This window comes from Clupea harengus, chromosome 11 (genome assembly GCF_900700415.2).
Source record: "Clupea harengus chromosome 11, Ch_v2.0.2, whole genome shotgun sequence".
NCBI lineage: Eukaryota > Metazoa > Chordata > Actinopteri > Clupeiformes > Clupeidae > Clupea > Clupea harengus.
Window position 1 is genome coordinate 20,473,091 of NC_045162.1, and position 64,370 is coordinate 20,537,460.

General features: G+C 43.4%; 4 protein-coding genes, 1 long non-coding RNA gene and 5 gene segments (V, D, J or C); 8 read left to right on the forward strand and 2 right to left on the reverse strand.

Moving 5' to 3' along the window:
- Positions 1–7,339: 7,339 nt before the first annotated feature.
- On the reverse strand, positions 7,340–12,403 carry LOC105897611 (alpha-N-acetylgalactosaminidase-like). 2 transcript variants are annotated; one of them, XM_012824561.3, is made up of 9 exons: positions 12,245–12,403; positions 11,726–11,882; positions 11,266–11,406; positions 10,270–10,481; positions 10,022–10,116; positions 9,660–9,821; positions 9,174–9,371; positions 8,089–8,229; positions 7,340–7,765 (listed from the first exon to the last, which is right to left on the reverse strand). In XM_012824561.3, the coding sequence occupies exons 2-9, from the start codon at positions 11,878–11,880 to the stop codon at positions 7,544–7,546; spliced, it is 1,326 nt and encodes a 441-aa protein (XP_012680015.2). In that variant the 5' UTR covers positions 11,881–11,882; positions 12,245–12,403; the 3' UTR covers positions 7,340–7,543. The 2 variants fall into 2 exon arrangements, with proteins under 2 accessions (XP_012680015.2, XP_031432004.1); XM_031576144.2 differs by lacking the exon at positions 12,245–12,403 and adding an exon at positions 12,181–12,220.
- Positions 12,404–18,747: 6,344 nt separating this feature from the next.
- LOC116222513 lies at positions 18,748–19,718 on the forward strand. The segment is given in 2 exon segments: positions 18,748–18,874; positions 19,017–19,718. Coding segments are annotated over 2 exon segments (369 nt in total).
- Positions 19,719–19,972: 254 nt separating this feature from the next.
- Positions 19,973–21,289, forward strand: LOC116222378. The segment is given in 2 exon segments: positions 19,973–20,287; positions 20,447–21,289. Coding segments are annotated over 2 exon segments (357 nt in total).
- A 3,276-nt stretch (positions 21,290–24,565) lies between these two features.
- On the forward strand, positions 24,566–26,855 carry LOC116222377. The segment is given in 3 exon segments: positions 24,566–25,041; positions 25,344–25,472; positions 26,439–26,855. Coding segments are annotated over 2 exon segments (435 nt in total).
- A 2,427-nt stretch (positions 26,856–29,282) lies between these two features.
- On the reverse strand, positions 29,283–30,681 carry LOC116222514 (CDK5 and ABL1 enzyme substrate 1-like). Its single transcript, XM_042709218.1, has 3 exons — positions 30,219–30,681; positions 29,940–30,128; positions 29,283–29,421 (listed from the first exon to the last, which is right to left on the reverse strand). Exons 1-3 carry the CDS (start codon positions 30,422–30,424, stop codon positions 29,283–29,285), a joined length of 534 nt encoding a protein of 177 aa, XP_042565152.1. The 5' UTR covers positions 30,425–30,681.
- A 4,635-nt stretch (positions 30,682–35,316) lies between these two features.
- Positions 35,317–39,831, forward strand: LOC116222515. The gene is made up of 3 exons (XM_031576923.1): positions 35,317–35,451; positions 36,843–37,147; positions 39,514–39,831. Exons 1-3 carry the CDS (start codon positions 35,391–35,393, stop codon positions 39,829–39,831), a joined length of 684 nt encoding a protein of 227 aa, XP_031432783.1. The 5' UTR covers positions 35,317–35,390.
- A 4,798-nt stretch (positions 39,832–44,629) lies between these two features.
- On the forward strand, positions 44,630–45,130 carry LOC116222516. The segment is given in 2 exon segments: positions 44,630–44,678; positions 44,823–45,130. Coding segments are annotated over 2 exon segments (357 nt in total).
- A 4,529-nt stretch (positions 45,131–49,659) lies between these two features.
- On the forward strand, positions 49,660–50,262 carry LOC116222379. Its single transcript, XR_004164607.1, has 2 exons — positions 49,660–49,802; positions 50,096–50,262. It is a non-coding gene; the product is annotated as an uncharacterized LOC116222379 (long non-coding RNA).
- Positions 50,263–50,862: 600 nt separating this feature from the next.
- LOC116222517 lies at positions 50,863–51,506 on the forward strand. The segment is given in 2 exon segments: positions 50,863–50,902; positions 51,109–51,506. Coding segments are annotated over 2 exon segments (366 nt in total).
- A 3,409-nt stretch (positions 51,507–54,915) lies between these two features.
- On the forward strand, positions 54,916–55,830 carry LOC105905493 (CD209 antigen-like protein A). The gene is made up of 2 exons (XM_012833499.2): positions 54,916–55,221; positions 55,336–55,830. Exons 1-2 carry the CDS (start codon positions 54,916–54,918, stop codon positions 55,828–55,830), a joined length of 801 nt encoding a protein of 266 aa, XP_012688953.2.
- The last annotated feature ends 8,540 nt before the right edge of the window (positions 55,831–64,370 follow it).

The following is a 64,370-nucleotide window of genomic DNA, read 5'->3' on the forward strand; positions in this document are numbered from 1 at the left end:
AACACGTTGGATAGTTTGACAGGTAAGATAGCCAATTTTTCAGTCTGAGAGAATTCTCTATTCTGACATGCAGTCCGATTGCTACCTGACACCACAGAGATCAGATTTTGTATTTGTATTCGTATCGTAAGCCAATGTTATCAATTCCCAATACCAAGTACGAGTACAGAGAAGAGGGCAAACTTACATTGATCCAATAAAAGCCAACTTCCTCTCTCATCCAGGGCCCTGCCAGCCTGTGGGCCCTGGGGCTTAAGCCCTGCCTAGCCTCACTGTAAATCCAGCCCTGCCTCTTTAACGCTTTTTTGTAAGCTCTCCAAACCTTTGTTTAACTTGTGGGGTTTCAATGCAGTACAAAAGCTGTTTGTTTCAATACACTGAAGTTGAGACATATTTGTTCTAGTCTAAGGTCTTGAGAATTACAAATGACTGTTTGTATGGCAATGCTGTATGGCTGATCAGCTATTAGCGCACTTCAGCAAGCTTTTGGTATGAAAACAATTAGGTCGTCTGCAAATCAGTTGTTGCAAATTTTGACATGTTGTAAAAGTAGATATGGGATAACTTCCACTTCGTTTTACTGTATTTAGAAATAAATCTCAGATATTAATAGTAGTTGTTTTCAGTCATGACTTGACTGGAAAATGAGTTTGGGCTGTTATGGGTTTAGACGTGTTGCAGGTGACTAAGTCAAATGATTAAGTATTTCAGTGGGAAAATAATTTTAATTTTAAGTTAGACATTTTTACAATTTATTATTACCGTTGGTGGAAATGTGCCAAATATGATTTCAATTCATGATGTCAATCTATCCATCATGATGTATAATCTATTCTATGGAATAAGCCATTGTGAGCTGAATGTATTTCACCTTTCCACTGCTGTTACTGGTCAATGACTCTGAAGAAACGCCAGCCTTCGTGGAACGTTATATGGAACAGAACACGACCATAAATAAACACGGCGGTAGACCGCAGTTGGCTACGGTGGACACACTGTGGAGATAGCAGATGTGAACACACATGGGCGTGTGAGGTCAGCTCTTGGAAACCAGACAGGAAATACCGAGGCTCCTACATCCTCTCAAATGGACATGGCAGCCTATTTAAGACAAAGCCGACAGGTTTGATGCAGAGTAGATATAGGGCTTCAGTCATGAATGAAATGGTGCTGTCTTATGCCCTGTGCTGAGTAAGTGTCAAGTCAAGTCAGCTTTTACTGCAAATCTGTATTTCTTCATATACATGGGAATAAAATCACCTTTCTTGAGGACCACAGTGCAACGTAGAACATTAGAACAGAACACACAATAAACATATGATATGATATGATATAATACAGTGTGTGGTGACTGGGCGGAAGGCTAAACGAGCATGCCTTGCCCTTGGCACTGCTGCCATGGGGATATATATATGGAATACTGGCGCCATCTGAGATGCCTCGCTCCTATTCCTCTTCTTTCACACTGCCTTGACGTTTGGAATGATATTTTTGCTCCAGTGGTTCAGTTTCGCTTCCACCGACAGCACAGCGCTGACCTATTTGGTCCACCTTTCCACTCCGATACTTTCCAGGGAAAAGAGAAACAGGGAAGTGGTGGCGTAAAGGACCCATTACACGCTATGTGAGTCGGAAAAGAAGCGGTTCTCTTTATTTCTGGAGCTTGCGTTTTCAGAGTCAATGATGGCGTGAAAGAGAGAGATGGAGGGAGGGAGTGTGACACACCAAGGGAGAGAAGTGTGTGTGTGACAGAGAGTGAGAGAGAGAGAGAAAGAGAGAGAGAGAGGGCTACGTGATAAACTGCAGGGAGACATTTCTTAATTCCAGTTCAGTCTCGGTCCCCTGGCTTCCCCTCCCTTCTCACGTCTCTCTCTTTCTTCAGTGTGTGGTGATGAGAAAGAGCAACAACGGGCAAAGTGTTACGTTTCTGTGATGAGAAGTGTTGGAGGGGCTTAATCAATGGGGGCCATAGGCTCTCTCTTTGGAGCCTGCACGTGAGGCTGGATACCACAGCCTGGCCTCTGTGTGTGTGTGTGTGTGTGTGTGTGTGTGTGTGTGTGTGTGTGTGTGTGTGTGTGTGTGTGTGTGTGTGAGAGAGAGAGAGAGAGAGAGAGAGAGAGAGATTGGATGCATGCGTGCGTGTTTGTTTCTCCCTTTAAAGTATCTCCACACAAGCCGTCCAAGCACACAGACACTGCCATTGATTTGATGGTCCGTCTATCTTTAAACACAATGGAATCGCAAAGTCACATGCGTTCAAAGCCTCTGTGGAACGGCGTGCCGATGCCAAGCCTCAGTGGCCCGGCGACAATCAGCTCCTTTATGTCTGTCATCAGCAGCCCAGGGGAAGATCAGGCCCCAGGCCCATTCAGCAGCACAAAGCGTTTCACAAAAAGTCCCGCTCCGGCAAATAATGCTCCGCTCTCTTTTCTCCATAAGTCCCGCTCCGGCAAATAATGCTCCTCTCTCCCATCCCACAGATGCCTGCTCCATATTCCAGCTTCGCACCAGAGGCATTGTTAGTTTCAGGAGTTTGGGGCGTTCAAAGAAAAGTCCTTAAAAGTCCATTTATTAATGTCCATGAACAGCCTTGATGGCACTGAATTATCCCTGTGGTATCCCCATGGTTAATGACATTTTGTGTATACACTGAATGATAAGAATCATAAGCATTTCTTAAAAGCAGGTGTCCATGAATACAGAAAGCACACCAAAGTTACAGTAACTGAAAAGAATTGTGAGCCTTGAATGTTTGCAAAAAAAAATCACCTGTCAGTCTGTCAAAAGTGTGTAGTTTGCTCACCTGTGTGCTCAGAGTGCCCAGATTATATCGCCAGCTATCAGCCTACATTAACAAACAAAAAAAATGCAAAAAAGTGTATTTTTTGGCAATCTATGAATTCACTGACCCTGAAAGGGTGACACCATTTTGAGTATGCTAGATGAAGTAGGTAGGTAGGTAGGTAAGGAAGTAGGTAAGTAGGTAGGCTTTTTTGTACAGGCATTAAAACTAAATACCTTTTACAAGTAAAGAGGAGACAAATCTCTCCCTCTCCCAATGCTGAGCGAAGCACAGGGAGTATGGCTGAAAGGAGCTCTTTCTCAGATTGGGAAAGACTTTGGCTCTGAGAGGGAACCGCTGCCCCCTGTGGGCCTGTGCAATCACAGGCCAACAGGGGACCCTTTTTCATTTCACAACTCGCTTAATTATGTAATCCACAAGTTTCAGGAGGGGTGACAAGAGGTGAGGAGAAGAAACACATGACCTTTGACCCCTGCTGCTGCTGCAACGCCTCTAGCGCTGGCTAGAGTTAGCGCTGCTTTCTGGAGGGAGCTGAGCTGAGCTGAGGTGGGCTAAATGGAAAAATGTGTCTGCGCAGGGTTCCCCTTTTAAGCCTCCACGAGAGGACGGAGGGAACATCTGCGGACGATTGTCCGTGGGGGCAGAGGTGCCTCAGTACAGTCTGGCCTCCAGCTTTACGGTGCAGTAAAGACTCCGACTCTCTCGGCAGGGCTACTCAGCCTGAGGGGGTGTGCTGGGTGGTGAAGGTAGACGCTATGGTATGGTGTAGTGTAGGCGGCTATGGTATGGTTTGGTGTGGTGAGGGAAGGTGGCTATGGTATGGTATGGTGAAGGTAGGTGGCTGTGGTATGGTGTGGTGTGGGCGGCTATGGTGTGGTGTGGTGAAGGAAGGCGGCTATGGTATGTTGTGGTGAAGGTAGGCAGCTATAGTATGGTATGGTGTGGTGTGGTGAAGGTAGGTGGCTGTAGTATGGTGTGGTGTGGTGAAGGTAGGCGACTATGGTATGGTGTGGTGTATGCAGCTATGGTATGGTGTCGTGAAGGTAGGCGACTATGGTATGGTGTGGTGTAGGCAGCTAGGGAATGGTGTGGTGAAGGTAGGCGACTATGGTATGGTGTGGTGTGATGTTTGTCACATCACCGTACAGCCACGGAAAGGTTGTCCCCGCAGGGCTGCATCTGCGCAGTCACCTCATGATGTCACTACCTGTTGAGATCAGAGGTGTCACTCTGATGGTGTGCAAACTGGCAGGATGGGGAAAAAAAAAGTCATCAACGTCTCGCTAGTCAGTGTGTGACTGAGAGTCTGTGCTGTGAGTGTGGTGTGTGTGTCTCTGGACTCCCCAGCTGTGTTCACTTCACTGTGTTTATTTCAGTGTAAAGCAGGGGAAAGCAGAAACCTGGAAAGCCAATGAAAAATACCATTACTGGGAGGCAAGTCTGGGAGCCTGAACCAGCCAGGGGCACTTTGTTCCAGAGTGCATCTTTAGAGCATCTTGAGGTTGCCTGTGAGAGTCTAAACACATACACACACACACACACACACACACACACACATACACACACACACACACACACACACACACACACACACACACACATACACACACACACACACACACACACACACACACATACACACACACACACACACACACACACACACACACACACACACACACACAGAGGAACCTAGCGTCCGGATGCCCATGGGCATTGGCGATGTATATCTAAGAGCACAGCATGTCCCAGGCTAGCTGGTCCCTGCCGGGTGGAGTCAGGCGTGAGTGATCTCAGCTGGCAGAGTGCGGCTGACCTCCGATGACCCCCGGCTGACCCCTAAGCGGGCCGTGGGAAAGACGTGGGTGGACATGGGCCGCTTTCCCCTGGGGCCACTCAGGGCGGTGGGCCAACGAGAGGCCTCTCAACCGGACCCCAGCGCTCACACTCTCACTCTCTTCAGCTACCTCTCTTTCTCTCTCTCTCTCTCGCTACCTCTTTATGTCTCTCACGCTCTCTTTCTCTCCCTCTCTCCTTGCACCTCTCTTTCTCTGTCTCCCTCTTGCACTCCCTCCATTTCTCTCTCACTCTCTCGCTCTACCTCAGGGGCTACCTGCTCCTAATTGATGATGGACTGAAGGTCTGATCATTCTCTTCCAGCCTTACCACCTTCAGCTGCCACTTCAAAGAACCTCAGGACTTGTCTGCTAAACCTGGTCTGGGATTCTCTATGGTGCACAATGTTGGGGCGAAGATCTCTGCATCTCCTCCTGGATCTGCCGTGTCAGACCTTTCAGCACCCAAATAGGAAATTGCCATAGACTGCAATCCTCCATCTGCATTCTGCTTTTGATGTTGACTGAAGATCTCCTTGATGTGTGTATATTGTAGTGGCTCGTTCTTACAAATCAGAGAGACCTCACACACTGCTGTTCAGTTCATCTGCTTGTTAGAGAGTGAATGACAATTAAGTAATTTAAGAAGATGACGGAAGAGAGGAGCATGATAAATATTACACTGTCCCTCATTCAAGCATCAAAGCCTTGTTACAAAGGCCGAATGGTGTGTTAAAGACTGTCATCCAAGCAAAAGCTAGTGCATGTTAAGAAAAATTGTCTGACTTATTGTTCACAAATTAAATTAGGAACTCATTGATGGTGTTCATCTTCCCTCTGTAGTCTCCAGGCTGCTTGGGCTTTTTACAACCCCTTGCTCAGCAGTGAAATCAGATGTGGAGGTTACTGTATGGCACCACTCTTAGCACTGCGTTCTTGACCAGTCCCCAATAGACGTCTCTGGGCAGCATCGCAGCTTCAGTCAGTCACTTGGGTTTGGTAGAAAGTCAGGCTTCAATCTTACAAACAGACCAGGACGGGGGATGGAAGAGACACAAATCCCTTGAATCAGGATTTAACTTAATGTCTTCCCAGCATGTTTTCCCATGGTTAAGTACACGGCCTTGACTGACCTTGTATCTCCATAGCTACATTGATTCATTTTGCAGCCATTTTCCTGATGTGATTTACAGTAGCGGTAAGGCCCACATTTGATCAGTACATGAGATTCCAAAGAATCAAACCCCAAGCTCTTGGTGTTCTCAGACCCAAAGCTCTACCAGTTGGACCATGACAATGCAGATTGGCCTAAATATTGCACCTTTAATGCGACTGTGTTTCTAGTCTGTACTGTTTCTTTTGGCAGTACAGTGTGTATGGTATGGAGGACTTTTGGGACATATCTTTAATTATATGTGTTAATCTATTCATCAATATCCATCAATCATCCTCAAATCCATAAATATATCGTCCAAAATAATTAAATAAATCAATGAATCTTTCAATTTATTGGTACAAAACTTAATTCAAGTTATATTTCAGAATGTATTGACACATTCAATGAAGGATATATTGAGAGATTTATTGAAGTATAAATTGAAGATTAGATAATATTAAATAAAGTAGATCTTAGATGTCTTCCCCCAAGCATCTGTGGAACACTGAGGCTGTGTCATACTACTAACACATCCACATCCCAAGACACAGTGCTGAAATTCAGTCAAATTTGCCATATTCATCATGTTGGCCCTGATCAGGCTTCATCAGAATCCTTAAAAAGTGCAGTCCGGCATTCAAATTATCATTTAAATTCTGTGACCTGCTCCTCGCTGTCTGTTCTGTGTGTGCGTTCAAAAAGAAACTCTGAACACACGCCTTCATCTCTGGGTTGCCTTCCTCGGTCCTCCCTTCGTGTTGCAGCTCCTTCCCTCTTTGACCGAGGGCACTCTTGGTCACCCTGATATGTATTAGTCAACGTAATCTTATCAGTGTTTGTTGGATCCGTGATAAGCAGTGGACGATTATCCCCTTGATGTGAAATTCGACACCAAATGTGATACAGCTGGAGGCAACACAGCTGAAGTGAACACCTGCCTAATGCATGACTGCAATTCCTTTACAGTCCGTGTGAACAAATGCGTAAACACTATCTACATGAAAATGTAATCTGATACACACGTCATACAAAAGCTTGAGCCGTTCCCTGGTCTGCATACAGTGCTGATAAAGCACAAAGAATTCTTAAATATCAACCTTTGTCCTACTGTTTTGCCGCCAAATCTGTGCAGAGAAAACAAATATTCTATGCAGAACAGTTGACCTCTCTGCCTGAGGACGGGACCGCAAATCTGAATATATGAAGTGATATTAGTCGTAAGGGCAGCATGCCAGGTGATAACCATCCACGGCATACTGTACTGCCACCTAGTGGTGACCAGATGCACTAAAGGGCAATCGGTGCTCTTCAAAGGAGCCAGAGCTAAAAGAAGTGTGCCAAGTTGTTAAGTAAACTATAAATTCCAGTTCAGCCCTGCCTCTTATCACAGCTCTCTCCTTCAGGCTTAGTATTTGAGACAGTAAAATTCTTGCTGTGACATAACATCAATTATTAGTGGGTAAAGTTTAAACATATTGTAATCTGAGTCGAGGCAGTACTTTGTGCGCAATAAATTATGAAATAACACAGCAACGTTCTCAAACACAAGAGCACAGATACTTTCTTTTATTGTTTCATATCAGACATTATAAGGAATTATAAAAAAGTAAAACTGTGCATAATAAAAGTGCAAAAATCTCCAGGGGCAGAATTTTTTTCCTGAAAAGTCAAGTACATTTTCCCATCTTTTTAGGCGTAGCACAAATAAGATTCCTCGTGAAGGAAACTAAATTGGAATCTGTTTCTTTCTCAGATGAAAAAGTGATGCTCTCCTTTCGGTTGGCGGTGCTTCAACGATGATATTCTGTACTTCCTCCGGACGTTGGGATACCTTCCCGCTCCTTCGGTTAGCTTGTGGTGTGTGACTGGATAGACATACCACATGACCACTCCGGAGGGGTTGATGGAGACCGTAAAGGGCGTAGTGTGTGACGGCAGAGACAACACCTCCCCAGTGAACACATCATACACCTGCAACACACACACACACACACACACACACACACACACACACACACACACATTACTTACAAAATAGCTCAAGTTACATGTTACCAGACACAGAGTCCACTGACTAAAAGCTCAGTCCAGTCATTTTCATACAAACAGGACAATCACTTCAACCCAAACAGATGATCTCCACTGACAATCAACAGCAAATCAACTTATAAATCCATAACAATGGCCCATATTTTGCATGCAATATGATCCTATAACACTGATGGTAAATATGCATCAGTGGTGGAACGGTATGTATAAAGAAGAGGAGATGGATAAGGATGAGCTGTACAGACATCATAGAGGCCTGCGGTGTAGTTGAGTCTGTCCAGGCTGCTCTGGTAGCGATAGGGCATGTCTGTGCGACGGCTGAAGAACACCAGCGCACTGGCCAAGTTAGTCAGAGGACGCCAGAACACCTCGATACGACTCTTCTCCTGATGTATGAGAGAGAGAGAGAGAGAGAGAGAGAGAGAGAGAGAAAGAAGAGAATGAGGAGATTCATGGAAGCAGTCAGATAAAGAGACACAAAAGGAACAAGAGAAAAGGGACACAGGCAGACAAGTCGTCTGCTTCCTGCTACCCATTCCCACCTCCAAATCGCACTAACCCTAAGTTCTACCACACATTGCCTACAATGCATCATACACACACACACTTTGACTGCAGGCCTACCTACCCATTTCTCTGCTAAGGTGTACCATCGCAATCATCCGCTCATTATAGGAACCCTATGAGTACATCAAGATCCTCATTATATTTGTAAGCTAACATTACTCTCTTAGCATCTCCCTTTTTATACCCTGCAACCAGCATGTGTGGCTGATGTACCTGATGCCTCATGTATGCCAATATGATGGAACTATTTGTTTGATTCTATGTCTGAATTATCTGCCTGCCTCTTCTTCTTTTCTCACTTCCCTTCCTCCCCCCTCCCCCTACCAGGCTGGCCTCAACCACATGAGTTCCCTCCTCTGACCTGGGTTCTGCTCAAGGCTTCTTCCTGTTAAAAGGGAATTTTTCCTTGCCACTATGGCCTTGTGCTTGCTAAGGGGTTCAGGCTTTGAGCTCTGTAAAGCGCTTTGAGACAATATCTATTGTTAATGGAGCTATATAAATTAATCAAATGTAATTGGAAGTGTAGCATTCCTAGCTTCAAATTAAGAGGATAAAATGTAGCATTCATAGCTTCAAATTAAGAGGATTTAAAGATCCATGTACTTAGAGCCGAGTAAGAAAAACAAGCAACCAGAAATGTCTCTCCCTTGCATAGGACTACACAGAACTACAATTACTGTGTAAATGAACATACAAGTTCTGCTGGCCATAATCACATTGTATGTGCAAATAAAATGCATAAGGTGCTGTCAGGTGAGATTACCTGAAGCAGGCGTCTGCCCTGGATACCTAAGGGGTCCTGGCTGATGGCTATGATGGCCTTGTTCTGCAGAATATTCCGGGCCTCGCTGGTCAGCGTCCGCAGGTCGTTTGACATGATGAGCGGAGCAGCCATGATGGTCCAAAGAGCCATCTGAGAACGGGATTGGTCAGGGCTGAGGCCAAAGTTGCCAATGATCAGCTGAGGACGAGACGAGACAAGTTCATCAGCCATACTCACTTACTTAGTATTTAGTATACTGAACAGAAGAGAGGGGAGGAGAGGACAACCAGAAGAGATGAGAGGAAGAGGATGAGAGGAGGAGGAGAAACAAGAAGAGAGAAAGAGGAAGAAAGAGTATCAGCGTAGAAAGGGAGAGAGGAAAACGGCAAAGGAAAACAAACAAAAAACAAAACAAAAAAGACAAATTCCTTGTATGTGAAAATCGACTTGGCAATAAAACTATTTCTGATTCTAATCAGAACCAACCATGTCGGGGTCGTTCCAGTGTCCTGGTCCGGCCACAGGCTGCAGCTGGTTCTGGTTGCTGAAGAACCAGTCCGCAATGCTGAGCACACTCGTCCACGAGTCCTGAACGTCGTCATAGTTACGCCACAGGTTGCAGATTTCCCCCAGGAGTGTGTAGTTAATCTAACAATGGGAGGATAAATTGAGGAAGAGTTCACAGCAGCAAGAGTTCAACTGGCCCCAGCTCTCCATCTCGATTACTCAGATACGCAGCACTGTATACTTAATGAGCTTAAGATTCCGTGAACTTTGGCTTAAAAACCTAAAAGCTGTTGTTTTTATGAGTCTAACGGTAAATTCACATCAACCTAGTAGTGGCTTACATTTGGAGGAAGTCCACCTTGATAGGCTGGCCAGCTGCATGAGTAACCAATGTAGCGTCCTGTTGCATTCAGAGCCTTTGACATGAGTGGGTACCCTGAATTAAATTATAAAATGTATAAAAGAAATTAAATTAAATAAAAAAATTGTAAATCACAAATGATGTAAATACGAGTTCAAGTCCAATACACCTCTTTGTTACATTTTGTCAACCTGGCGATCATAATATATTTCCAACATGAACTCTGACCTTTCTCTTGTTCCTTTGGGCTTGAGTAGCAGCCGTCAAATTTGAGGAAGTCCACTTTCCAGTCAGCGAAAGTCTGTGCGTCAGTCTCGATCTTGTCGAGGGTGGTGCCAGGGTAGCCCCCACAGGTGTGTGTGCCAAAATCGGCATAGATGCCCAGCTTAAGCTCCCGTTCATGGAGGTACCGCGCCAGCTTGGCAATCCCTCCTGGAAACCTACGAAATACCACAAAACCAGGAAGAGATGCCAGAAAGTCAGGCAAGTGACAAACACAAGGCCACAGTCCAAACCTCTCTTTGCCTCAAGACAAAACACAAATAAAGTTATATTTCTGGGCCACATTGAGACCACATTCAACATTACAATTCATATTACTATCTGAACAGGGATGAATGGCAGACAGTACTCGGGATAAAACTGAAGTATTTGCTTCAGATATAGACATAAACAAGACACTTCCAAGTTTAGCTAATGTAATGAAAGCTACAGATCTTAGGCTGGATGTTACAAGCCTAGTCTATGGGGCTAAGAGATAACGCAAGCCAGCATTGAAGTTAGTGAGTATGTGATTTACTTTCAGAAAGTGCTGCTTAACTACTTAAGACATTATTAACACAAAGCGTCCACTGAAAGGCTAGCCTACGCATTAATCTCTTCTGTTTTTGGTGTAACTCAGTTCACCCATTTGTAATCTTGGTAAAAAGGTCAAAATATGAGAACATAGCCTGAACCAAATATCTTAAAGTGACAACACACCATTAATCAATACATCACACAGCATCATGCTGGTGCTAATATATTAAATCATGCTAAGAGATTCACATTATTGTTAATAAATATAACTATTATAATATTCCGCCTAGGGACTCCTCTTTCCTACTCTCACAAACCATGTAACTAACACCACTACACTAATGTAGCAATGTGCAATATCTCACTTCTAGATCATAATTATATCTTTGGGCACAACGCCACGTGACGCATAGCCTGGAGAGTCACCTGTGTGGATCAGGCTGCAGTCGGCCATCTTTGTCCCGCTGCATGGAGGTCCAGCAGTCGTCAATCATGACATGATCGTAGCCCAGCTCTCTCCAGCCGTCCTCCGCCAGCCTGTCGGCCATGTCCATGAAGAGAGCCTCACTGGGAACACACACAAATGAGAGGGGACCAACTGACTAAATGCCTAAACAGTTAGGTTTACATTTGCAGATACACTGGGTATCTGTGGGTAGGGATGTAAAGAAACTCGAAGACCTTTATTTACACTCAAGGATTTATAATTATATATAAAACACGCATAATCAACATTATCATGCCATAATGCCCATCAGCTGACAATATCAATGACCCATAATAAATTAAGATGAGCTCATGCATTTTACACATATCCCACAACAACTACTGAACTATTATTGCCTGTGATGCTCTCTCCAGGCCTCAGTGATCCATCCCTGTATACCTGATGCAGTTCTTGGGGTCATTTTCACAGTCCACATTACAGCGGAAGCGCTCCCAGGCCATCCAGCCCATAGGAGGGGTCCTCATCAACCCATTATCCAGTGCTGAGGTGGCTGCAGCGAATGCCAGCAAGAAAATTCCAGGTGAGACTTTCATCTCTGTGGGGGGGAAACAGCTTTATGTCAGTGTGCCATAACTTCAACGTTGTTTCACATGTATAACATTTGTACAAACCAGGTGAAGTAAACAGCTTAACCGTCAACAGAAAATCTCAATAGAGACTAAAGAATCTATAACCCAAACTGTAGTGTATTGGTCATAAACTACAGTACACAATGTGGGCTACAGTGTATTGGCATCACAACACGTCAGCTAGTAGGCGACGCAGAAAATGATCCAAGGTGCACTCGGAAAACCCAAACAACTAGTGAGTGCATGACATTACAGAAGACACACCGAACAAGCTTGTATCATGTTACTCCTGTAGTCACACAAACAGAAACTCTACTTTAACACTTACCTGAGCGCCTCGTATTTTTCCGGTCTGGTCAGCATACACTTCAATCACATGACTTATTTACGGTGGTCACATGTTCACAACTGGGAAGTGCAGATTTTCAGTAGTACAGATTTTCAGCCGCCATTTGTATATCGTGTTATATTTGCACTTAAATCATAATTTAGTGTGTTTACTATATTAACTGGTTTGTTGGATTTATCGATTTATCCTCATTCCTCATCATACCGTAACTAACAGAGGTCGAAATGCGTTGTAGTGAAATCCTAACTGTCCACAAGGTGGTGATGTGCAACATCTTATTTTCCCCTCAGCACTGCAGCTTACCTCAGCAGAGTGGCAGACGAATTACTTTGTTGATTCTGCAAAAGTTCACAACATAAATCTCTTTTACCTTTAGACAATTTATTGTAGTTTGGATACTCCTGTGAATTAAAATGGTCTGCCACGTTACAGACTGAATCAGTTGTAATGTTCATCTCCCCATATACCCCAAATCCATTGTGATATTGTAGAACTTGTTGACGTTAAATCAGTTCAATAGTTCAGACTAGTCACCAAACTCAAGCACACTGTACTTAATTGTATTTTAAAGTATGCTCTGTGCATGTATAGTAGTAACAGTATCGCTCACGCACACACACACACACACACACACACACATGTAAAGTCACTCAGCCGTGGCGAGCGCGTTTCAGACACCTGCAGCTGCACTGCTCCTCTGCTCCTCTGTGGCGGATCTGAGAGGCCCCGGGGGAACTTGCCTTGATTTGCATCGACAGAGATAGCAGCTCCGCAGAGTAATGACTCGCTGAAAATCTCAGTGGGGGATGTTTCCGTGAGAACGAAACTGCAACACGCATTCAAATTTAACCGAAAAACAGGCACAGGATACTTCTTTGTCATAATACTGACTAGAAATGTACATACTTCATAAATGTGTTAATGTTTTATATATTCGATACAGTTTTATTTATATACATTCATTCTAGATGTCTCATATTCTGTAGCCTGAATAAATCACGTGATCCATCAAATACGTCAAATCGTTTTGTAACTGTTTATATTTTCTGTTTGTCAGAACTAATCCGCCATGTTGTTTTACTTGAACAGTCCTTGTAGCTTATGTACCATTAGTGACTGAATTTATTTACTGACTGAATGATTTTTTATCATTGTGGCCTGAGAAACTATATAGCAGAAATGCATATTCTTATTGAACTCTATTTCCAGATAGGTTTGTTCATTTTTACAAGAGTTGATAACATGTTGATATGTGCATTAATACATTACAGGTATCAATAAAAACAACTAAAAAGAAAACACTGTTTACAAATCAAATTAAAATGGATGAGTCATCAGTGGACTAATGATGGAAGGAGAGTGCTATTGCCTAAAATGAGTAGGATAAGATGACGATGATGAAGAGGAGGAAGACGATGATGAAGATAATGATGATGAGTCCTCAGTGGACTGATGATAGATGGAGAGTGCTATATCCTACATGTGTAAGATAAGATGAAGTATAACTTATAACTACCATCTCGGCACAGGAATAGTACTAATGTAAAGGCACCAGCTGATCCTGGCTTGACTTTCTCAAAAAGCAGGTGGCCAGACAGTGAATTTACTGAGATGGGGACTCATGTACATGTGTTTCTTCTTATTTCTTGAGTTGTTCAAGGTCCTTTTCATGTCATTAAATAACCACAGTCTGTAGCCCAATGTCTTTAGTGTTGCACACTGTATTCTTCCCTCTCTGGACTGATGGTAGGTTTAGATATCAATAATTGGTATTAGTCCGCATATCACACAACTTTTTAAATGTCTCTAAACACTCTCTGTCCACACTTTAGGGATTGTCATAGTATACCAGTCTCCTCATGTCATCTCCGTCCAGCTTTAGGATACTGTGAAGATTCTCTGCAAAGCGTCTCAAGTCATTGACTATAATATGGAGCTGTACCAAAAACACATGCCCCTTTTAATCACGCCAGTTTAGCCATGAGTGAGTTGTGTGTGTCCCACAGCTGCAGCAACACTATCCAACATGATTCATAACTGTGTGGTTCCAACACAAGAACTGTGTGGTTCCAACATAAGAACTGATCGTATTGATGTATGTCATACTGACTCCCTCCCACCTGCCCATAATGGCTTCCTCTGTTCAGAGTGAAAAGTGATTCATTGTCCATAAATGTTGGGCTCATCTATGATTTAATCATAAAACCACAATTCAATTCATTACATATAATGTTTCGATTTTTTTATTACTTGTAAAATTGGGTTTAAATATTTTGTATATCATAAACACCTGCTTGCCATATTTCCCATGTTATTGCCTCACACCGTGTTACAATGTTTTACAATGTAAAAACCCTACTAATAGACAAAATCAAAGTCAAATTTTGCTTTATTGGATATTTACTCAAAGAAGATCCAGTTCTGCAAAACATGCGTTTTGAAAAAACACTAAATGAAGGAAGTAGAAAGAAAGAAAATATGAGCCCATGGACAATGAAGGCAACAGCTGTACTTTTGCAGGACATTATCAAAGATTTACTGGAATAGTTGCATGTTATAGCTATAACGACAATAACATTTTTTTAATTCACAAAGACAGTGGAAGAAATATATGATTAACTTTCTTCCATGCACTTTATTCTGAAACCCAAAAGTTAACATGGAAACAAAGTTAGTGGGAGAGAAATCTCTTCCAGTCATTTGCATACATGTTCACCTCCTGTCTTTAAAAACAGTTCTCTTCTACAAGCGCAATACAGCTGCTCTTCACTAGAAAAACAACTGTAACATATTTGTAAGACATGGCATACCAAATGAATCTAACATTTCTGATGGTATCTCTCCTAAATCTTTGGATTAAAGGTGAGTGTAGGCCTTTGTGATGTTTGATTGATCATCACTTTTTAAATTTATCGGCATGTCAAAATAAATACTCACATTAGATTCCTCAATTCTCTCCTGTAACATTCATCCATCAGGTTCTCTGGGGATCATCACAGTTGACCAGTCTCCTGCTGTCATCAATGCCAAACCCCAGGACACAGTGAAGATTTTTTGTCGAGCCTCACAATATATTCACAGAGACATGTCTCTCCACCAGTTTAAAGCTGGACAGACTCCTAAAGCTTTAATTTACTTTAGTGACACCAGGCATTCAGGCACCCCAGAGCGTTTCAGTGGCTCTGAGACTGGGGCTCTGACCACCTTCACCATCAGTGGAGTCCAGCTGGAGGATGAGGCTGAGTATCACTGTGCACACAGTCAAGAGCTGCCGATCACACAGTGAAATATCACCGTACAAAAACCTCCTGCTCCTCTCTCTGCTTCACTGACCATGACAGTTTACCCATGAGTGAAGCACATACAGGATCCTGACAGCTGCACCAAAACTAACCCAAATGTACCACCACTACTCAGAAATATGCAGCAGAAATATGATTTACATGCTTATTGTTAACCATCCCTGCCACTGGTTCCAATGTAGAACATTTTGAAAAAAAATAAAAAAAAGTTTTGTATGTCCCACACACATCATCTCACATCATTGTTCATGTTTATTTCAATTTGATATGGTGATCATATTGGTTACCTCCATGTCCCTGATTATTATGTTTATGATGTGCATTCAAACACTACTAATATGTATCCTTATTGCGATGAAGTACATAACATGTGGATGAGAAAATGGACAGAATAATCATATCACCTCATAATATCAAACACACACACACATGTGAAGAGCAAAAATCCAACACCTGTTAAATGTGTGTGAGATGTTGTCTGAATCATTTGTCTGCAGTCTGAAGAATCACTAACCTCTAATACATCATTATTAACGTGTTGAATGACTCTGTATTCGTCCACACTAGAGTCATTTGATGACATGATGTTCATTTGCATGCATATTCACCTCTTGGGTCTTTATAACAGTCCTCCTCTACACACACACATGACACACACACACACGACACGCACACACGCGACACACACACTCACACAGCTTCTCCTCTCAGATAGGTGACAGGTTCATCAGAGCTATGGCACAAAGAATGAGCCCTACATTTCCCATCATATCTCTTTTAACTCTCTGGATTGGAGGTAAGAATAATCATTTACATCGATGATCAGTTATAAAATAGAAATGATTCTATCACAGTAATGTAGTATTATTATCAATAACACATTTTTAAACCTACGGTGCTTTTTTCATTTGAGAATCCTTCTTTTCTGGGACAACCAGGCTCTGTGGGGATCATCACAGTGGATCAGTCTCCTGCAGTCATCAATGCCCAGCCTCAGGACACTGTGCAGATTCTTTGTCGAGCCTCACAAGATATTACCAATGATATGTCTCTCCACCAGTTTAAAGCTGGACAGACTCCTAAAGCTTTAATTTACTATAGTGGCAGCAGGCATTCAGGCACCCCAGAGCGTTTCAGTGGCTCCTACACTGGGGCTCTGACCACCTTCACCATCAGTGGAGTCCAGCTGGAGGATGAGGCTGAGTATCACTGTGCACACAGTGAAGAGTGGCCAGTCACACAGTGAAATATCACCGTACAAAAACCTCCTGCTCCTCTCTCTGCTTCACTGACCATGACAGTTTACCCATGAGTGAAGCACATACAGCTGCAACAAAACCAACCCAGCATTACTCAGAAATATCCAGCAGGAAAACTACAAAATGAAATAATATGATCGACATGCTTATTGTTAACCATTCCTGCCATTGGTTCCAATGCAGAACATTTTGAAATTAAAAAAAAGTTTTGTATGTCCCACACACATCATCTCACATCATTGTTCATGTTTATTTCAATGAGATATGGTGATCATATTGGTTACCTCCATGTCCCTGACTATTAGGTTTATAATGTGCATTCAAACACTTTTAATATGTATCCTTACTTTTCCAAGTACATAACATGTGGATGAGGAAATGGACAGAAAAATCATATCACCTCATAATATCACAAACACACGCATGTGATGAGCACAAATCCAACACCTGTTAAATGTGTGTGAGATGTTGTCTGAATCATTTGTGTGCAGTCTGCAGAATCACCAACTTCTAATACATCATTATTAACACGTTGAATGACTTCTCTGTATTCGTCCACACTAGAGTCATTTGATGACATGATGTTCATTTGCATGCATATTCACCTCTTGGGTCTTTATAACAGTCGTCCTCTACACACACACACGACACGCACATACACGACACACACGACACACACACTCACACACTCACACAGCTTCTCCTCTCAGATAGGTGACAGGTTCATCAGAGCTATGGCACAAAGCATGAGCCCTACATTTCCCATCATATCTCTTTTAACTCTCTGGATTGGAGGTAAGAATAATCATTTACATCGATGATCAGTTATAAAAATAGAAATGATTCTATCACAGTAATGTAGTATTATTATCAATAATACATTTATAAACCTACGGTGCTTTTTTCATTTGAGAATCCTTCTTTTCTGGGTCAAACAGGTTCTGTGGGGATCATCACAGTGGACCAGTCTCCTGCAGTCATCAATGCCCAGCCTCAGGACACTGTGAAGATTCTTTGTCGAGCGTCACAAGATATTGGAACAGACATGTCTCTCCACCAGTTTAAAGCTGGACAGACTCCTAAAGCTTTAATTTACTATAGTAACCGCAGGCATTCAGGCACCCCAGAGCGTTTCAGTGGCTCTCTGAGTGGGGCTCTGACCACCTTTATCATCAGTGGAGTTCAGATAGAGGATGAGGCTGAGTATCACTGTGCACACAGCGAAGAGGTGCCATTCACACAGTGAAATATCACCGTACAAAAACCTCCTGCTCCTCTCTCTGCTTCACTGACCATGACAGTTTACCCATGAGTGAAGCACATACAGCTGCACCAAAACCAACCCAGCATTACTCAGAAATATTCAGCAGGAAAACTACAAAATGAAATAATATGATCGACATGCTTATTGTTAACCATTCCTGCCATTGGTTCCAATGCAGAACATTTTGAAATTAAAAAAAAGTTTTGTATGTCCCACACACATCATCTCACATCATTGTTCATGTTTATTTCAATTTGATATGGTGATCATATTGGTTACCTCCATGTCCCTGATTATTAGGTTTATAATGTGCATTCAAACACTTTTAATATGTATCCTTACTTTTCCAAGTACATAATATGTGGATGAGGAAATGGACAGAAAAATCATATCACCTCATAATATCACACACACACACACACACACATGTGTGTGGAGCAAAAATCCAACATCTGTTAAATGTGTGTGAGATGTTGTCTGAATCATTTGTCTGCAGTCTGCAGAATCACCAACCTCTAATACATCATTATTAACATGTTGAATGACTTCTCTGTAATCGTCCACACTAGAGTCATTTGATGACATGATGTTCATTTGCATGCATAGTCACCTCTTGGGTCTTTATAACAGTCGTCCTCTAGACACACACGCGACACGCACACACGCGACACACACGACACACACAGCTTCTCCTCTCAGATAGGTGACAGGTTCATCAGAGCTATGGCACAAAGCATGAGCCCTACATTTCCCATCATATCTCTTTTAACTCTCTGGATTGGAGGTAAGAATAATCATTTACATCGATGATCAGTTATAAAATAGAAATGATTCTATCACAGTAATGTAGTATTATTATCAATAATACATTTATAAACCTACGGTGCTTTTTTCATTTGAGAATCCTTCTTTTCTGGGTCAAACAGGTTCTGTGGGGATCATCACAGTGGATCAGTCTCCTGCAGTCATCAATGCCCAGCCTCAGGACACTGTGCAGATTCTTTGTCGAGCCTCACAAGATATTGGCAATGATATAGAACTCTTCCAGTTTAAACCTGGACAAGCTCCCAAACTAGTGATTCATGATAGTTACGGTCGGCCCTCGAGCACTCCACAGAGGTTCAGTGGCCTTTTGAATGGGCCTCTGACCACCTTCACCATCAGTGGAGTGCAGCTGGAGGATGAAGCCGTGTACTACTGCCAGCAGAGTGAGGAGTTCCCGTTCACACAGTGAAATATCGCCGTACAAAAACCTCTGTGTACCTCCATGCTTCAGTGATCACTTCAGTCTTATTCTGAGCCTGCATACATAGCCCTCCCCCACAACACACACACATTACACTACACCATTTAGTTATTTGTTGTATGTAAATATTTTATTATTAGATATTTAACACATGTACTGTGACTCTTTGCATAGTACAACAAACACAACATAACTATGAAATGAAACTGTCATGTACAACCATTCAGAATGCATTTGCAGGGAAGGACAGCCATCATTGCCTGTAGCAAAGCTTAAGCAAGATTAAGTTGTATTCATAAAGCTTTAGGACAAAAGTTTGAGAAATGGGTGTTTCCTAAATTATAACTATATCAATTAAGAGAGTGTATAAAATAAATTAAAAGAAAAGAAACAGCTGTAGTCTAAAAAACAGATATTGGGATTGATCCCAAAGGTTGGCTATGTAATGTGGGTGTTGGTCTCGCCATCGATCTTAACCCAACTATCAGTGGGAAAAGGGACTCTAGAAAGAACTCTGGAAGTGGCTGGACATTAGCTTCCCAACACACAACTCCACCTGGCACCTGGGTCTGTCACACACACACTGGCAGCATACAGTCACAGTCACAGGCACTGGTTGCTTCACAGCTTCTGTGTCTTGGGTTCTGGGTCATGACGGTACAAAAATCACACACAAGCTGAAAAGCAGACTGTAGAAGTAGACACCCTAGAATATTTCTGATCATGCCTACAGCTAAGACCCCCCACAGAGCAGAGGTAACTGTCACTCATTTGCATGAGGTTTCACTTCCCACATCATTAAAAGCTGCTCTCTCTATTCGCACTTGATCATCACAACAACCTTTAGGCACGTACCTACATGACAAGTTGACATTTTTATAGCAATTTGACACTCCTACAACATGATTCACATATTTCAAATATTTTCTTTTGTGATCTTGTGCATCTCCGGTAAGTTTCAAAGCAAGTCTCTTTACTCTATGTTATGCTGTGGTCAGGTTATAACGTGCTCTGCTTTGGTGTGTGTGCTACTTCACGGTTCTGTTTGGCTCTGTAAGGCTTCCATCAGCCTGACTTATCTGTGATTCCTGCATTCTGTTATGTTGTCAGGTTCTCTGGGGATCGTCACAGTAGACCAGTCTCCTGCTGTCATCAATGCCCAACCCCAGGGCACTGTGAAGATTCTTTGTCGAGCCTCGGAGGACATTGGAAGTGACATGTCTCTCCACCAGTTCAAACCTGGGCAAGCTCCAAAAGGTCTAATGTACTACAGTACAATTAGGGTTTCAGGCACCCCAGAGCGTTTCAGTGGCTCTCTGAGTGGGGCTCTGACCACCTTCACCATCAGTGGAGTTCAGATAGAGGATGAGGCTGTCTATTACTGCCAGCAGAGCGATCAGTTCCCGCTCACACAGTGAAATATCACCGTACAAAAACCTCCTGCTCCTCTCTCTGCTTCACTAATCATTTTGCGTTCTGATAGTTTGCAGTTTCTCAATCAACATTTCTTGAGCCCCATAGAAATATTCGAGACAATTTAGACCTGCACTAAAAGCTGTTTCACCATGTTTAGCTCTGACAGTAGGTATTACCAACAGATTGTTCACTAGTGATCTGAGAGGTCTAGCAGGTGTGTATAACTGAAACATATATGAGAGGTAAGTTGGTCCTGTCCCCTTCAGTAATCTATAAACAAGCAGTAGGGCTTTAAGGTCAATTATGTGACTTACTGGAGGAGAGTGAGAAGACTTGAGTATTAGGATTAGTATTAAGGGTTAGTATTAGTGGATGGTTCTTTTCTTTTTGGTAAGATCTCTAGCTGTTACATTTTATACTGGCTGAGGCTGTTTGAAGCTGTTACAATACATTGTTGAATATTAAACCATTGTTTTCCAACCTGTTTGGCTTCTGACATCTAACAAAAAGCAGTGTGTAGTTGGGGACACATTTCAGATGTCTATGAGGGGAAATACTGATTTTCCCCTCTAAACTTCTCACATGATTTAATTTCAATAAATGTTCAAATATGCTAACATCTCACCATAAATCAAAGATTAGAGAAAAAGTCCAAAAATTGAAAATAGATTTTTGCATCAGAATTTAGTTTTTTCTTCTTTCCTCTCCCATTCATCATCTCACCCCATCTGATTTATCTGGTGTCCCTGAATATAAAACTGCATATAAAGTAGCTCAAACTAGCTCCACCTCCATCAGCTACAACAGTAACATGCTGCTTATACACTCATTCTACAGTATTTATAATCTAATTATGTCATTTATAATACATATATATATATAATATGTTAGTCAGACAGACTTTTACTTCAATACATTAACTACATTTTGCTAGGGGTTTTCATGCAGCTGTATTGGTAGTAAAGGATTTGAATACTTCCTCCACTACTGACTGGAACTTAATTACAGTCTATTGTGCTGTCCCTGTTATGTCCTTTCATCAACTGACATATAATATTAAGACACTTTCTCATGTCAGCACCATTTCTCAGAAATATTACAAATTATTGTTATTTGCCCAACATAATTGCACACAACTCTAAACCACTGTGATTTACTTCTGTTTTATTGACAAGTAGGTAACAGAAACAAAAAACAAGAAAAAAATGAAAAGCCCCAAAATGAAATACATTTAAAATTTGAAACCCCTGTTACATGAGATGAAAGATTGTGATTACATATGGAAAATATATTTTCTACATGGAATATGTCTAAAAAGCACATATGTGTTTGAAGCAGTAACACTACTGCCAGTGTAGACTCTACTGTGTAGACCATCATCATGAAGTCCTGTTTAGATGTTGTTCACACAAGAGCCAAATGAAGCGAGTGCAACAACATGCAAAGGGCCTATTAGTCACACCTTTCCAGATTTGATCTGATGCTGAAAGCTACTCCATCTCTCTTCTAAATCAGCTCTTTAAACTCCGTACAGGCTGTGTCTATAGGTCTCTTCAAAGAGCTGCACATTCATCGCCAACGTGTCTACAAAATGAGTTAAAGAAGGAAGATGAGCTGGTATCAGTCAGTGTAACATCTAACTTCACACTCCCAGACTATTACAAAACAAACAAACAAGGCTGACTTGAGTCAGTTTTATTGTTGCACAACGACACACAGCAACACACACATGCATATATTAGGTGGCGACACAGCACACACACACACACACAGGCCGAGGTTGCCGTGAATTGGACTTCTGCATTTTCCCATCCCGGACTGTCCTTCCTGCAGGACCCCGGGAGTAGCGGGCAGCCTTAGGCGCCCAGGGACCAAGTGAAGTGAACCGTCCATCTTGGTCAGAGACGGACAGGAGAGTGTTCTGTTCTTTTGCATGTTTTTCTGTTGGGGCTCTTAGTGGAGGAAACCCCTTGTGAACACGGGGAGAACATGCAAACTCCACACAGAAAGGCCCGGGAGAGGCCCACCTGAGCACTGAGGTCTGGAGCACTTAAAGCCCTACTGCCCCCCAGAGCCAACAGCACCCCATGCGGTAATCGAACACAGGACCTTCTTGCTGTGAGGCGGTAGTGCAAGCACCTGAGCCACCGTACCACACTACAGGGTATTACAGGGAGTGTCTGTGATGTAATATTATGAAGTGATCTACACATCAAGTTGGAGTAGAAGTAAAACACAACAAAATATCACTTTTAAACGATTGTACTGCAAGTGAAAGATGCCTTAGGTTGAAGTTAGTGAGCAAGTTTTCAGACTGTCTTTCCAGCCTTAGATACGGCATCACTGACACTCATTTGCATGTACATTCACCTCTTCTGTCTTAAAACCAGCCCTCCTCCACACAGACAATACAACAGCTCACAGCTCACAGCTCACACAGGTAGTGGATACACCAGAGCTACAGCATACCAAAATGAGTCCAGCATTTCAGATGATTTCTCTCATAACTCTTTGGATTAGAGGTAAGATTAATGTCATGAAACATAATAATATAAAAAATATAAATACAACACAAGTCCATATGAATCAGGCCGTAGGCCACTGCAGAAGGAACCACAGTGTACAATGTCCAAGAGTCCGCAGTATCCAAAAGTCCGCAAGCAAATTCCGTCAGCATCCACCACCGCACCACAGCTGCTCACGTTGGTCTGTCAATCACGCACACTCGCACGCACACAGAGAGAGAAATCGCCAGTATCTCCACAGGTAGCAATACACATTCACAGCAAACAGAAAGTAAATAACCAACACACGAAAAAGTAATAATATCAACCAAAAGTAAATCAACCCAAAGAAAATAGCTACTTGTGATAGTCCGTGCGGCTCTACTTTGTATATGTATATGTAGATATTATGTCATGTCCAGTTGTACCTTATGATCAATTGGTCTTACTTACTGAACAGATATTAATTCAGGTAAAACAGCATAAGGAGCTAAATAAGACATAGGATGCCTCCCAGGAGTGAAGAGAGGCATATGGAGCTAAATAAAATGTGCCCTGAAGCAGCCAGAAGTCGCAGATATGTACAGTTCAGTCCTCCACACAGCTAAATGTCTGAATGGTGAAGTTTTGTCAGATCACTGGGTGAAGAGACAGATTTGTTTATACCCCAGCTGACTTCCAGCAGACCTGTGACAGTTATTTGCATGCTATTTCTCCCCCTGCCTTTAAAGCAGTCTCACACCAAACCACAGAGAGACTCGTCAGGACTACAGCAAACAAAATGGGCTCAGCTGTTCAGATGATAGCTCTTTTAACTCTCTGGGCAACAGGTATGTCAGAATTTTGCTAATGTTCTGTGATTGTTTTTCATTTGCTGTAAAGCATTGTACACTTTAGTCGTTTTGAGGTTCACTGATCTTGCTTTCTCTTTTACACTACACATATCAGGTACTCTGGGGATCTACACAGTGGATCAGTCTCCTCTAGCTGTATCTGTCCAGCCAGAGGGAAATGTGAAGATTCTTTGTCAATTCTCACAGGATATTGGCAATTACATGAATCTTTACCAGTTAAAGCCAGGACAACCACCTAAACTACTAATTTACTACAGTACAACCCGTTTCTCTGGCACCCCGAGTCGTTTCAGTGGCTCATACACTGGTGCTGACCACACCTTCACCATCACTGGAGTCCAGATAGAGGATGAGGCCGAGTATCACTGTGGACACATTTACTCAGCACCGTTCACACAGTGGAATATCACCATACAAAAACCTCCCCTCCACTCCACACTTCACTGACCTCCTCAGGTTACTCATGCATGAGCCTCTATGAGCTTACAAACAATGGCAAACTGACACTCACTTACAGAGCAGTTCGTTTAGCCCCTTGAAGTCCATCATAATGCACAGTAACAGCCATCACAGGCAATGTGCAGCAGCCAGGCACTCAGACATTTCTGCCCCGGAATTCGTTACGGAGGATCATGGTCGGAAGGACCAACCGATTTTCAGCGCTTTCAGTGAGGAATGTTGAATATAAGGATGCAGGACTGTACTTCTGTGGAAAGCACTACTCCTCACTGGAGCACACTGATTTGGAGACGTACTAAATGTTCCTCCTCGTTTGTAGACCCCCAACTGGATGTAAAGTTTTATTTTATGAAGAGAGATTATATTTACGAAATTATAAATGGGATTATGTTGCCATCTGTGAGTGGACTACACCTTTGGCCATGGAGTCAAACTCGACTTTGGTGGAGGAGAAGACTGTGTTAAGAAGCAGGTAGGCAAAAACTTACTTTGTTGCCATAAATCACACAAAAACTACATCACACACCAACACCACAGAAAATGCAGATAAAGGTGCTGAATATGCATTTAAAGACGTTCAAGGTATTAATTTAAAGGTATCTTTTGTTAATCTACTTGTTAATCTACAGTTTCTCAGGTTACAGTTTACATAAATACAGTATGCATAATTCCTTCAGAATACCTACTCTAGATTCTGCAAGAACACATGAAGTGATGACATAAAAACTTGATCATTTTTACAAGCGAGTGTTTATAACAGCATGTGTGTTTCAGCATAGATATCTTAAGTGGCATAAATGTTGGGTGTGAGTGAACACAGCGAGGAGGTTTTTGTACGACGGATCCCACTACTTCTGTCACTGTGGTACATGTTTGGCCAAGGAACCAAACTGACAGTGAAAAGTAAGTGCTTCACTTCTCTCTGTGGTCTACCATTTGATAGTAACAAGATACACATAATATTGAACAATCTAATAACCTGAAATGTATCATAGATAGAATTAATTTTTTTTGCTTTTCAGTTTTTTGGGGATTTTGTAGTTCAGTGCAAGAAATTGAAAAGACTTATTGTATTCATTAAATCATGACATTGATGAAAATTGAGGAAAGATACTACTTTGACTGTTTTACTGGAAGATCTTCTGCTTAGTTTATCTATTAAAATCAGGTTCAAATGTGACTGAATTGTAATCCTAATGAAAATCGGTCCAATTGGTTGAAAACAGTACAAGTTAAAACACGCTGCTGTTAGACTTTCAGATGTGGAAGTATGTTTTTATTAATTCCAATCACATACATGTGTACTTGTTGGTGATATATTATCTATAATTAGTGCCAGCCACATTAGGTGTACTTGTTGGTGATATATTATCTGTTATTAGTGCCAGTCACATAATGTCTACTTGTTGGTGATCTATAAAATATTTGAAATGATTGTGATATAAGAATATATCTTGCGAATGATCTTGTGTTGGACGTATAATTGTCTGTCTTCATGCATGTAGTACAGTGGCTGAGAGGGAAGACTTCTTCATCATGCCATATGTATGTAGTTACATGAGGAAGATACGGCCAGGCTGCATTTTTGCACAGTACAGTAGACTATTCCTCTCTTTGATAGATCACTAATAGGAACAAAACTCTTTAGAAATGTCAAAATATCAAAAGGTAGTTTCTAAATGTTTGGTTTCTTAACGGGTAGAGCACCGTAATATGTAGAAGTGATTGGTTTTATGACCAGGGAGCAGAAATGCTGATAAAGATGTATACCTGGGTTATACGGTAAATCGCCTTGGATAACAACATGGGCTAAAGGAATACATGTCAATGTAACTAATAATTGCGGTTTTTGTGTCTAATTGCTTTAAGGTCGCGACCTCTCCTCTCCTGAAGTCAAGATCCTTCGTCCAACCAAGACGGAGGCTTCTCCCAGTGTCCCAACATCACTGGTTTGTGTGGTCAGCAAATTCTACCCTGACCACGTGACTGTGAGCTGGCTGGTGGACGGACAGGTGGCCAAAGGGGACAAACAGGACAGCCAGTCGGTGCGTGCGTCTGACAAGACCTACAGCATGAGCAGCACCCTGTGGCTCCCGCAGGCTGACTGGGAGGCCGCCAAGAGCTTCACCTGTCAGGTCCAACATGAGAGCCTGAAGGACCCTGCTACCAACACACTCAGCAAGAGCCAGTGTGAGTAGCCAGGAGTCCAGAGCCCAGAGCCAGTCCAACACACACACACACACACACACACACACACACACACACACACACACACACACACACACACACACACACACACACACACACACACACAAACACAAACACACAAACACACACACACACAGTCATTGAAACCTGCAGCTGCCAACGCTCGTTGTATCACTTCTGCTTTCAGTCCACTTTAGCAAATGTATTTACTCTTCCTGTTGCTACAAACTGTCAAAGACAGAGTACATGTCTGTTGAATTACATGTGAATCACTTCAAACCAAGTGGATTGTAAACTCAATAAAACGTCCTTAGCAGCAATGTCTCTGTTGTCTGCCTTACGTACAGCTTTATGTGCACTGTTCTGGCTTTAAATATCCTAAAATAATAAACATATGTTTCAAATCACTTCTTTGTCATTTTGATTATTTTATCATGTCACTAGCTGTCTGACTTCTGTTTCTTTAGTCTGTTTCGCACAATTATGTACACTGACCTTATGGACCTTCCTGTACATACAGTACAGGCCGAGTTTATTTAATAATTTAATTAGAGATGAGGATGTGGTGTTCAGTATAAACATTTATTCATCAATGAATTAAATATTTAACACAAATTTTGTTAAGGAGTTCCTGAATTGCATTTCCTTACAATCAGATGTGTGTGTCTGTATGTTTACTGAAGAAATGTATTAAATATTAAGGACATTTTAATTTTTTTAATCAAGCGAACAGATGTATTTAATTCAAATCAAGTTTGAAAGGATTCAAAAGGTGCCACTAATTTGACACTTTCATTTGGTCCATGTGCACACTTATACAAAATCACAAGTACTGTCACCTTGGAAAACCCCACTTATGAACTATTTATCTTTCTGATCAATACCTTAGAATTGTAAATGTAATTAAAGTCTATAGTCTGCAGACTATAAACTACATCTTCAACTTTTTATCAACTTCAGCACAAACGCTCCTGTTTCATGAAGGTAATTCACATAATTGATAACTTCCAAGAGAACCCATAAATAATGATATGATTAATGTGCACTGTTCTGGCTTTAAATATCCTAAAATAATAAAGATATGTTTCAAATCACTTCTTTGTCATTTTGATTATTTTATCATGTCAATAGCTGTCTGACTTCTGTTTCTTTAATCTGTTTCGCACAATTATGTACACTGACCTTATGGACCTTCCTGTACATACAGTACAGGCAGAGTTTAATGAATCATTAAATTAGAGATGAGGATGTGGTGTTCAGTATAAACATTTATTCATAACTGAATTAAATATTAAAAACATCATTTTTTAAGGAGTTCCTGATTTTCATTTCCTTACAATACAATTTGTGTGTCTTTAAGTTTACTGAAGAAATGTAGTAAATATTAAGGATTTTTTTTTTATCAAGCTAACAGATACATTTAATTCAAATCAAATTTGCGTAATATTGCTGCAATCCTGAATTCCACAGATGAACGGATTCAGAAGGTGCCACTAATTCGACACTTTCATTTGGTCCTTATGCACATTTACAACATCACAAGTACTGGCACCTTGATTCACATCAGTGATAACTTCCAAGAGAGCCCATGAATAATTATAAAATAGGATTATAGAATAAATATCTTGATTGAGGTTCCCTTCCTTTTAAACACAATACTATATAACATAAACTCATAACACATTGCACCATAATAAAACTTACTTTCACAGATAGTGTTGCATAAACAGATAGTTAACCAACATAATCCACAAGCAGCAAAGCTCTTTTTCCTGGTAAAATGACAAACTGTGTCTGGCCAGACACACACGTTACAACACTGCCCCCTTGTGTTCATATGGTAGAGATTTCAGCTTACTTACTAATTGATCTAACTCTGGCACGCATTAACCACAGTCAGCTACATGTATGACATTTGAATATAATATTATACCTTTGGCCATGGAAGTAAACTCTTGACTTTGGTGGAGGAGAAGACTGGGTTAAGATGCAGGTAGGCAAAAACGTACTTTGTTGCCATAAATCACACAAAAACTACATCACACACCAACACCACAGAAAATGTAAATAAAGGTGCAGAATATGCACGCATTAACCACAGTCAGCTACATGTATGACATTTGAATATAATATTATTCTAAATATTGAGAAAAACATATGGTCAAATACCAAAACCTCTCTGGATCATTAATCCTTTACAAAAAGATATCAATATTGTGTGTCATATGTCTTTGCATCTTCTACTTTACTCATACACATTTCCTCATAAAACTATGCGTGTCGGTGTGCTGTTCGCCCCGTCGGGATTTATTTTTGGATAATGACCGACGGACAATACATTTAGAAGAAGGTAGTTTGTTGTATAACATTTAAACTACAAGGCCATCTCCAGTGTTAAGTCCATAGAGTGCTGGGTGGTCTGTAGTTGTTTCTGATGCCATCCAGTCTCTAAAGTCAAGCAGCCCTGCCTATGTAGTGGTTGGTAATGAAAGGTTCCTTCCTGTGTCAGGTGGTCTGCAGCAGGCGTCTGCAGCGTGACAGCAGCTCATGGTCGGGCAGGTGCAGGTTAAATTCCAGCGCCACCAGCACAGGAAACTCAAATGCCAGCAACTCCCTCCTGCTCAGCCTCAGATGCTCCTCTAGCCTAGGGCACATACAGTGTGAGGGATACTCAGCATTATAAACATACACACACACACACACACACACACACACACACACACACACACTCACACACACACACATACACACATACAAAACATACACATTCCAATTACTTTAAATCTTGATGAGTAAGAAATAAGAGAGAGGTCGGAGGATTGTGAATTCTACCATTTTCTTGAGTGTTCTACCATGCTCTTAAAAGGAACCGCCTCACACGAAACGCCTGAAGTGTGTGCTGAATTGGACTAAATGTTTCATGTAATTATCTACAAATTTGCATTACACCCACACGAACATAACTGTTTATTATTATTATTCAATTCCCATGGTGTTGACAAGGACTCTTCATTCTACTGCTCAATTAAATCAATTGTCACTACTGCTATCCCGGTTGGTGCAATTCTTTGGGATTTGTCATTAGGGATTTTTATGCGACCTCTACAACAATCACACACTATCACATGGGTACTCACATCGATCAGCTGTCTTACCTCAAACCTTTTGAGGTCACTGCCGATCTTGGCAGCCTGAGCCAGGAGGATGCAGGCACCCGCACAGAGTTTGCGGTTCTGCTTGTCCACTCTGCCTCTGAGGGCCAGCTTTTCAAAGTACACGAAGGCCATGGCCACTGTAGGCTCCTCATATCCACAGTCCTCTTGAGCCACCTTATGGATATCTTTCTTCAGACTGTGAAGGCAGAGAGAAAAACAATATTCTGACCGATCAGAAATTAGGCAGTCGTCAACATTCTAACAATATTATAGCATATTCAAGCACCTCCGGATTTTGCTGAGGGTCAATCCAATGTGTGGAAACTTCTCCCTGAAAGTTTCATTCATATCTCCCTTCAGATCACTGGGTTTGGTATACTCAATGACAGTAGTCTGAGGGAAGAGGGGGGAAGACAGATTGGCATTGTTTGATTGCTGTGCTTCCTTCATCATTTTCAGTCTAGGCTCATTGTACAACAGACAACATACCATGTAAGAACAGAAGACAAGCACACGTTTGTGTTTGCCACATGGCCACTGGGGATCATCCAAGAGGTTGGGGTCATAGTCCCTGCAGTCTCTACTCTCAGCTCCTGCTAAATGAATGAGCACAACATAAACAGAAGGCTCCTGCTCATATGCATGTGCTTCCACTGTGTATTTGGATCCAGTTAATGGTGTAAACACATTCAGAAAATATAATTTGTCTCCATTTAAGACTAATATGCAAAAATATGCCAGAACACTAGATAATATGTCAAAATCCATGCCCTTAAAATCAGACTGCTCTTAACAGGACTTTGTAAGAGGCTAGGTAATGCTTCTCTCACCTGTGTGAGTGAATACTCATGTAATTCTGACCGTACTGAGTAAGCTCCTCACCTGTCTTCCCCTTACAGTGGGGCCTGACGCTCTTGATTGGGTGGAAACCACAGGAGGAGGGTAGAAGGGCCCTGTGGAGCTCTGATGCTTGACGGGACAGTGTCTGCTCAGGTCATGAGTGGGGTACAACAGCTGGGTGTATGGAAACTGTCTGGAGGGATACATCAAACACAAGCACAATTGCGCCCTCATGGACTGCACTCTAACACTCTACCCTGCAACTATTGATGCCCCTCAATGTATATATACATTGCTTTTTTAATTGACAGGGATATTTATTTATCTATTTATTAATTGTTATTTATTATTATTTTGCTGTGGCAGTTAATGTCCACAGCAACTTAAGTTTTTAGCTGTCTGATGCTGCCTCGTCTGTCTTTTTTTTAAACTTTGAACTCTAGTCCGATTTCATATCCATGAGCTTCGGTACATTTCAGAATTCACCTAGTCGCGGACGATAGGTGCTAGGTGCTAGGACTATAACTGCATATTGTCAATTTTATTTACTCTAGTCTCTGTTTAACTTAGTTTCATTAGTTTCTTACTATTTACTTAGGCATCATGATAGCCGTATGTGTAGCCCCACACTTATATGTAGCTCTTTTTTTCTCTGTGTATGGAGATATGCACATGTATAGGCCTACAGACAGAGTTAGTGCACCAAAGATTTGAATTGAGAGTAGTCACACCATCAAACACAACCATCTATCACCGTGGAATATTTATGTTATATGAATGTTGTCTGAATTGACTGAAATGTATGTATTTCACTATATGTGCCTTATAAATTATTGAATTTGGAAACACTTTATATGAGAAATGTGTATTCCGTGGTATTGTAATGTATTGCTGTCAGCCTATGCATTTGAGTATCAATAGCCTACAATTAGAAATTTAAAAAATAAACTACTGTTCTTCAGTAAGTAAGTAATTCTTGTAAGTAAGTAAGACTTTATTTATTTTAGCACATTTCGTACAAGAGTTGCAGTTCAAAGTGCTTTACATAAAATCAATAAAAGCAAGCAGCAAGAGTAATACATGGAGTAAAAAAAAAAGTTTAAAAAGAAATGATCAACATCGTATCAGAACCTTAAGGCCTTTCAACTGCTTGGAAGAGCTGTAGGCTACTAACTGGTTTGTTGGATTTATCAATTTATCCTCATTCCTCATCATACCGTAACTAACAAAGGTCGAAATACGTTGTAGTGAAATCCTAACTGTCCACAAGGTGGTGATGTGCAACATCTTATTTCCCCTCAGCACTGCAGCTTACCTCAGCAGAGTGACAGACAAATCACTTTGTTGATTCTGCAAAAGTTCACAACATAAATCTCTTTTACCTTTAGACAATTGATTGTGGTTTGGCTACTCCTGCGAATTAAAATGGTCTGCCACGTTAGAGACTGAATCAGTTGTAATGTTTATCTCCCCATTTACCCCAAATTAATTGTGATTATTGTAGAACTTGTTGACGTTAAATCAGTTAAATAGTTCAGACTAGTCACCAAACTCAAACACACTGTACTTATTTGTATTTTAAAGTATGCTCTGTGCATGTATAGTAGTAACAGTATCTCTCTCACGCACACACACACACACACACACACACACACACACACACATGTAAAGTCACTCACCCGTAGCGAGTGCGTTTCAGACACCTGCAGCTGCACTGCTCCTCTGCTCCTCTGTGGCGGATCTGAGAGGCCTCGGGGGAACTTGCCTTGATTTGCATGGACAGAGATAGCAGCTCCGCAGAGTAATGACTCGCTGAAAATCTCAGTGGGGGATGTTTCTGTAAGAACGAAACTGCAACACGCATTCAAATTTAACCGAAAAACAGGCACAGGATACTTCTTTGTCATAATACTGACTAGAAATTTACATACTTCATAAATGTGTTAATGTTTTATATATTCAATACAGTTTTATTTATATACATTCATTCTAGATGTCTCCTATCCTGTAGCCTGAATAAATCACGTGATCCATCAAATACGTCAAATCGTTTTGTAACTGTTTATATTTTCTGTTTGTCAGAACTAATCCGCCATGTTGTTTTACTTGAACAGTCCTTGTAGCTTATGCACCATTAGTGACTGAATTTAATTACTGACTGAATGATTTTTTTATCATTGTGGCCTGAGAAACTATATAGCAGAAATGCATATTCTTATTGAACTCTATTTCCAGATAGGTTTGTTCATTTTTACAAGAGTTGATAACATGTTGATATGTGCATTAATACATTACAGGTATCAATAAAAACAACTAAAAAGAAAACACTGATTACAAATCAAATTCAAATGGATGGGTCATCAGTGGACTAATGATGGACGGAGAGTGCTATTGCCTAAAATGAGTAGGATAAGATGACGATGAGGAAGAAGAGGAAGACAATGATGAAGATAATGATGATGATGAGTCCTCAGTGGACTGAGTGCTATATCCTAAATGTGTAAGATAAGATGAAGTTGATAATATATAACTACCATCTCTGCTCAGGAATGGTACTAATGTAAAGGCACCAGCTGATCCTGGCTTGACTTTCTCAAAAAGCAGGTGGCCAGACAGTGAATTTACTGAGATGGGGACTCATGTACATGTGTTTCTTCTTATTTCATGAGTTGTTCAAGGTCCTTTTCATGTCATCAAATACACAGTCTGTAGCCCAATGTCTCATGGTGTTAGTGTTGCACACTGTATTCTTCCCTCTCTGGATTGATGGTAAGTTTAGTTATCAATAATTGGTATCAGTCCGCATATCACACTGAATTATGAACAGTATTTTCACAACTTTTAAAATGTCTCTAAACACTCTTATTGTGTATAAGCTACTGGATGACCTAAATTTCCTTCGGGATTAATAAAGTATCCATCTATCTATCTATCTATCTCTCTGTCCACACTTTAGGGATTGTCATAGTATATCAGTCTCCTGTCATCTCCGTCCAGCTTTAGGACACTGTGAAGATTTTCTGCAAAGCGTCTCAAGTCATTGACTATAATATGGAGCTGTACCAAAAACACATGCCCCTTTTAATCACGTCAGTTTGCCCATGAGTGAGTTGTGTGTGTCCCACAGCTGCAGCAACACTATCCAACATGATTCAGAATTGTGTGGTACCAACACAAGAACTGTGTGGTTCCAACACAAGAACTGATCGTATTGATGTATGTCATACTGACTCCCTCCCACCTGCCCATAATTGCTTCCTCTGTTCAGAGTGAAAAGTGATTCATTGTCCATAAATCTATCTATCTTCTATGATTTAATCATAAACCACAATTCGTTCATTACATATAATGTTTCGATTATTTTATTACTTGTAAATTTGGGTTTAAATATTTTGTATATAATTTTACTAAACACCTGCTTGCCATATTTCCCATGTTATTGCCTCACACCGTGTTACAATGTAAATACCCTACTAATAATACAAATTCAAAGTCAAATTTTGCTTTATTGGATATTTACTCAAAGAAGATCCAGTTCTGCAAAACATGTGTTTTGAATAAACACTAAATGAAGGAAGTAGAAAGAAAGAAAATATGAGCCCATGGACAATGAAGGCAACAGCTGTACTTTTGCAGGACATTATCAAAGATTTACTGGAATAGTTGCATGTTATAGCTATAACGACAATAAAAAAAATGAAAATTCACAAAGACAGTGGAAGAAATATATGATTCACTTTCTTCCATGCACTTTATTCTGAAACCCAAAAGTTAACATGGAAACAAAGTTAGTGGGAGAGAAATCTCTTCCAGTCATTTGCATACATGTTCACCTCCTGTCTTTAAAAACAGTTCTCTTCTACAAACGCAATACAGCTGCTCTTCACTAGAAAAACAACTGGTATATTTGTAAGACATGGCATACCAAATTAATCTAACATTTCTGATGGTATCTCTCCTAAATCTTTGGATTAAAGGTGAGTGTAGGCCTTTGTGATGTTTGATTGATCATCACTTTTTAAATTTATCGGCATGTCAAAATAAATACTCACATTAGATTCCTCAATTCTCTCCTGTAACATTCATCTATCAGGTTCTGTGGGGATCATCACAGTAGACCAGTCTCCTGCTGTCATCAATGCCCAACCTCAGAACACTGTGAAGATTCTTTATGATCGACATGCTTATTGTTAACCATTCCTGCCATTGGTTCCAATGCAGAACATTTTGAAATAAAAAAGAGATTTGTATGTCCCACACCCATCATCTCACATTATTGTTCATTTTTATTTCAATTTGATATGGTGATCATATTGGTTACCTCCATGTCCCTGACTATTAGGTTTATAATGTGCATTCAAACACTTTTAATATGTATCCTTATTTTTCAAGTACATAACATTCCCTCAGACTTAACACGTTGAATTACTTCTCTGTATTCGTCCACACTAGAGTCATTTGATGGCATGATGTTCATTTGCATGCATAGTCACCTCTTGGGTCTTTATAACAGTCCTCCTCTACACACACACACGATACGCACACACGCGACACACACGACACACACACACACACACACAGCTTCTCCTCTCAGATAGGTGACAGGTTCATCAGAGCAATGGCACAAAGCATGAGCCCTACATTTCCCATCATATCTCTTTTAACTCTCTGGATTGGAGGTAAGAATAATCATTTACATCGATGATCAGTTATAAAATACAAATGATTCTATCACAGTAATGTAGTATTATTATCAATAATACATTTTTAAACCTAAGGTGCTTTTTTCATTTGAGAATCCTTCTTTTCTGGGTCAACCAGGCTCTGTGGGGATCATCACAGTGGATCAGTCTCCTTCAGTCATCAATGCCCAGCCTCAGGACACTGAGCAGATTCTTTGTCGAGCCTCACAAGATATTGGATATGACATGTCTCTTCACCAGTTCAAACATGGCAAAGCTCCAAAAGGTTTAATGTACTACAGTACAAATAGGGTTTCAGGCACCCCAGAGCGTTTCAGTGGCTCTGTGAGTGGGGCTCTGACCACCTTCACCATCAGTGGAGTTCAGATAGAAGATGAGGCTGTCTATTACTGCCAGCAGAGCGATCAGCGCCCGATCACACAGTGAAATATCACCGTACAAAAACCTCCTGCTCCTCTCTCTGCTTCACTGACCATGACAGTTTACCCATGAGTGAAGCACATACAGCTGCACAAAAACCAACCCAGCATTACTCAGAAATATTCAGCAGGAAAACTACAAAATGAAATAATATGATCGACATGCTTATTGTTAACCATTCCTGCCATTGGTTCCAATGCAGAACATTTTGAAATAAAAAAAAAGTTTTGTATGTCCCACACACATCATCTCACATCATTGTTCATGTTTATTTCAATGAGATATGGTGATCATATTGGTTACCTCCATGTCCCTGATTATTAGGTTTATAATGTGCATTCAAACACTTTTAATATGTATCCTTACTTTTCCAAGTACATAACATGTGGATGAGGAAATGGACAGAAAAATCATATCACCTCATAATATCACGAACACACGCATGTGTGGAGCAAAAATCCAACACCTGTTAAATGTGTGTGAGATGCTGTCTGAATCATTTGTCTGCAGTCTGAAGAATCAATAACCTCTAATACATCATTATTAATATGTTGAATGACTTCTCTGTATTCGTTCATACTAAAGTTATTTGATGACATGATGTTCATTTGCATGCATATTCACCTCTTGGGTCTTTATAACAGTCGTCCTCTACACACACACACGACACGCACACACACGACACTCACACTCACACACTCACACAGCTTCTCCTCTCAGATAGGTGACAGGTTCATCAGAGCTATGGCACAGAACATGAGCCCTACATTTCCCATCATATCTCTTTTAACTCTCTGGAATGGAGGTAAGAATAATCATTTACATCGATGATCAGTTATAAAATAGAAATTATTCTATCACAGTAATGTAGTATTATTATCAATAATACATTTTTAAACCTACGGTGCTTTTTTCATTTGAGAATCCTTCTTTTCTGGGTCAACCAGGTTCTGTGGGGATCATCACAGTGGATCAGTCTCCTGCAGTCATCAATGCCCAGCCTCAGGACACTGTGCAGATTCTTTGTCGAGCCTCACAAGATATGGGCAATGATATGGAGCTGTACCAGTTTAAACCTGGACAACCACCGAAACACCTCATTCATGACAGTACCACCCGGATGTCAGGCACCCCAGAGCGTTTCAGTGGCTCCTACACTGGGGCTCTGACCACCTTCACCATCAGTGGAGTGCAGCTGGAGGATGAAGCCGTGTACTACTGCCAGCAGAGTGAAGAGTATCCCGTTCACACAGTGAAATATCACCGTACAAAAATGTCTCGGTTACTTAAGCAGGGACCAGATATAACAGAATGGTACATGACGTCAGTCATGGGCCCAAATCGAAGCATTTATCCATTCACGCCTGAAAGGCTGCGATTCGTCCGCGCTCCCTCCTGAGCCCGCCCCCTCAGGAGCCTATAAATCCAGGAGCGCGACACGGAAATATCCTTGGAAAGAAAACTGAGCGTAGAAGTATCAAACCAAGGCAACACTGTACACGCTAAACTTGTTATATCTGGTCCCTGCTTAAGGAACCGAGGTTACGTAAGTAACCGAGACGTTCCTTATCGCAGTTGACTGCGATATAACAGAATGGGACCGTATACATTCCCGCGTGATAGTACAGTGGCAGCCAATCACACACACCAACTTTATACATTGCTTTTGCCCTCCTAGAGGTTCATACAGCAGCTGGTGGTGAACATTATAGGGCATCCTCTAACATAGGCGGCAGGGATCAGTGATCCCACGCCCGTAGGAAACAACCCTGGGATGGTTCATGTGCAACATAACACGTAGACACTAATGAACACATACATTATTATATCGATCTCAGGCCCGGGGATTCAAAGATCGCCTGCCTGTAGAACGCCTTGTAAAAAACTAGGTTCCGCCACATCTAACATATAGAATCTAATGAAAGTGTGGCGAGAACTCCAGCTTGCAGCTTTACAAATATCTTCCACTGAGACTCCTTTCAGAAAGGCCCAGGAAGAAGAGACCCCCCGCGTAGAGTGCGCATGCAACTTCTCCGGGGGATCTAAAGACAAACTCTTATAAGACAACACGATAGCCTCTACTATCCAACGGGAGAGGCTCGGTTTTGATAGAGGTCTGCCTTTTGCACGTGCACCAAGCACACAAATAGCTGACCTGATTGTCTGAATGCCCCAGTGCGCTCTACATAACAGTGGAGAGCGCGTACTGGACAAAGCTTATTCAAACGTTCCTCCTCTGCTGACGCAAAAGGAGGAGGCGAGAAAACTGCTAGTTCAATCACCTGATTGCGGAATGGGGTTGCCACCACTTTAGGTGTGTAAGCAGCATTAGGTCGCATAACCACTCTGTCTCCAGCGATCGAGAACTGAAGGCACGATGGGCTGACGGACAGAGCTTGCATGTCACCAACGCGCTTTGCTGACGTCAATGCCAGTAACAGCGCGGTCTTTAAAGAGACAAACTTTATGTCCACCGTCTCCAGGGGCTCAAACGGAGGCCCTGTGAGAGCACGTAACACAACCAGCAGATCCCATGAGGGTATGAGGTGTCTATCAGGCACCCTGAGCCGTCTCACCCCCGCCATAAAGTGTGACGCTAGCGGGTGACTGCCAGGGGAACTGCCATTAATGCCTGCATGGCAGGCTGAAATGGCTGCCAGGTACACTTTGAGAGTGGAAGCCGCCTTCCCCTCATCAAACAACTGCTGTAGGAATTCCAGTATGACGCCCAGCGCGCAGTTAACGGGGTCGTGCTGACGCGCAGCGCACCATCGTTCAAAACTGCGCCACTTTAGCGTATACAGAGCCCGTGTCGACACCGCTCGGGCACTCTGTATCGTGGCTACCACCGCGTCTGATAAGGCTGACGCTATGAGCCTGCACCTCTCAGGAGCCAGGCTCTGAGACGCCACCACTCCAGATGGGGGTGCCACACTGTCCTGTGCGCCTGTGTTAGGAGGTCTCTCCACAGAGGCAGCTCCCAGGGCTGTTGCACTGACATATTGATTAGGTCGGCTGCCCATGGCTGGTTGGGCCAGTGGGGGGCTATCAATAGCAATTCTCTGCCCTCGTCCGCTACTCTGCTCAGCACCTGCTGGAGGAGCGGAATCGGGGGAAAAGCATATAGGCGCAGGTTCGGCCACTGGTGGCCCAGCGCGTCTATGCCGAGTGGGGGGTTGTCGCCCCTAGCAAGAACCAAAGAGGGCAGCAGGTGTTCTGCCTGCTCGCAAACAGGTCCACCTGCGCTCTGAAAAAACGCAGCCAGATCTGCTCTATCACCTGAGGGTGTAGACACCAATCTGCTGCTTGAGGGTCGCCCCTCAACAACAGGTCCGCCCCGTAGTTGAGGTGACCTGGAATATGAACTGCCCTGACGGGGAGCGCACGCGTAGCAGTGACGGGGAGCGCACTCCGCCTTGGCGGTTTATATACGCCAACGCCGAAGTGTTGTCCGTCCTTACCAACACATGCTGACCACTCAATCTGGGCAGAAAGTGTCGCAGTGCCAGGACCACCGTTCGCAGTTCTAGCACATTTATATGTGACGCAGCCTCTGTCGCCGACCAGAGACCGTTCACGCCTCTCCCCTCGCAGACCGCTCCCCACCCTCTGGTGGAGGCGTCTGTGGTTACCACTATGCGGCGCGTCACTATGCCCATAGTGCCTGACGCCGCGAGGAACCAGGGGGTTCTCCAGATTGCCAGGGTTTTCCTCCATCTGGAGGACACCGTTATTCTGCGGTATTTGTCTTTGACTAAGTTGAGTCTCAGAGACAGATACCACATTTGGAAAGGCCGCATGCGCAACATCCCCAGCGGGAGAGCGATCGCGGCCGATGCCATCATTCCCAACAGGCGTTGGCAGCACAGCGACGGGACTGACTGTCCTAATGCACGCATGATCGGATGGCATTTATTCGGTCTTGAGACAACCTGACCTCCATGGAGGTGGAGTCTAGAACCATGCCTAGGAAATGCGTGGTCTGGCTTGGGCACAGAACGCTTTTTTCCTTGTTTATTACAAAGCCCAGCCGATGCAGGTGTGCCACCACTAGATGGCAGTCTTGCACCGCTGCTGCTCTTGAATGAGCACAAACTAACCAATCGTCCAAATAATTGAATAAGCGCAGTCCGCGTAGTCGTAATGGGCCGATGGCTGCTTCCACGCACTTTGTGAAAACCCTCAGTGCCAAAGCTAGGCCGAACGGGAGTGCGTGGAACTGGTATGCTATTCCTCCGAACGCAAACCTCAGAAATCTTCGATGTCTGTGGTGGATCGAGACGTGGAAATACGCATCTTTTAAGTCTATCGTGATGAACCAATCGTTTGGTCTTATGAACTGCACTAGCCGGCGGGGGGTCAGCATTCTGAACTTCAGCGGCATGAGTGCTTTGTTCAACACACGTAGATCTAATATTGGCCGATAGTTCCCGTCCTTTTTGGGGACCAGGAAATAACGGCTGTAGAAGCCTGAAGCTGCCTCCTCTGGAGGCACTATACCTATCGCTTCTTTTCGGAGCAGGGAGTCTATCTCTTTCCGTAGTAAATGAGACTGCCCCTTCTGCACCACTGATTGGATCACTCCGCCGAATGGCGGAGGGGGACGGGCGAATTGCAGCTCGTACCCCTTTGTGATCGTTCTCAGCACCCATGGTGACACTGCGCATGCGCGCCAGGCTGGGCTTTGAGTTGAATTGGCCGGGAACTAACCCGCTCATGGTCAATGAGTCTAAGCCTAGATCTGCGCCCGCTCCGCCTAGGGAGGGGGACGAGATCTGGGGTTGCCCCCTCATGGTTTTGAAAAAAAATGAGGGGTGAGAGTGCACTGTGTGCACCGCGGGGGGAGTCGCACAAGCATGCCGTTGCACTGCGCCTACTGGGGCAGGGGCTGAGACATTTGAGTGTGGTGCTTGTGAGAACCTGCTTACCGTGCTTGACATGATTTTTGCATGAGAGCAACAGGCGGATTTCTGTGGAGGCGGTGGGGGCTCCACCGCTCCCCCCTGTGTTTGTGTCGGGCAACTGTCAACATCAAGTGGCCGGAGGCTTGCCCTTGCCCTTCCCGCGGCGAGCAGCATGCTGCTGCGGGGCTTGGGCTGCGCCCTGGGTCGGGCGCGCAGCTGGCTGCTGCTGTGCCGCAGGCTGAGCGGCAGGGCGGAAGGGGTGCTTTTGCCAGCCTCTCCTGGTGGGCATCTTAGCCGGGGGGGCTGGCGAGCGGAACCCGCTACGTTTCTGGCCCGGGGTGGGCGTAGTGTGTCCTGAGGAGGACTGCTCGCCCGACCCGCTAGAGCGAGGCATCCAAGCCTGGAATGCCTCCCTGCTCTTCTGTTGCTCCTCGAACTTGGCAGCCATAGTCTCGACTGCCTCGCCAAACACGCCCTGGACACTGACCAGGGCGTTGAGGAGTGGTGCCTTTTCCCTGTCTGTCAGTTTGGCCAACGACAGCCACAGGGACCTCTGGGTAGCCACGGCCGTTCCCATGACCCTTCCCAGGGCCTGGGAGGTGCACCGGGTGAGCCGGAGGGAGAGGTCCGTCGCCCGACGGAGCTCCACCACCGACTGGTGGTCATCCCCCAGCGATGAGGCCAGCTCCGTCAGGAGCTTGGCCTGATAACGCTGCAAGAGCGCCGCCGTGTTGGTGGTGCAGGCAGCCTGCCCTGCCGCCAGGTAGGCTTTCTCAGCCAGAGCCGCCTGGTGCCTGGCCACTCGCGTGGGCAGGAGGGGCTTCTGGCCGAGGCGCATCGTGGGGGAGGCGGGCGAGAGGTAGCCCGCCACTGCATCCTCGACCGGAGGGAAAGAGAGGTAGCCACTCTCTTTAGCCTGGTCGAGGTGCATGTAGGAGGCGAACCCCGGCACTGGGGCACGGCCCGAGTAGGGGGTTGCCCACGTGGTCTTCAGCTCCCCGTGGACTTCCGCAAAGAAGGCGAGGGCGCTGGGAGCTGGCACGGTGGGGCCAGCGTAGAACTCCCCATCCAGCAGCGAGGCCTGCACGCTTGGAGGGGGAGGTAGAGGGAGCCCGAGGCAGCTGGCTGCTCTCAGCGCAACCTCGTGGAGCTGCTGGCCCAGTGTCCATGATGTGGCCGGGGGAGAGGTTGCCCGCGGCCGAACATCCAGACTGAGCTGCATGTCCTCCTCGTCCGAGTCATGCTCGTCCGAGTAGTCAAGCAGACTCTCGTCGTCCAGGCCAAAGTCCAGCTCCGGCATGCGCTGGTCTCCGCCTGGAGGTAGCTAAACCGCTTCGTGGCCCGCGGCCAGCAGGCTGGCAGGCGACGGCGACGGGGAGAGGCTAGCATGTGTAGCTGCGGCTGGAAAGCGGCTGCTAGCACTAATGCTGCCCAAGGCTGAACTCGGTCCTTCGGGGGTGATAACCCCGGATGGAGCCGGTGCTGCCCTCTCAGCGTCCACGTGCTCCCATAGCGCGAGGCGCTTTGTAGCCTTAGCTAGCGTGAAGCTAGCACAGATGCCACAGGCAGGGTCGATGCCTGAGAGCGCCGCCTCAGGCAGGCCACGCAACGGCGGTGGCGGTCGCTCTTGACCCTTGCGTGCCCGCAGTCGGGGTATTGCCTGGACATCGTTTCTGAAATTAAAAGAAAGCATTAATTTCACAAGCACACTATCAACAACTGACACGTTGGTTAGCAAAAAGCTAGCAGGCTAGTCAGAAACTTAGCCGGCTAGTTAGCTAGGATAGCGACTCTACTTTCCTAAATCAATTGAGTCAATGAATCTTGTAGCGCCCTGAGCTAGTGAGGGTAAAAGAACCCGAATAACTCACCAACTCGTAGAGAACAAAGCACAAAAGATTCTTTGAAATGAATGAGCGTAGGAGAATGAATATACTCAGACCGGGTACTTCGCTTGCGAAGTTTTCAAAGAGGATATTTCCGTGTCGCGCTCCTGGATTTATAGGCTCCTGAGGAGGGAGCGCGGACGAATCGCAGCCTTTCAGGCGTGAATGGATAAATGCTTCGATTTGGGCCCATGACTGACGTCATGTACCATTCTGTTATATCGCAGTCAACTGCGATAAGGAACCTCTGTGTACCTCCATGCTTCAGTGATCACTTCAGTCTTAATATGAGCCTGCATACATAGCCCTCCCCCACAACACACACACACATTACACTACACCATTTAGTTATTTGTTATATGTAAATATTTTATTATTAGATATTTTACACATGTACTGTGACTCTTTGCATAATACAACAAACACAACTATGAAATGAAACTGTCATGTACACCCATTCAGAATGCATTTGCAGGGAAGGACAGCCATCATTGCCTGTAGCACAGTTTAAGCAAGATTAAGTTGTATTCATAAAGCTTTTAAGACAAATGTTTGAGAAATGGGTGTTTCCTAAATTATAACTATATCAATTAAGTGAGTGTATAAAATAAATTAAAAGAAAAGAAAAGAAACAGCTGTAGTCTAAAAAAAACGATATTGGGATTGATCCCAAATGTTGGATATGTAATGTGGGTGTTGGTCTCGCCATCGATCTTATACCACCTATCAGTGGGAAAAGGGACTCTAGAGAAAGAACTCTGGAAGTGGCTGGACATTAGCTTCCCAACACACCTCCACCTGGCACCTGGGTCTGTCACACATACACTGGCAGCCAGTGTTGTGCACGTTCACACCTCTCATGAACTAGTTCAAAGTTCAGTTCATACAAGTAAACATGAATCGTTCACGTTCATAGTTCACCATTTAAATTCTGAACTAGTTCATAGTTCAGTTCATTTTCATTTTTTTTTTAAATTATTGCTAATTTTTCAGGAGGACATAATTTGCACAGAAAGGTGAGATTTTTACTGTCGGAAACTTTATCAGACAGTGTGTAAAAATCCCGCACATAATAATAAGGTGGATTGGATGTAGGCCTACTCGCTGAGTCTGCGTCTCTGTTTTCGCTTTCACTTGCCATTTTTATATTGACACCGAGAGCTGTTGCCTTGGAATACGTTGATGTTTGGTATACATGTGTGTGCGATGATTCATGGGTAATGTAGGGCGAAGTCGAGTTAGTTGGTTTAGGTATCGCAGAAATTATACGGGTACTGTTATAGAGGGGGTTCGGGAAATGTGTAATCACTGAGGGTCATCCGATTAGAATGGAAAAGAATGGAGACTTGGATATTCAGTTTGATTCTTCACTCTTTGTATTGCATTAACAACAATGAATGGGATAAATTGTAGGTGGGTGTATGTTTGTATGTGTGTGTGTGTGAGTGAAAGTAAAGTACAAACAGTAAATATACATTAATACACAGCCCTGTAGTAGCCTACCATTTAAATAATGAATTATACAGGGAACTAAAGGTAATAATTTAACCTCTTCAGCAATGCCATGCTACTGGCTTAATCTCAGATCAACAAGGGCATGTACACTAAATGAAAGACCGCTCAAAAGTTAGCATAGGTAAACCCTGTAACACTCGTATTTGTACATTAGCAGCTTATGCTAAGCGAGTTCACGAACAGTGCATCATGCTAGATTAATTAAGTGACAGTGCTCGTAACAATTATGAGAAAGCTAAACTATAACAAACACATAATGACCCCCCCCCCCCACAGAACAGAGGTAACTGTCACTCATTTACATGAGGTTTCACTTCCCACATCATTAAAAGCTGCTCTCTCTATTCACACTTGATCATCACAACAACCTTTAAGCACGTACCTACGTGACAAGTTGACATTTTTATAGCAATTTGACACTCGTACAACATGATTCACATATTTCAAATATTTTCTGTTGTGATCCTGTGCATCTCAGGTAAGTTTCACAGCAAGTCTCTTTACTCTGTTTTGCTGTGGTCAGGTTATAACGTGCTCTGCATTGGTGTGTGTGCTACTTCACAGTTCTGTTTGGCTCGGTCAGGCTTCCATCTGTGATTCCTGCATTCTGTTATGTTGTTAGATTCTCTGGGGATCATCACAGTAGATCAGTCTCCTGCTGTCATCAATGCCCAACCCCAGGACACTGTGAAGATTCTTTGTCGAGCCTCGGAGGACATTGGAAATGACATGTCTCTTCACCAGTTCAAACCTGGGCAAGCTCCAAAAGGTCTAATATACCAGTGCAATGGAAGGTTTTCAGGCACCCCAGAGCGTTTCAGTGGCTCTCTGAGTGGGGCTCTGACCACCTTCACCATCAGTGGAGTTCAGATAGAGGATGAGGCTGTTTATTACTGCCAGCAGAGTGAAGAGTTCCCGCTCACACAGTGAAATATCACCGTACAAAAACCTCCTGCTCGTCTCTCTGCTTCACTGATGATTTTGCATTCTGATAGTTTGCAGTTTCTCGATCAACATTTCTTGAGCCCCATAGAAATATTCAAGAGAATTTAGACCTGCACTAAAAGCTGTTTCACCATGTTTAGCTCTGACAGTAGGTATTACCAACAGATTTTTCGCTAGTGATCTGAGAGGTCTAGCAGGTGTGTATAACTGAAACATATATGATAGGTAAGTTGGGCCTGTCCCCTTCAGTGATCTTTAAACAAGCTGCAGGGCTTTAAGGTCAATTCTGTGACTTAGTGGAGGGTAGTGAGAAGACTTGAGTATTAGAATTAGTATTAAGGGTTAGTATTAGTGGATGGTTCTTTTCTTTTCCGTAAGATCTCTAGCTGTTACATTTTATACTGACTGAGGCTGTTTGAAGCTGTTACAATACATTGTTAGATATTAAACCATTGTTTTCCAACCTGTTTGCATTTACATTTACATTTAGTCATTTAGCAGACGCTTTTATCCAAAGCGACTTACAATGTATACACATTTTACATTGTTTGGCTTCTGACATCTAACAAAAAGCAGTGTGTAGTTGGGGTAACATTTCAGATGTCTATGAGGGAAAATACTGATTTTCCCCTCTAAACTTCTCACATGATTTCATTTCAATAAATGTTCAAATTAGCTAACATCTCACCAAAAATCAAAGATTAGAGAAAAAGTCCAAAAATTGAAAATAGATTTTTTTGTGTCAGAATTAAGTTTTTTCTTTTTTCCTCTCCCATTCATCATCTCACAACCCCTTTGATTTATCTGGTGTCCCTGAATATAAAACTGCACATAAAGTAGCTCAAACTAGCTCCATCTCCATCAGCTACAACAGTAACATGCGGTTTATACACTCATTCTACAGTATTTATAATCTAATGATGTCATTTATAAGATATATATATATATATATATATATATATATATATAATATGTCAGTCAGACAGACTTTGACTTCAATACATTAACTACATTTTGCTAGGGGTTTTTCATGCAGCTGTATTGGTAGTAAAGGATTTGAATACTTCCTCCACTACTGACTGGAACCTAATTACAGTCTATTGTGCTGTCCCTGTTATGTCCTTTCATCAACTGACATATAATATTAAGACACTTTTTCACTATTTCTCAGAAATATTACAAATTATTTTTATTTGCCCAACCCCATTGCACACAACTCTAAACCACTGTGATTTACTTCTGTTTTATTGACAAGGTAACAGAAACAAAAAACAAGAAAAAAATGAAAAGCCCCAAAATGAAATACATTTAAAACCCCTGTTACATGAGATGAAAGATTGTGATTACATATGGAAAATATATTTTCTACATGGAATATGTCTAAACAGCACATAAGTGTTTGAAGCAGTTACACAAATGCCGGTGTAGACTCTACTGTGTAGACCATCATCATGAAGTCCTGTTTAGATGTTGTTCACACAAGAGCCAAATGAAGCGAGTGCAACAACATGCAAAGGGCCTATTAGTCACACCTTTCCAGATTTGGTGTGATGCTGAAATCTACTGCGTCTCTTTTCTAAATCAGCTCTTTAAACTCCGTACAGGCTGTGTCTATAGGTCTCTTCAAAGACACCGAGTCGTTTCAGTGGTGCGTGGACTGGTGCTAGAGGATGAGGCTGAGTATCACTGTGCACACAGTGAAGAGTTCCCGCTCACACAGTGAAATATCGCCGTACAAAAACCTCCTGCTCCTCTCTGCTTCACTGACCATGACAGTTTACCCATGAGTGAAGCACATACAAGATCCTGACAGCTGCAAGAAAACAACTCTATATGATCTAAAACATTTTACAGTTGTACTTCACAATATATTGACTGATTATTATTGTTGAATTAATTACTTAAAATTGTACCCATACCCATAGAACCCATTACTATCACATGTATAGCACAACACATGTATTACTAGAATATTTGACCTTGTATCATACTGAACATATGTATAATTTTTTCCGTTTAATTGGTGAATATGCTCCAATATTTACTCATTTTTAAGAGTAACTCCAATTCTCATTCAGGGAGATAGAAACAGTGTTGATTTACTCTGATTGTCTTCCACAGGTTCTCTGGTGATCCTCACAGTAGACCAGTCTCAGGGTTAAGGGTAAACACTGATAACTGTCTGCATCAGTGGAGATGGAGACGGTGCAGGGTTAAGGGTTAACCCTAACCCTGAGGACACTGTAAAGATTCTCTGCAAAGCCTCTCAAGTGATTCATGATGATATGGAGCTGTACCAGTTAAAGCCTGGGCAACCACCCAAACTCATGATCTATAGTGGTTCACTGGGTCACCTGTCGTTTTAGTGGTACTTGGACTGGTGCTGACCACACCTTGACCATCAGTGGAGTTCAGCTGGAGGATGAGGCTGACTATCACTGTGGACAAAGCGATCAGCTCCCGTTCACACAGTGTAACATCACCGTACAAGAACCTCCCCTACCCTCTACGATTCACTGACCATCTCGATTTGTTTATGCGTCAAACTGTGTTTCCCTCAAAAGACTATGCCCAGAATTACAGCTAAAAGTCAGTCCACAATCACTATCCAAACACATTCAGAAGCCATTCAAGCCAGTTACTATTCAAAGTGAAATACCACCGTACAAAAACTCCACAACTCTTCACTGATCTTTTAAGTGGCGCATTCATAGTAGAATGGCCAATACTCTGTATTGAGCTATTGAAAATGGAATCAATGAATGTAATGCAATTAACTGACAAATAACACTAAAATTAGTAGAAGCACAAATTCAGTTGAAAATTAATAAATCTCAAATTTCCAGTAGAAGTAGAGAGAAGCATGGTGTTCTGAGTTGCTTTGGGATAGTCATTTTCACTACAAATTTGGGATAGACATCTTCATTTTCACTACATATTTAGGATAGACATCTTCATTTCATATTTGGGATAGTCATCTTCATTTCATATTTGGGATAGTCATCTTCATTTCATATTTGGCATACACCTGTGTGAGTCAATAATGTCTAAAACTAGTGTCTGACAATATCCATTGTCTTTAAAAAAAGCAAGTTTCTCTTTTCCAAGTTACTCTTTCACATTCACATTCACATTCTCATTTACCAGGTTTGCATCCACATTACATATTCATTTGACAGACACTGCTGTCCAAGGTAATGCACAAGGTAAGACAATACACAAATACATCACATCACAATTGGTTGTATGTATTCTAACTCACATTTCAGTAGATATTATGTCATGTACATTTGTACCTTATGATCAATTGGTCTTACTTACTGAACAGATATTAATTCATGTAAAACAGCATATTGAGTATCCCTAGCATATGGAGCTAAATAAGACATACGATGCCTCCCAGGAGTGAAGAGGAGCAAACTGAGCTAAATACTGAAGCACCCGGAAGTCGCAATACAGTACAGTCCTCTACACAGCTAAATGTCTAACGCGGGTGAAGTTTTGTCAGATCACTGGGTGAAGAGACAGATTTTTTTATACCCCAGCTGACTTCCAGCAGACCTGTGACAGTTATTTGCATGCTATTTCTCCACCTGCCTTTAAAGCAGCCTCACACCAAACCACCGAGAGACTCGTCAGGACTACAGCAAACAAAATGGGCTCAGCTGTTCAGATGATAGCTCTTTTAACTCTCTGGGCAACAGGTATGTCAGAATTGTATTATGTTCTGTGTGTTTCATTTGCTGTAAAGTTTACATTAGTCATTTTGAGGTTCACTGATCTTGCGTTCTCTTTTACACTACACATATCAGGTACTCTGGGGATCGTCACAGTGGATCAGTCTCCTCTAGCTGTATCTGCCCAGCCAGAGGGAAATGTGAAGATTCTTTGTCGAGTCTCACAGTATATTGGCAATTGCATTCATCTTTACCAGTTAAAGCCAGGACAACCACCTAAACTACTAATTTACTACAGTAACAACCTTTTCTCTGGCACCCCGAGTCGTTTCAGTGGGTCATACTCTGGTGCTGACCACACCTTCACCATCAGTGGAGTCCAGCTGGAGGATGAGGCAGAGTATCACTGTGGACACACTTACTCAGCACCGTTCACACAGTGGAATGTCGCCGTACAAAAACCTCCCCTCCACTTCACACTTCACTGACCTCCTCAGGTTACTCATGCATGAGCCTCTATGAGCTTACAAACAATGGCAAACTGACACTCACTTACAGAGCAGTTCATTTAGCCCCTTGAAGTCCATCAAAAGGCACAGTAACAGCCATCACAGGCAATGTGCAGCAGCCAGGCACTCAGACATTTCTGCCCTGGAATTTGTTACGGAGGATCATGGTCGAAAGGATCAAACAATTTTCAGTGCTTTCAGTGAGGAATGTTGAATATAAGGATGCAGGACTGTACTTCTGTGGAAAGCACTACTCTTCACAGGACCACACTGATTTGGAGACGTACTAAATGTTCCTCCTCGTTTGTAGACCCCCAACTGAATGGGCCTGTCACTTTATTTCAACTGGATGTATAGTTTTCTTTTATGAAGAGAGATTATATTATGCTGCCATCTGTGAGTGGACTACACCTTTGGCCGTGGAGTCAAACTCTTTACTTCGGTGGAGGAGAAGACTGGGTTAAGATGCAGGTAGGCAAAAACTGCCATAAATCACACAAAAACTACATCACACACCAACACCACAGAAAATGTAAATAAATGTGCTGAATATGCATTTAAAGACTTTCAAGATAATAATTTGAAGGTTTCTTTTGTTAATGTACTTGTTAATCTACTGTTTCTCAGGTTACAGTTTACATAAATACTGTACACATAATTTCTTTAGAATACCTTCACTAGATTCTCCAAGAACACATGAAGTGATGTCATAAAAACTTGATCATTTTTACAAGCGAGTGTTTATAACAGCATGTGTGTTTCAGCGTAGATATCTTAAGTGGCGTAAATGCTGTGAGTGAGTGAACACAGCGAGGAGGTTTTTGTACGACGGTTCCCACTACTTCTGTCACTGTGGTACATGTTCGGCCAAGGAACCAAACTGACAGTGAAAAGTAAGTGCTTCACTTCTCTCTGTGGTCTACCATTTGATTCTAATAAGATAAGCATAATATTGAACAATATAAGAACCTGAAATGCATCATAGAATATTTTTTTTTTGATTTTTTTTTTTTTTTTGATTTTTTAGTTCATTTTTTAGTAATTGAAAAGACTTATTGTATTCATTAAATCATGACATTGATGAAAGATACTACTCTAACTGTTTACTGGAAGATCTTCTGCATAGTTTATCAATTAAAATCAGGTTAAAATGTGACTGAATTGTAATCCTAATGAAAATTGGTCCAATTGGTTGAAAACAGTACAAGTTAAAACACGCTGCTGTTAGACTTTCAGATGTGGAAGTATGTTTTTATTAATTCCAATCACATACATGTGTACTTGTTGGTGATATATTATCTATAATTAGTGCCAGCCACATTAGGTGTACTTGTTGGTGATATATTATCTGTTATTTGTGCCAGTCACATAATGTGTACTTGTTGGTGATCTATAAAATATTTGAAATGATTGTGATATAAGAACATACAGATCTTGCAAATTAGCGTTAGACATGTAATTGTCTGTAGCCATGCATGTAGTAAAGTGGCTGAGAGGGAAGACTTCTTCATCATGCCATGGATGTAGCTACATGATGAAGATACGGACAGGCTGCACTTTTGCACCGCACAGTAGACTCTCCCTCTCTCTGATAGATCACTAATATTTCAGAGATGAACAAAACTTAAAACATTTTAAAATATCAAAAGATAGTTTCTAAATGTTTGGTATCTTATCTTGGTACCTGGGTTATACAGTAAATCTCTAATGATAACAGCATGGGCTATAGGAATACATGTTACTAACAATTGCTGTTTTTGTGTCTAATTGCTTGTAGGCAACATCTTCTCTCCTGAAGTCAAGATCCTTCGTCCAACCAAGACGGAGGCTTCTCCCAGTGTCCCAACATCACTGGTTTGTGTGGTCAGCAAATATTACCCTGACCACGTGACTGTGAGCTGGCTGGTGGACGGACAGGTGGCCAAAGGGGACAAACAGGACAGCCAGTCGGTGCGTGCGTCTGACAAGACCTACAGCATGAGCAGCACCCTGTGGCTCCCGCAGGCTGACTGGGAGGCTGCCAAGAGCTTCACCTGTCAGGTCCAACATGAGAGCCTGAAGAGCCCTGCTACCAACACACTCAGCAAGAGCCAGTGTGAGTAGCCAGGAGCCCAGAGCCAGTACCACACACACACACACACACACACACACACACACACACACACACACACACACACACACACACACAAACACACACACAGTCATTGAAACACACACACACACAGTCATTGAAACCTGCAGCTGCCAACGCTTGTTGTATCACTTCTGCTTTCAGTCCACTTTAGCAAATGTATTTACTCTTCCTGTTGCTACAAACTGTCAAAGAGAGAGTACATGTCTGTTGAATTACATGTGAATCATTTCAAACCAAGTGGATTGTAAACTCAATAAAACTTCCTTAGCAACAATGTCTCTGTTGTCTGCCTTACGATTAGCTTCATGTGCACTGTTCTGGCTTTAAATATCCTAAAATAATAAACATATGTTTCAAATCACTTCTTTGTCATTTTGATTATTTTATCATGTCACTAGCTGTCTGACTTCTGTTTCTTTAATCTGTTTTGCACAATTATGTACACTGACCTTATGGACCTTCCTGTACATACAGTACAGGCCGAGTTTATTTAATAATTTAATTAGAGATGAGGATGTGGTGTTCAGTATAAAAATGTATTCATAACTGAATTAAATATTAAAAACATAATGTTTAAGGAGTTCCTGCTTTGCCTTTCCTTACAATCAGATTTTAGTGTCTTTATGTTATCAAGTGAACAGATACATTTAATTCAAATCAAATTTGCGTAATATTGCTGCAATCCTGAATTCCACAGATGAAATGATTCAGAAGGTGCCACTAATTTGACACTTTCATTTGGTCCGTATGCACACTTATACAACATCTACACAACAAGTACAACATAATCCACAAGCAGCAAAGCTCTTTTTCCTGGTAAAATGACAAACTGTGACTGGCCAGACACACACATTACAACACTGCCCCCTTGTGTTCATATGGTAGAGGTTTCAGCTTACTTTATTGATCTAACTCTGGCACGCAGTAACCACAGTCAGCTACATGTATGACATTTGAATACAATATTATCCTAAATATTGAGAAAAACATATGGTCAAATACCAAAACCTCTCTGGATCATTAATCCTTTACTATAAGATATCAATGTTGTGTGTCATATGTCTTTGCATCTTATACTTTACTCGTACACATTTCCTCATAAAACTATGTAAAAAAATGTTTGTAAAAACAAAACAACTATTCCAAATTTCTCACATATAATACATTTATTGATAACAGTGCTGGCAGTCAGCAGTGCTTGAGGCATCTCTGAGGATACAATTCTGTACTCTGAGCAAGACTACTAGTATGGATGCTATTGCCTTGGTGAGCTCTAAGTATGTCCACGGACACTGACAGCAAAAACGTTGTGTTTTCAAACCCTTAAGCTGTTTGTTTCATCTGACTAAAGCAAGAAATTAGCAATAACGCAGTTCAGTAAGGGTTTGTCATGGCAAACATGTACGCAACAGGCACTTGAATTAAGTTGGGAACGTCCCATTTCCCAGTAGCTAACGCCCCGGTCACCATTCCAGCTGTTGTGCCAACAGTCCCCGCCCACGTGGACCAGCCCACAGCGATGGCCGCCGCAGACCCCAGAGACACCCCACCTGCCCCAACTGCCCCGAGCAGGGCCCCCGCCGTCCCGCCAAATCCCAGAAATGCGGAAGAGGCTCGCACCAGACCCAGGGTGGCCACCACAGCCCCCGCTGCCCCCACCACAATCTTCCCGTCCACCTGCCGTCCCAGGGGCCCTCCCACGGTTGCCCCGAGAGCGACCTGACACAGCTTGGCCACGAAGAAGCCAGCGGCGATCGCCTCCAGGGACGAGCGGTGGCTCATGCTGGCGATGGTTTTCTCGCGGTTGACCGGCATCCCCGCTGTCCTCATCCTGGCCGAGGCCCCCGCCACTTCCTGTCCGGCGTGCACGGTCAGCACTGCGATGGCGAAGGTGGCGAACATGCCCATGCAGCCGGCGAACATCCAGAAGCTCAGCGGCGTGGACCTCATCAGTATGAAGGCCATGAGGAGAACCAGCCCCAGCAGAACCACAAAGACGAAGCGGTAGTCCCCGAACCCGAACAGCCCGAACGCGGTTGTCACGGTCGCCGTCACCGTCATCGGGATGCTCGAGAATACAAGGAAGTCCACGTACTTCGTCATCACCTTGCTGATGCGCTTGGAAATGCTCCTCTTCTCCGTCTCCAGCGCCAACCTCTCCCTCTCCTCCCTCTCAGCCTCCTTCCTCTCCTTCCACTGCGCCTCCCAGGCGGATTGGTGCTTAGCGTCTACCTCTCCTCCTTCCTCCTCCAGGACAGTTATCTTCTGCTCCATCTCCACGGTGACCCTCTGTCTCTGCACGTCCTCCATCACCTCCTGCTGCCTCTCCTCCCTCTCGCTCTGATCCAGGAGCCCACAGCAGTCCTGTTTGCCCCTGAACCGTAAAACCACAAGAAGGAGCGGTTTCAGCAGGTTGAACGCTACCAGTCCCCAGAGCAGTCCAGTCGCCCCAGAGCCCCGTGTGAGCGTCTCAATTAAGACCCCAAGCGTCGCTCCACTGGCAGTCGCCCCGACAGCAGCTGCGAGCCCGGAGGTCACCCACACGAGCACCCCGACTCCTGGCGATCCGTTTTCATGTTCGCTCGCCCTGAGCTGCACCAGAGCCACCAGGGCCGCCAGCATCACCCCTGTCATGGCAGACACCATGGCGGTGGTGAGGGCCGTGGCCCCGAGGAGCGTCCCCACACCCAGGGGCCCCACTTGTCTCACAGCGTCCATCATGGCATTCAGGTGCGGGCCCGAGGTCAGCTCCGCCATCACCTGGTTCATGGGGCCCTCGGTGGCCCCCAGCGCACAGCCGGCGATCGCGCCCAGGACGAAACCCATGGCCGCCTCCATCGCTGGGATCCTCGCCTCTGAAGCAGGAGAGAGAGAAAGAGCATGTCGTATATGTAGCATGTGCCACACACTGCATCCACTACCACACATTTACATGCTAGCTTTAGCACATGAGGTAACATGGTTGTGTTTGCTTGGTGAAAAACACCAATGAAGTAAGGTATGACAGTACAAGAAAAGGAAAGGAGAGGATAGGAGCATGATATGTCTGTCACAGGTTTCATATGTCTCATTCACTAACACAAAAGTGTCACTGCATTTTATGTAAATGGCCCCTTCGTACGAGCTATGATAACACACTGATTCTGCAGAAACTCCACTTCTCCATCGACCCTCATGCTTGGGGAAGTCACTGACCTAAGCCCAGAACTGACTTTACTTAGCAACGCCCAAGAGCCTCATGCCTTGGTGCTGTGGAGAGTGTGATAGGCTTTGGGTTGCCCTCTTCCACTTTCCTACTTCCCTGAAATTATAATTATAGATAGACATGCTCACGAACAACAGCATTTACTTAAAGTGGAAGGTGCCCATCATCGAACACAGACACCAACTCGCATTCTACAGTAAAGGCTGAACAGAAGAGTGGTCCACTTGAAGAGGGTCTATCTAAAAATGGATAATGAATCATACGTAAATGTCAGCAAGCTCTCCGTTCCGGGCCAAAGGACAAGGCGAGAAAGGCAGCGAGCTGGCCCTAGACCTGCAGAAGTCCCGCACACAAACACCAGCGAGGCCCAGGACATCCAGGAGAAGACGCTGACTAACACACGACGCATGACGGGGATCTACCTGTTGGTCGCAGTGGGTTTCATGGTGGTGTGTGCTCTGCAGCTGAGCCTGAATATTTTCCTACGCGTACACTATATGAGCTCCACTGAGATAGAGCAGCTACAGGCGGACATCAACAACCTGACCAGCGTGAAATCTGCTGAGATATTCAGCCTTTAGCTGGTCTCAAACAACTTGACCAGCGTTAAATCTGCCGAGATAGAGCAACTAAAGGCTAATTTAAACAACTTGGCCAGCGTGAAGTCTGCTGAGATAGTGCAGCTGAAAGCAGAGGCAAGCAGCTGCCTCAAAGAGAAAGACCAGCTACAGGAGGACCATCAGAAGCTCAAGACGAGGCTTTGTCGGATGGAGGGCACGTGTGATGGATGGGTGGCTTTTAAGAGCAGCACCTACTACGTGTCTACAGAGGAGAAGTCCTGGCGTGAGAGCCGCCAGGACTGTAGAGACAGAGGTGCTGACCTAGTGATCATCAACAGCGAAGAGGAACAGAGGTTCCTTCACAGCCTTCGTGAGATGGCCTGGATTGGTCTGTTTGATAAGGAGGCTGATAAGGTCTTTCATTGGGTGGACGGGACAACTGCCTTCCCTACCTTCTGGGGTATTGATCAGCCTACTTTCAGTCCAGATGAACTCTATGTTATTATCTTAAGGTATTACACCGCTAAGGAGAGCTGGTTTGATAGTCCCTGTGATGGACCAAAACCCTGGATCTGTGAGAAGAATCGTTTCATTTTGTGAGAATAACAAAGATATCTGTGTACTTTTTTTATTTTCTAAAGTAAAGCTAAATGCACACAGGATTACATCTGCAAATGGGCCTTGCCCGGCTTGCCCAGCTTTAAGTTCATGGGGCTGATTGTCTATTGTAACTGTACTATTAAAACTATAATGACACAGAAATAAATTGTGTCAAAAATGTTTCCTTTATTTATCTAACCCTCAGCAAATACAGTATTGTCGTGGTAACCTATTCTAAATGGTTACCGAAAACGCACTTATCCAGTTGGACAGGTTTCAGTGTTCAGGGTAATCATATAGATCAGTTGCGCTTTTCTCTACCTCATCCACTTGATCGCCCTCTGCAGTCAAAGGACTTGGAAAAGACAAAATCAGGATTCAGAATACAACAGCATAACCTAACCATATTTTTTTCAATCAATTCAATCCAATTCAAATCAGCAGCTAATATTATTGTTGTCACACCACTAGCCCTAGTTAATGTTAAGTAGAATACAGAGTGCAACAGCGTCAACAGAAACGTGGATCTGCGGAGCACTAAATGTAAGACTCGTCTTCTTCTCTTACTGTTTGGTGGTGAAGCCATGGCAACGATCCGAATCACCTTGCACCGGTGTGTTCGAGTGTGCGTCTAGCTCTCTCCCTGGCCCTGCGCAACGGAGTTGCTGAAACAGCACCTGAGCTAGTCGCACCGGGATGAGATGAGAGAGGTGCAGGTGTCGCGCACTACTCCACACCGAAAAATGAGGCGCGGGGACACACCCTTCGCTTGAGCTGGAACTTCCGCTATCATTCCACTCGTGTCAGACTTATCAGAGAGAGCACTCGGCGTCACATTCCCTCTTTATCCTTAAGTGTGATCTCTGCATGTATTCTGCTCCTATTACTCAATCAAGGTTTCAGGTTCAAAGTTTACATAAGGAATTACATTTAAAGTTAAAAAAAAAATCCATCTACCTTTTTCATCAGGTCATATTTGTGGTCAATACACAAAGTAAGCCTAGGCTACTTACTTATTCAGGAAGAAGTGAATAATATTTAAGTCTTTTCAGTTGTCACCACACCTTGAAATATACCCATGGAGGAGGCGATAGCTTGAAGTTCAACACTAACAGCACTGGCTCAAAATACATCACCATGACCCCACCCTTAGGGAACATAAGGAGTAAGGTAAACAGATATTCTCATGGTCTCAATGAGGATCTCTAAAAACCTTCAATCAATAAGAAGCTCAAAATGATTCAGCTCATCCATTCCAATTGCTGATATAACCTGTTACCACGTGCACACACCACATTAGAACTGACATTGGACTTGAGTTTTGACATAGCGAGTTGGAGATTTTTATCATAACCGGTCATACCGCACACACAGAGCCAAGGGGGAGACCTGTGGCTGACCCCAGAGCTGGAGCCCGCATCTCTGCACTGACAGACTTGTTTCTCCTGTTGTTCCAGGATGTGACTTGTAAAGAGCATCAGATCAGGAATCAGTCCTCTGTTATGGTACGGTACAACTTCTTCCTGCTGTGGTCAAAGAAACATAGAGTGCATGAAATACGGTAATGTGTAAGGTTTTATAGAATGAAACAAAGTGAAAGAATAAAATGATCGGGAGTGGGGTTTGTGGACATTACATGACCCCATTTGGCTTAGAGCTCCATCCTTTTTGGGGCCAGGGACCCCTTACAGGACAGACCATTTCCCAAGGATCCCCTCATCATCACAAACCCTTATATTCCAGGTGCTTTGCGTCTGTTGTGCCCTGAGTGAAGTGAGTGATTCATGACAGATCGACGTGTCACAATCATATCCGAGTTTTTATTGGCACAGTGTTAATGTGGGTGGGAGTAATGGACAAAATATGCTTGTTTCATTGGTGCAAATAGTCCCTATCTGTAGATGTAGAACCTACCCTGAGCAAAATGTGCAAGAGGGAACCTACTGCATTATCTTCATAACACCAACTCCCCTTCAGTATATCAGCTCCACCATCTTTAGGTGTTGAATGGGTTCAGAAGCCCAGTTCCTGTAATCATTCCTCAGAAACAGCCGCCGCTCCAAGATCCCCTGTAGTTCAGCCAGGGGTTGAAAGCAGGAGTCTTGGTGGTGGTGGTGTTGGAGAAGCTATGTATTGGCCGAGGGAGACTTACACACTCTTTACGGAACCCCTTTTCACTCCTGGGTGGCTGAAAGCAGAGAGTCCGAGCGACTACAACTACTACTACACTAGAAGGAGCTAGAAGCATCACTCACGCACACCCTGAGTGATTTTGGAACCTCCCGATGTCTCTCTCTCTGTGTGTGTGTGTGTGTGTGTGTGTGTGTGTGTGTGTGTGTGTGTGTGTGTGTTTTGTGTGTGTGTGTGTGTGTGTGTGTGTGTGTGTTTTTGTGTGTGTGTGTGTGTGTGTGTGTGTGTGTGTGTGTGTGTGTGTGTGTGTGTTTGTGTGTGTATGTGTATGTCTTCTCATGTTTCACCATAACATGTGCATCAGACATGAACCATTAGACTTCAACCGATTTTTCTACATTTACTTTGATTTGAGGTTACGATGCGGTCTCATTGTTTGCAGTTTTCTCCCAACTGATATGATACACTGATTCAATATGAGGTTCAAGTTCTCAAAACAGTTGACACAGCCATCAAAACCGTCCCTTACGTCTGCAAAAACAGCCCAGCACCACTGCGAGTGGGCCACTGCATTCTTGTGAGATTACATCTTTTGAAAAACCATACACCGATGTCCAAACCACAACTGATTAGACAGCATTCAGCTTTAACCACAAAAGATATATACATTTTCAAAACATATTTATCAGAATGTTTTGCTGTCATTAACAAACAGATAGTGGGGCAGTTGAAACTCCCAGTTAGTGCAGCCTCTCGATGATATGAGATATGAGAGTGTAGAGTGAAAGGTCTCCTACTGTCTCCACCTGGTGGAGGTCAATAGTGACGTTAATGTACAATCAGCCCCACCTTTGGGTGACCCAGTCATGCTGCTTCCTGGAGGCACCCCTCCCACTGGATACAGGGCTAGTCTACAGATGACGCGCAGAAATCAGTGGAGGACACTCACAGACGGAATGGCAGAATAAGAGAGGGAGAGAGAGAGAGAAAGAGAGAGAGAGAGAGAGAGAGAGAGTATGGATCGAGCGTAAGAAACCACTAATATGTTTTACTAGACGTCCAGAGCACTATCCATTGTGCCGTGGAGCCACCAGAAACCACTGATATGTAATGAAGAATATTTCTTTTGTTTGTGTTTACGACAGTTTGGAGCGAAAGAGCAGGCCTTGAGCATGTGTGTGTGTGTGTGTGTGTGTGTGTGTGTGTGTGTGTGTATGTGTGTGCACTCATAGCCATTCAGATTGTTTGGGGTAGCACAGCAGGGCAGCAGAGGAATCTGATTTTCACCAAACAGCTCCCAGCAAACCACAGCATTTGTGTGGAAATGTTTTCCAGACTCTGTCCATGCCTCTACAGCATCAGCAGGGACTATGCAAGGCCCCAGTGTTGTGGAAACAGTGGCAAATGCCTACTGTAACCGTTAGTCATACCAAGCCCCCTCTGTGTCAGAGGCTGATCGGTCAACATCTGTGGAGAATCTGCTTCCAATCCCTCTTTGTCAAAACGGAGAAACAGTCCTTTCCCTGAGTTGGCTTCTCTGACTACCGCACTACATTGCCGTTTTCTGATGTATTGTGAAGGGTTGTAAAAATGATATAGCTGATCGGCCATCCCGGAGGACAAGCCTGGCAGGTATCCACGGCACCACGAAGGGCCGTCCAGAAAGTTTCAAGACCAACTATGGGAATCGTTAGGAGTCCGACAGCGTAGAGGGCTAACACCATTCACTGAAGCAATAAAGTAAATCGCTGATTATCTCATCCAATTAAGCAGTTTTTATTGGGGCCTAATGGCATTACAGTGAGTGGTTTAGATGTCATCTTCTTCTGTGTCCAGGCCTTTAAAATATACATACGACCAGCCAGAGTAACTGGTGTTGCTTTGGTCACTTGCTCTGAAGTCTAGTGTACTTCTTTAGTCTTTGGATTGTCTCTAGACTCTGCTATTATCCAAGAGGCACTTATGTTGGTTGCTATGATACCCTAAAAGTGCCCATTGACCCAGGCTGCTTCTTATTGGCCGGGTTTGCCATTCACGTCCGCGTGATTGGCTGGTTTATGGGCCATTAATTGTCAGCTCATTAGCACAAAGGAAATGGACCATAATCTCGGTTAGCGTAACATAAAACACAGTGTAGCAGCAATCTGAAGTGCTGTCCACTGGAGTAATGAGGCTGTTGAGAGATCTTTGTTGCTAAGTACTTACCTCTGCAATTTGGCAGTGCTTCCCTGGGATAGCAGGTCAGGTTTACGAGACTGGCTCAGGAGCAGTGCAACACGTGGGACAGCGCTGAAAACTATGAGAGAGAGAGAGAGAAAGGGGGGAAAAAAAGCTGTAGGTTGGATTTGGTCTTTTTCATAATAAAACACTAGCCAAATATTTTCCCCGTGAAACTCCTGAGGCCTTTGATCGTGTTAGGAATGGCATCCAATTGCTTTATTTGAAAGATGAAAGAAAGAAACCAGGTTTAATGGAAATGTTTGAGGGGGTCTTTGGGTCAAAATGAAAGGATGTTGAAACAAACACACACACACACACACACACACACACACACACACACACACACACACACACACACACACACACACACACACACACACACACACACACACAGCAGGGTCAGTGAAACCACTTTCCATTCCAAGTTCCATTACAATGTTTCCTCACATTCAACTTAGTCAGAGGAAGGGGACTTTTTCTGAGAAGGGCAAAAATGGCAACACCCCACACACCTTTTTAAGGTCACACACACACACACACACACACACACACATACAGATACAGCTGTTCCTGCAATGACCAACAGATGGCGATGTTACCCCATCAAACATCTGTGTGTCGGCGGAAGCCCTTGCGTTGTTGATCTAACCTACATTCCCTAAGTCACACACAAGCTTCCCACACAGCAGGCAGTCACTGGGAGCGGGGGAAAGCACCGCTCGTCCAGACGGTCGTGTCTACGGTCACTGGAGTGACGTCTCCAGGCCACCCCACAATGTGGTGTCTCATTGTGGAGCCTTCATACGGTTGCCCGCACAAACCAGATCCTGGCTGTTGATGTGTACATACGGGGGTGAGAAAGTTATCGGTCAGCTGTATTTGTGGATGTAGTGGGAAAGCGCGCGTATGTGTGTATGAGTATGAGTGTGTGTGTGTGTGTGTGTGTGTGTGTGTGTGTGTGTGTGTGTGTGTGTGTGTGTGTGTGTGTGTGTGTGTGTGTGTGACGTCGTAAAAGGTCAGCGGTTTCCCTGTTTGCCTGGGGCCTTTAGGAACGTCACCTTTCTCACCAAATTGTTAAGCAGATTCAGACGTTCTCCAAACATGTCTCCACCCTCCTCTTCTCTCAACTTTCTTCTCTCCTTTCCCCCTGTCTATCTTCAGTATTCTCTCTCCTCTCTCCTTTCCTTTCCCTCTCTCTCCAGTTCTCTCTCCTCTTTCCTTCACCTCTCTGAGGTCTTTCTCTCTCCTCTCTCTCTACCCCTCCTCTCCTCATCTCTCCTTTCCTCCTCTCTTCTCCTTTCTTTCTCTCCTCTCCACTACTGCATCAGCAGAAGGCAGGAAACGGTCCGCCCACCTCTCACCTCCATCTGAGCCCAACAGGAAATGAACACCCCAGACAGGCCAGTGTCTCAGACTCCACAAGGAACAAATACCATCTCTCTTTCACTCGCTCTCTCATTTCACTCTCATCTCTCTTTCACTCGCTCTCTCATTTCACTCTATTTCACTCACACTCTTTCTTTTTTTTCTTTCTTTCTTGCCTCTGTTTCCACATACCCCGATGGACCCACTGTCTACACTCACCATTAAAATGCTCTCAATTTGTTTGAAAGACAAAAAGAGAAAAGAGTTCGCCGTGACCCTGCACAAGGCTTGCCAGACAGTTTGTTTTGCAGGGGCAAAGGTCGTATGACTCTTCCAGTGGCAGTGTTTGTCCGCCTGTTGTGCTGTGTCAGAACAGACTGGGGGGAGAGTATGACAGAGGCATCGCTCATCGCCGTGGACGCCCCGGGCTCGTTGGGTTACGACGGCTGCTCAGCACGGCACAGCACCAGCAGTGAAAATGTCAACTGGCCACGTTTTTTACAAAGGGCCTCTTCAGGCAGGAGTATTATGTCTAATCCACGGAACAGCAGTGATGTGCTCAGGGTTGTAAACTTCATGAGATTTGATAGCCTAGCATCAGTGGAACAATAACTACTGACTTAACCACTAATGTGCATGAGTCATCTGCGAGTGAGTCTCGAGCTTGGCTTACCTTTTTTTTTCTCGAGACTGGCTCGCCGTCCACTGTATGTAAAGTCATCAGATTGTTATTCTATCGAATCAGCATCGCAATTGAAATGTGCTCAGGCTTATCTGTATTTTGTCTATCAAGTGTGTTATCTGAGTTGAGTATCTGAGCGCAGGGGGAGAGCGGTGCTTAATGGACGAGCATCTGAGGCATGTCTGAAGAGCTTTGGCACAGGCAAGGGATTTTTATAAAGGACAAAAAATAAAAAATAGCAAAGGACAGTCAAATATCTCCAAACTCTTCAGTGCTTTCCAAGGTATGCTTTTTATCAGTCGCAATGTTTATGGCCATAAGGTCTTCATCTGGTGCTAGTCTCTAGATCTGGGGGGATAAGTGTGTGAAAAGAGAGTTGTTCACTGTCTCACACACACACACACACACACACACACAGACACACACACACACACACACACACACACTTGTGTTGGTGATGAAGGGGGGAGAAAAAAAGAAAGCGAGTCGAAGTGCTCCACTGTGTTTTAACTGAGGAGCTAAGGAGTGTTTTACATACTGGCTCAAGTGTCGAAAAGGAACTGCTGGTCAGCTCCTGCTCCTCATCGCAATAAAAAACGCTTCGTAAACTCCCCCAGTTGGACGTAGCGATAGTTGAAGTGAGTGGGACACAGAATGGATTTCAAAGGTGCGAGAATTCATCAAACGAGTTATTTCCACTATAAATACAAGAATCTCCTGTGGCTGCTTCATGCACACGGAAGATCAAGCTTTTCAAATTAGTGGGTGGGGGTGGTTGGTTGTGTGTGTGTGTGTGTGTGTGTGTGTGTGTGTGTGTGAGCGAGAGAGAGAGGGGGACGGGGTGTGGGCGGTGGGGTCTGCATTCTGGCAGATGAAAAGGTTTCCTGGGGTCAATTTCACATAAAATCTCTTCTCAGAGGCAGAACGGTAAAGCAGCCATGAAAGGTAATATAAAACAGACCAGCGCCACAAACATGGCCTGCCTCAGTCTCTATCAGCACCACAAACAACTGAGACATCACAGACATGAGGCTCAACACACACACACACACACACACACACACACACACACACACACACACACACACACACACTGTCTCTATCAGCACCACAAACAACTGAGACATCACAGACATGACGCTCAACACACACACACACACACACACACACACACACACACACACACACACACACACACACACACACACACACACAGACACAGACACAGACACAGACACAGACACAGACACAGACAGACACAGACACAGACACAGACACAGACACAGACACAGACGCACGCACGCACGCACGCGCGCGCGCACGCACGCACGCACACACACACACACACACACACACACACACACACACACACACACACACACACACACACACACAGAGGGAGTTGCCCACACACACAGAGAGTGAGACACACACACACAGGCTCTCTCTTCTTCATTTGTGTATAATGTACAGGGAGGAGTTTGTGGTCTACTGATGAAAGTTAAAAATGCTTCGTGTTGCCTGTAACAACAATGTAGCTAAGAGAATACACCTCTCAGTATTTCCATGTTGTCTATATGCTGTGTGTGTATTTTAGAAGTACTGTTTGCCTTTGTTTGCACACACTCCAGAGGTAACAAATGAATGCAAAATAATCTGGAAAACACACATCCACCCTTAAAGAAGAGACCTGTAGGTAGGACAATGTAAGAGCACCACTTATGCAGAAGCCGATTCAGAACTGTCTATACCTTAGAAAGGTCACCTGGTGGACCCTGACAACCAACAACACTGATGTGGAGTATAAAGGTGCAATCTGTTTTTGTGCAATCTGCAATCGTTTTTGTTTTGAAAACCAAAACAAAGTAAAAATGAGGAAATGATTAATGATAATGATAATGATAATGAGGACAGTGTTGTGCATTGTCCTGCTGCATTGCATGCGTCAAGGTTGTCACGGAAACGTTCTACTTCATTTGTGTGCCATCTTTGCCCTGAGAAATATACACATAAAACACCTGAATCAAATCATTAAGGTTCTTCTTCTTCTTCTTCTTCTCCTCCTCCTCCTCCTCCTCTTCCTCCTCCTCCCATCAGAGCAGGGCAGGCCTGAGATGGTCCATCTGGTCCTCCCTTCTCCTGG

Coding starts and splice junctions, on each gene's coding strand:
- LOC105905493 (XM_012833499.2), top strand. CDS start 54,916: ATGGATAATGAATCATACGTAAATGTCAGCAAGCTCTCCGTTCCGGGC. Junction 55,222..55,335: donor ACATCAACAACCTGACCAGC/GTGAAATCTGCT, acceptor GCCAGCGTGAAG/TCTGCTGAGATAGTGCAGCT.
- LOC116222515 (XM_031576923.1), top strand. CDS start 35,391: ATGGCACAAAGCATGAGCCCTACATTTCCCATCATATCTCTTTTAACT. Junction 35,452..36,842: donor TTTAACTCTCTGGATTGGAG/GTAAGAATAATC, acceptor TGGGTCAACCAG/GTTCTGTGGGGATCATCACA. Junction 37,148..39,513: donor AAGAGTATCCCGTTCACACA/GTGAAATATCAC, acceptor CCTCTGGTGGAG/GCGTCTGTGGTTACCACTAT.
- LOC116222514 (XM_042709218.1), bottom strand. CDS start 30,424: ATGGTATGTTGTCTGTTGTACAATGAGCCTAGACTGAAAATGATGAAG. Junction 30,129..30,218: donor ACCCTCAGCAAAATCCGGAG/GTGCTTGAATAT, acceptor CTGCCTTCACAG/TCTGAAGAAAGATATCCATA. Junction 29,422..29,939: donor ATCGGCAGTGACCTCAAAAG/GTTTGAGGTAAG, acceptor TATGTGCCCTAG/GCTAGAGGAGCATCTGAGGC.
- LOC105897611 (XM_012824561.3), bottom strand. CDS start 11,880: ATGAAAGTCTCACCTGGAATTTTCTTGCTGGCATTCGCTGCAGCCACC. Junction 10,482..11,265: donor CTGCAGCCTGATCCACACAG/GTGACTCTCCAG, acceptor GGTATTTCGTAG/GTTTCCAGGAGGGATTGCCA. Junction 9,372..9,659: donor ACTGGAACGACCCCGACATG/GTTGGTTCTGAT, acceptor TCTCGTCCTCAG/CTGATCATTGGCAACTTTGG.